Here is a 70,212-nt window from a genome sequence, read left to right as displayed (position 1 = left end):
ACATTGTATATTAACTGGTTGAGAGATTGAGGCCTGAGGGCACCTGGGTATACTGATTTAACAACACAGACATGGGAAAAGGGTAAATAACTGATGTTTTCATTTTCAAACTGCAACTGGAAATGAAGTTGAAGGTGAAATAAAGTGTCAGCATCTCATTCAGACAGAGCTACTGTACTATTATACTTTCTTTCAAGCTCAATTATATTCTTGCCGTGTGGACAGCAGTCTGTGGTTTTGTGATGAAGCACCCAAACTCTGAGGAAGACTGCCTTGTCAAAATGTTGGTTTCTACTTCTTAAAATAAAATAGTATTGCATCGTGGTTATGAGTTGTACGACTCCCTTCTTTCAAACATTTGTGATGAAGAAGCACACCACATTTTGATAGTAAATGTGTCCTCCCTCTTCTTTCAATATGGGATTCCCTTCCAGAGATGAATCAGACATTACTATGGCTTAGATAAGGTAATAGTAGACCATGTTTAATGCTAAGTCAGGACTTCAGCCTGATTACACATCACACCAGCTCCTCTCCAGCATTAGTCATCAACAACTGTGTTATTATTGTAGCTTAATGTGCATCTGAGCATTCAATACCACACTCATTTGCATGGGGTCAAATCAACAATCCGAATGCACAGCCATGACTTAGTCTATTGTTACACAATAATTTAACTCTGAGTTTACTGTGTGCTATTACCTGATCCACAGTAATCAGTGCAAGTAGATGACCAGATAATCTCCCCCTCAAGGAAATATGATGCTGAGCATTCCTCTGAATCAGAATGAGGTACAAAAACATGTCATGAATAATAGAGGCACCATAATGAAGAGGAAATAAATGTTATGTAAAGCCGATGAGGAAAGTAAGATCAAAGGAAAAATCTGAAAATAAGGAATATGAATGAGAGAAGGAATGGAATAATATTGATCATATGGACAACGAATTAACAAATGACTACTATTAAAAACTATATCAAATTGTAAGACAATATAAAACAATAAACAAAAAGAAAAGAAAAAAACAATGTGGTCGTATCCATGTCTGTTTGACTTGGGGTGTGGACACTGTCAGTAAGATCTTCGGGCCAGCATGTCCAAGTGTGATTGGAGTCGACAGGCCCTAATAGGCACCAGGGCATGTGGTACAAATTTCTGTCAGTCTGATGTTCTTCTGTTCATGTGTGTCAACTTGGATTGACAGGACTGTATGTTAGTGAATGCCAGAGATAGTAAGGGATTGGCTGTTATGCTTTGGCCCTCAAGGGCCCCTGGTCCTTGGCTGAGCACCCATTGCTTTTTCCCAAGGCTGATTGTTCACCAGTCCCAGCTTTCCCAGTCCCATCTCTGGCAGTGAGATGGGATTTATCTATTTACTATCTATCTATCTATCTATCTATCTATCTATCTATCTATCTATCTATCTATCTATCTATCTATCTATCTATCTATCTATCTATCTATCTATCTATCTATCTATCTATCTATCTATCTATCTATCTATCTATCTATCTATCTATCTATCGACCTACCTACCTACCTACCTATCTATCTATCTATCTATCTATCTATCTATCTATCTATCTATCTATCTATCTATCTATCTATCTATCTATCTATCTATCTATCTATCTATCTATCTATCTATCTATCTATCTATCTATCTATCTATCGACCTACCTACCTACCTACCTACCTACCTATCTATCTATCTATCTATCTATCTATCTATCTATCTATCTATCTATCGATCTACCTACCTACCTACCTACCTACCTACCTACCTACCTACCTACCTACCTACCTACCTACCTACCTACCTACCTACCTACCTACCTACCTACCTTCCTACCTACCTACAGTACCTACCTACCTACCCATCCATCCATCCATCCATCCATCCATCCATCCATCCATCCATCCATCCATCCATCCATCCATCCATCCATCCATCCATCCATCCATCCATCCATCCATCCATCCATCTATCTATCTATCTATCTATCTATCTATCTATCTATCTATCTATCTATCTATCTATCTATCTATCTATCTATCTATCTATCGACCTACCTACCTACCTACCTACCTACCTATCTATCTATCTATCTATCTATCTATCTATCTATCTATCTATCTATCTATCGATCTACCTACCTACCTACCTACCTACCTACCTACCTACCTACCTACCTACCTACCTACCTACCTACCTACCTACCTACCTACCTACCTACCTACCTACCTACCTACCTACCTACCTACCTACCTACCTACCTACCTACCTTCCTACCTACCTACAGTACCTACCTACCTACCCATCCATCCATCCATCCATCCATCCATCCATCCATCCATCCATCCATCCATCCATCCATCCATCCATCCATCCATCCATCCATCCATCCATCCATCCATCCATCCATCCATCCATCCATCCATCCATCCATCTATCTATCTATATACCCACCATCTATCAAACAAACTGAATTTCAGTTGACTCAGTCTGCTAGTCATGAGGTACAGTTGCATCGTAAAAAGGTCAGACTGTTTGGCTGCCATTTGGCTTTTAAGTGACAATTTCACTGGATGCCTCCTGCTCTATCTCATTGCCATATCCACTTCCCAAACTAACTTAATTTGATGCACTCTCCACTCAATGACCTTTGTGATTACTCCTCTCTGTATATCTGGTTAGCAGTCTTTTCAACCAGTCAGTGCTAAAAGCGGTGGATTTGATTACAAAGTCATTTTATTAGGTTTTCCTAACGAGTGATGTTATGCCACAGAGAGGCTATTCTCTGCTGTCTTCACCAAACTACATTAACCCAGGACCAGGAAGGATGTTATTTATGGCTAGCAAACTTTCACTGATTTGAGAACCTTACAGCTAGGTCTATCCAATGAGAGAACATGTGTGCAAACACTGAAGTGCAATTTATTCCGCATTGGCCACAAAATGTAATATGTTTAGCAGATTAATAACATTATCCATATCTAAAAAAATTACACTTTTGAAATTGAATGTACAAATTTGATCCATGGAATAATATTCTTGAAAATATTTGTTAAAGAGCAGGAATTGTGTTAATTGTATCTAACTTAGTTACTCAAATGTCTCCTAAATAAATGTTCTATTGTGGCCATTAAACTGTTAAAACATTCAAATGTGTTTCATGTTTTGAAATTGTTAGTGAACTTCAGTAAATGCACAGCTGTGTGCATCTTTTCAACTCAATGATACATTTGTTTAACTGGTTCAAATCAACCTGGATGTATCACCTGTTGCCACAGAATGACATAATCATGCAATAAACAGCAACATGCAAGGTTATATGTTTAGAATATTCACATCAGTCTTAACAAGATAGTGCTGTGCCCGAAGGAAACATTTATTATCTCAAGATCTTGTGGCATCTATAAATAATTTTCCATTTTAGTTAAGAGACCTTTCATGCAGTCCTCTCCTGTAGTATGGGTTGAGTGCAAAAGGACACACTGATATCTTTCTTTAAGCACCCACTGACAGGTAGGCTACTCCGCTACTGTATGTATGTAACCCAATTTCCCAGTGAATCTGGCTTTAACCATCTACTGAGACAGCCAGGTGAGCCAAATGCCCAGTGAATCTGGCTCTAACCACCTACTAGGTGAGCCAAATGCCCAGTGAATCTGGCTTTAACGACCTACTGACAGGTAGGTAGGTGAGCCAAATGCCCAGTGAATCTGGCTTTAACCATCTACTGACAGGTAGGTAGGTGAGCCAAATGCCCAGTGAATCTGGTTTTAGCCACTTAAACCCCAGCATCCTTATTGTGGGGAAAGCTTTTGCAGAAAATAGCAGATTGACAAGCTCTCAACACGTCGCACTGAGACGCATTGTGAGCTTGTCGATCGGCTATTTTCAGTGAAAGCTTTCCCCACAATAACCCAAAACAGAAAATACACTAGTATTGAGCCCTGAGGTATTACAGTTACCCATATGGGGTTTAAGTGATTAACCACCTACTGACAGGTGAGGTAGGTGAGCCAAATGTCCAGTGCATCTATTTAGAACCTCCTCCCAAACTCCTCCCACTCGGACCTGTAATAATGGGTTGAGTGCAAAAGGACACACTGACAGCAAGGTAAGCTAAGGCTATATGTAACCCACATTTTGCCCAGTGAACCCCAGTGGATGGCTTTAACCACTTAAACCCCAGCATCCTTATTGTGGGGAAAGCTTTCACAGAAGAGAGCAGATCGACAAGCTCACAACTCGTGGCAGGCAGCGATCGTCTGTTTTCAGCGAAAATGTAACCCAAAACAGAAAATACACTAGTATTGAGCCCTGAGGGACTCCAGTTACCCATATGGTGTTTAAGTGGTTAACCACCACTGACAGGTAGGTGAGCCAAATGCCCAGTGCTGCATCCATTTAGATTAGAACCACCTCCCAAACTCCTCCCACTCGGACCTGTCATCGATATACTGTACTGTGAAAGTCTGCTCTCCCTCAGCCTCGGCACTTTTTTCAAAGTTCATCCAGGAGGTGTACTAGTGACTTTTGATAGGTCACCATGCAGCCCCGACAGGAGTCAACGGTCCTGGCAGGGACTGGGAGTCTAAGCGCCCAAGGCTCACCGAACCCCGGATCATACAACAATGCTGCTGTCGCCGTGCCAATCATCACACGAACGGACTCGAGGGACAAATGGAGCAAAAAGATGGACTTTCTCTTATCTGTCATCGGCTTTGCGGTGGACTTGGGGAACGTTTGGAGATTTCCATACATATGTTATCAAAACGGAGGCGGTAAGAGTTTTTAGAAATTAGATTTGTGTATATAAAATGTTTCAAAAACATTATTTTTTTTATATTTTTCTTCAAATTACTTATTTGTAAAACTGTTCCAAAATAAGCTTTAATTACTAGTCTACTACTATGCTTCTCGTTCTCCGTGATTTAGCCTACTTGTCATGCTGTAATACACTCAGATCAGATACAAATAGTGCCGACCACATAAGATGCTATTTGCGTCATTGATTGATTGATTGATTGAATACTTTATTAACAGTTTGCAAAAAACGGTACAGTGTTACAGATTTATACAAAAGGTGCTAAAACACAAAAAAAGCCCAAAGGGCTTATTTCCATTGAGGTCGATGGACTCAAACTTTATTTCAAGCAGTCATTGGTCTATACAGTACATCAAATATACAACTCAAGTGCTGAACATAAAAAGGGAAGAGTAAGTTTAAAAAAATGAATAAATAGAATATAATAGGTAATAAAACTAATAATAAAATACGAAATAACAGTAAAAGTGCAAGTCGAAATAAGAACACTAAATAAAATCAAGGCTAAAAAGGTGTGTTTCTTTTAAAGATATCCACACCATGGCTGGGGCCATCTCTATGTGCACTATGTGTGTTACATAAAGGTAGCCTAGGGCAGGCTATGTCTTCTATGTCATGAGCAGTGGTTCTCAACCAGTGGTCCTGGGACCACCAGTGGTCCTTGAGGGGGTTCCAGGTGGTCCCCAGCTAAATGATGGAGAGTTGGTAACCAAATGGACCCTTATTAGATCTTTAATTCTTGAGAGTGTAAAATGAAACCAAATGGACCCTTATGGGTCCATTTGGTTTCTTTTTACACTCTCGAGAGTTAAATTATTGTTAAACATCTGCATTACTTTATTTACAAGAAGTCTACACAATTAGAGAATATAGAAGAATTGTTATTTTGATCAGCGTTTGCCTGTTATCTCTCCTATGGTAACAACATCAATACAGCATGGAATTTTGAACAATCTTTGGGTCTGAGAGGCTAAATCTCATCAAATGGTGGTCTGTGGCTCAAATGCAGAATAAATAATGGACCTTGATATGAAAAGGGTTGAAAACCACTGTCTTATAGTAAAGGGAGAGTAGGCACAAACAGGAGCTGTCCTTGGTATTGAACTGCATCTCTCCTGCACCTTAATATTGCACCCTGTGTTCTCTGAGAAAGAACTGTATTCAGATTTTGTGTAAGGTTTTAGTTTTATTTCTGCTCATATCTTGGATGCCCTGCCTGACATGACTTAAATAGTTGTTTGGCTTTAATTACGCAAAGTAAGCCTAATTGAACCTCATTATTAATTTGTATATCCGTTTCATATTTTCCAATTTCCTATAACCTTTTAGAAAGCCTTCTTCCTTCATGTGATTTGCATACTTTCTTTCTAAAACTGTAACAGCTCACAACAAAATGTAATAGGCTGCATCATAATAAGGGAACCTGAGCAAAAAGACTAGACCAAGAAGGAAGTATAGGCCTATATTAATAAATAAAAAGCCAACAAATTCAAAAGTCTAAAAGAGTATACATTAATACAGTCTTGCTCAAAACAGCCAACAGGACTCATGTTTCTACCATAAAAAAAGGAAAAAGAACGATCTTACTGAAAACGTCCTATCATTGACCTAAATTAAATCTACCTTTGTGTATCTCTGTGCAGGGGCTTTTCTCATTCCTTACATTTTGATGGCCATCTTTGGTGGAGTTCCACTCTTTTACATGGAGCTGGCACTGGGCCAGTACCATAGGACTGGTGCCATTTCAATATGGAAACACATCTGTCCAATTTTCAAAGGTAAGGTTTCTGCTATAGGCCATTATGTTTTTGTTGTAAAAGAAAAAAAAAACAGATTAGACTACTGAGCTGCTGATCATGCAATCAATAATATATAGGTTAACTATTCCAGTCACATAGCCTAATCTTATGAAAATTACTTTGTAGAACCATATTTTCTTCAGTTTACTGGGTGTAATTTGAATAACTACAACCAACTGCACAACATAATCGGCAGTGTGAAATAATGTGTATTTGAAATATTATAGTCAACCGTTATCCCTTCAAAAATGTAATGAGCAGTGCAACAATGAGCACTAAAAATAAATGTGTTTCAAATTTTTGGCTTTTTAGAAGAAACTGACAGATTGCTGCCATCACAATGCTGTGCTCTATTTAGATATGTGAATTCCTCCTTACCAGAACTTTTGTCCTGTTCCAGGTATAGGGTATGCCATTTGTATCATCGCACTATACGTGTCCTTCTACTACAACACCATCATCGCCTGGGCACTCTTCTACTTCTACTCCTCTTTCTCCAGAGAGTTGCCATGGGCCAGCTGTAACAATACGTGGAACACTGAGAACTGTACCAATTATTTTGGCAATGACAGTGTCATCTGGACAAATTATTCCAGGTCTCCTGCAGAGGAATTTTACACGTACGTAAGTGCATGTAAGTGGAAGTGGAAAAAAATTAAATAATAATCATACAAAAAAGATTCTACTATTATTTTGTAGTCTTAACATTTTGAGAAAACAGGATTGGGGGTCGAATTATGTGATAAAAAAAAAGCTGATTTATGCATTTTATCCTGACAGGAGGAATGTTCTTGAGATCCACAAATCCGATGGGTTACATAATGTTGGTGGCGTTCGCTGGCAGCTAATGCTCTGCCTATTTCTCATCTTCACCATAGTATACTTCAGCCTCTGGAAGGGGGTGAAAACCTCAGGCAAGGTACTGTATTGGGGACGCATTTTCCCTAAATAATATACGTGTAGTCAGTGGATAAATGCATATCAAATTGTGTTTACTTTTTATCTGTACTCTATCCTCTCTGTTCATGGGTTTGTTCCATGCCAGGTAGTGTGGGTGACTGCTACCTTGCCCTATGTTGTATTGTTCATCCTGCTGATCCGTGGTGCCACTCTGCCTGGTGCCTGGAGAGGTGTGGTGTTCTACCTCAAGCCCCAATGGGATAAGCTCCTTGAAACCAGTGTAAGTTGTAACAAAAAATATTTACTCCTAGTTACAAAATAATGTGAAATAACAATATTTTACATTAAGAGTAAGGTAAAACTGTCTAATATGTCCGGTGCTTTGAGAATTGGCCCAGTGAAAAGCATCGTTGGAAGTCAGAGCAGTTGTTTTCAGAGCACGTGTAAGTGCTTTGGTGCCAGGGAATATGGATGAGATGAGATGAGATGCATAAATAAGCCACAGACCAGGATAATAAGATGCATAATTGGTTTAGATTTTTTTTCCCCATTAACAAAGGCCTCCCTTTCTGTTTCACTCACAAATACCTAATGTTCTCCCTCCTTTTTTTCTGCCGCATGCATGCTCCTCTTCAGATCTCTCAGAACACAGCTGTATTGCAACTAGATTAAGGCTATCATAGCGCTTTTCAGCTTACAAAATGTTATTACAGATATAGGTCACAGTAAACAATTAAAATATAGATCAAATGAAAATATGATGATACTGATGTGTTTATATTGGTTGTGAGTGCTGAATTTTACTTTGAATTATTAAAACAAGACTGGAATTAAATTACAGCTAGGAGCTGGATACGTATGTCGATTTGCTATCTATGAAAAAGTTTGAAAGGTATTGAGAAGTTTTGTATATTTGTTTATTATATTATATTTTTTATACATTAAATTGATTAGCTTGATTAACCGTTGCACCCGTACTTCTCCTAAACCAACAGCAGTACTCCACCCCTCTCCTTCCCCCCATACACACACAAACACATAAACACTCTCACAGGCTGTCATTCCCTCACTTGACCAATACAAAAAAAAACACAATTGAAGGTTGTTTAGCTCCTACAAAAAATGTGGGCGAAATACAGGAAAAATATAACATACTGATATAAAGAGAGAGATTAGAGGACTGGATTGAGACAATTGGGCACTGTGCAGATATTGTATTATATTGTATATCATGCAGATTGGGTTCACAGATAAACATAAAAGGAATGCAGCAGCGTTCTCGTCTTTGAGGCTGATGATGGACATTGGCTGGATAAGGCGTATAATTGTCTTTTACAATATGAACAAAAATGTATCAATTATAAACATTGATATACACAAATCCAATCAATTGCAACCAGTATATGAAAGCACTATTTCTGGTTATGCTTGTAGCTAAACCCACTGAGGCCAAATAAAAGCAGGTAAACTTACAGTATTTGTGTTAATATTGACGAGAGTATAGTATGATGAATGAATGAATATACAGTACACATACATTATTTCTGCAGGTATGGGTAGATGCTGCTGCTCAAATCTTCTTCTCTCTTGGACCTGGATTTGGGGTGCTTCTTGCCCTTTCAAGCTACAACCCTTTCACAAACAACTGCTATCGGTAAGAACAAAGCAGTGCTCTTGTTTAATCAATTGCTGATATCTGTGTATGTGAATTGAAATATATAAACATTGCACCTATTGTATGTCATTAATGTATAATGAATAGAGGCAGAAGGTCAGAATCTAGGTTTGGGTAAACTTTATTTACCTGAGGGCACAGTGCTACAGTCCGTTGCTTCCCATCAAAAAACATGAAGAAAAAAAAAAGGATGTAGGATATAACATTAGGCTCATGCTGGTAATTGTAGCTCATGCAAGTAAAATAAACCTCTTTTGATCTTTCACATCACATTCCACCATAACTGTATAATGTTAAATGCGACAATAATATGGGTTTCTTCCTCAACAGCGATGCTATAGTGACCAGTCTAGTGAATTGCCTGACAAGCTTTGTCTCAGGGTTTGTAATCTTCACTGTGCTGGGCCACATGGCAGAGAAGAGGCACGTGGAGGTAGAGGATGTGGCCAGAGATAAAGGCAAGTACAGTAGCTGTATGTTGTGATAATTAAATCTGAGAGTTAAATGATCAATGACGATTTTACAGTGTGTGGGGCAACTTAAAGTAAAGCCTCATTTATACTTTGTTGCACGACCGTGCCACTCACCAAGTGAGACTGTTCTAGAACGAAGTATAACTTCAACTCAACTTCAACTTCATTGTCACATCATAAGTTTACACCAGGTATAAAGGAGTGGTTGAAATGATTTAGTGCAAGCTTCTGCTGAACTGCAGTTACATATATAAAGAATAAGTAAAAAATTATGAGTAAAAAGCATACAATTACAATATAAAGATAAATATACAAGGCACCGTTGGTTCTGTGATATGATCAAATGTACTTTTGTGTTCTGCCATCTATTTAAAGGCTTAAAACATTCACTATGACGCTCCTTTTTTTCATATTTGCAGGACCAAGTCTACTTTTCATTACTTACCCAGAGGCCATTGCCAACATGTGGGGCTCAACATTTTTTGCCATTATCTTTTTTGTGATGATGATCACCCTGGGTCTTGACAGCACGGTAGGAATTTTGAACAATTAACACTTAATGTTACCCATTAACTAGCCTGGTAAACCCTCCCTCCGGAAATCTCATTTCCATTTGATTTCAGAAGTGAAATCAAATGGAAATGAGATTTCCGGAGGGAAACTCTGACTGCCTCTAAATCTAGGCTGAAAACTTTAATGCTCTCCACCAGCTTTTTGTAAAAAACTAAAACAAATGTACACTTGATTGTTCTGATGCTAAATTATGATTTTTTCTTCTGCTTCTGATGGAGTATTGTGTTAGGTAGAAATCTGAACACTTAAATATGCGCAAAATGCATGGAGATGTGTTAATATGTAGAGGGCGCAATGCAAGTTGGGAATGACACAAGTCGGAAATACATGCCCATCCATTACTCCTTTACCTGATGTAGTCGTTGTTGTCTGACATGTTGGAGTCTCAGGTGTATTTTATATTTATTGGCGGAGCGGTAAAAACGTTATGCAAAGCTCAGCTAATCACTGAAGTGAACGGGTCGGGTTAGCCACTCAGGGAAGCCGGCGGACAAATAACACATTGGCGCAGCAGGCAAGGCGAAGCTCGGCCAATGAGTTAAGCCAACGGGTCGGGTTGGCCAATCAGGGTAGCCGGTCCCCACACCACTCCCAAACACAAGGAGATTTGATGCGTTCTCCGCAGACCCGGGGACAGACAGATACACAGACATTCACAGTTTTTCGGCTCTCGGAAATCCCCCCCCTTATTATTATTATGCCTTTAAATACATTTTCATGCCCTACTGTATGTAAAGCACTCTGAATTGCATTTGTGTATGTAAATCAAGTTGCCTTGCCTTGCCTTACAGTGCATGTCTTTGCTGTGTATCTTAGTTTGGTGGGCTGGAGGCAATCATCACTGCTGTATTGGATGAATACCCAGATTATTTCTCCCACAGACGAGAACTCTTGGTTCTGGGATTGGTTGTTCTCTGCTTTTTGGGCTCTCTAAGTACCCTCACAAATGTAAGTAACCAATAGAGTACATTTTTCAAATCATAAATCAATATCAGCCAGAAGCACAATCAAAATGTATTTCTACAGAGCATCTTGAAGATGTCTTGATGAGGCTGAAGTGGTATCAGACAATAGAGCTGACAAAATGAAAGGGGTGTTTCACTTTAAAACACTTCTGGGTTCATTTTAACATCTACTCTGGCTTTTGTGTGCGCCCCAGACAGTTTTTAAGTTGCTTGGTTCATCTTGATTCATTTTATCTTGTTATACTGTACAATATTGCCAGGGTGGAGCCTTTGTGGTGAAGCTGCTGGAGGAATTTGGCGTAGGTCCTTCCATCATTGCAGTTGGTTTCCTTGAAGCCATTGCAGTTTCCTGGTTCTATGGTAAGCAAGGAATTAAATCATGCTTTATGTATTGTACAGTGTGAGTTGTTGACCACAGGGAAAATAAGACTGGGTCTAATAACGAAGAGGCTCCCATTAGTCAGGGGATATTAGCAGAAAGATTTCCAATCTTGGAATAAATTCCTTACCAAAAAAAAACTTCACCAATGTGTTTGTAAAGGTGTCTAGTAACACATCTCACAAAGACTGAAATTCAGTTTCCCTAGGAGAATTTTTGACAGCTGCTGAAAGTTGGGGTACCCACCATTTCCCTGCATTTCCATGCAGGGCAAAAAAAAATCTAATTTTAATTCTGTTTTAAGTAGCATGTGAGGGGTCAAACAAGGGTGTTTTTATGATTCTGAATCCATTGCAAGCATTTGTTTTGCACCAAAACCACTCCTTGGGCTAAAAACGGCCATAGCCATCCTTGTCCAGGTATACTTTTTGTGTAAAAAGCCCATTGAGATTGGGCTGTTTTGTAGACACCTTTACAAACACATTGGTGAAGATTGTTTTTGGTAAGGAATTTATTCCAAGATTGGAAATCTTTCTGCTAATATCCCCTGACTACATGTGGATCTTGGACTTCATGTGGCCACTCTATGACATCAGTGATTTATGACATACAGTATGATTCCATATCTGGGCAATGTTTTTCAGCCCAATCAGAGCGTCATTGACTTCCTTTATATAATATATCATTATTAAAAACTATTTCACAAAACATAAAACATGTGAGATACGTGGAGGTACTCCTTGGCCTAATGGAAGTGTGCAAAAGAAATTTGGCATTGAGATTAGCCCCAGACAAACAGAATGACAGACAGACACACACACACACACACACACACACACACACACACACACACACACACACACACACACACACACACACACACACACACACACACACACACACACACACACACACACACACACACACACACACACACACACACACACACTCTTCTAGACTGCTCGCCTCCCACAGTGCCACGGCGTAAAAATGATTTGAGTGAAAAGAAAACTGATGACTTCACATCATGCATTTCAAGGTTTCAATATATAGTAGTAGTATTGTATTTGCAATGTCTTACTGTGAAATCATTTGCAGGCATCAACCGGTTCAGTAATGACATCCAGGCAATGTTGGGCAGTGCCCCAGGGTTGTTCTGGAAGGTGTGCTGGGTGGCCATCAGTCCAGCGTTTCTAGCGGTAAGAGCTCACACTGGAAACTAGCAGTAGCGGACATGCATTTAAGGGTGAATCTGTAACTTCAAAAGAAATGAGAGCCCTCGTCACAAACAACAATCTCTTACTGGGTGCATGGTTGAGAAAGAATGACATTAAAACGAAAAGATCACCAGCACTTCAAGCACTTTTAGGGAATTGTTATTATTATTTAAAGAATTGTGAAAATAGACGATCTACAAGCTCACAACGTGTCGCGATGCAATGTGTTGGAAGCTTGTAGATCTGCTATTTTCACTACTTTTGTGCGACACTCTTGTCTATGATGAAATGAAGTGAAGTAGGGCATTAATTTATGAAAAAAATAAGAAGTTGAAATATGGAGATGTGAGGTTTCTGCCTGACAGCAATGTGAAAAAAATTTAGAGGTATTTCTGCCTACTTGCAGTGTGTACCAGAAATTTAGAGCTGATCTGTCGAGCGGATTGTGAGATTAGCTCTGGATACTCAGACAGGCAGACAGGCCGTAAAAACATTAGAAAGGATACTCTAAATCCCCTTAACTATAAATAATTTTGATGGAAATGACATTAACATGCACCTATCTGGAAAATTAAGTAGGAAAATAAATACTACATGGCTTAGAAACCGTACAAAAATTACCAGTTATTGTTTGTTAACAAAATGACTGGCGAAAAAAAGAAAATTATCTTTCAAAGAAAATGTGCCCAAAGTTGCTGAATGTTCCATAAGAACTTTTAAAAATAGCAGATCTTGCGATGCATTTTGAGCTTGTAGATCTGCTATTGTCAGTGTAGAGATGTTGGTGTAGAGGGAAAGAAATTAGGGGGCCAAGGATAGACCCGGGGGGGTACTCCGGTCAACAAAGTATAGGGTTAAGTGATACACATGCATCACTTTTAGATAGTATGACTCTATGGCCTTCCTTTGCTTGATCCTTACATCCATTTGATTCTGATTCTGAAAGTTGATTCTGTATACAGTATTTGCAATAATAATGTGTGGTTGTCACAAAATCCCAAGGCACACATGGACTTGGCTCATCATGGCACAACAGTGTGCCTTGGCACACTGCTTGGGAATCACTGCCAGTCAATTCAGTATTTGCATAATGACAATCAAAGAAAATCGACAGAGAGGATTTTCTAAATATATCTCTTCAGGATTGGTTTCACAATTCTTCCCTCATTTTTTCTATTTAGTATATCATAGTGAGTTCCCTGCTGAAAGCACCACCCCTCACGTTGTTTGACTACAAGTACCCTGAATGGAGCATCACAGTGGGCTACCTCATTGGCTTCTCATCCTTCATGTGGATCCCAATCTATATGGTATACAAACTAGTGTGGACCCCTGGATCACTTAAACAGGTCAGTGGATCTCATACAGTTTCTTCATGCAGTACATTTCCCACAAAGTAATGTGAAATTTAGCAACATGTGACAGCACACCCCTTAACCACTTGACCACTTGAACCATAGCATCCCTATTCTGGGGGGAACGATCTACAAGTTCACAACACTCTATTTTCGGCAAAGCGATTTGGTGTGGAGGGGGTAAAAAGCAGACCAAGTACAGAGCCAACCCCAGTCAACTCAGTACTAGTTCACAAAGTATAGAGGGTTTAAGCACTACCTTGTTGTATCATAAATAGCAGAATAGCAGATCTACAAGCATTGCGATGTGTTGTGAGCTTGTAGATCTGCTATATTCACTTTTCTGAAAATAAAAAATTCAAAAACGTTTGGAAATCTTTGGAAAACTAGCTCACACCTAGAGTTCGGGCCGCTGTGTGGCCCTCACACCTACATCGCACAGCTGATACGATGATTCCATTTTTTTACTCTGATGTCAAGATGACACGGTTTGTTTGCATCTGATGTCATGCTGTCACAGTCAGCATGACACACACCATATTTGGATAGAATTCATCTTGAATTACCCAATGCTGTTTGTAATTTGAGACCCCTTCTGTCCCGATTGTTGCCCACAGCGTCTGGCAGTGTGTCTGAGACCTGAGAGGACTGTGCCAGACATCCACACAGACGCCATCAACATGACTCCAATACCATAAGAACACAGAGAGGTTGGCCCACTTTAAAAACAGGGAACACACTCCTGCTTTTAAATCTTGATCGGACCAACCATGTATTTTGTAGATTGCCTGCGACCAAATCTGAACAAAATATTTAGTGTTTTTGGTAGCAATGTACATGTATTTTGTTCAGTTTTCATATTCTGCTATTTCCAACAGAGGCATGAAGATACACACTGATACCCAACATCACCACCACCTGGCAATGATCATTACATACTTTAGAACTGAAACTAGACAGAAATACAAATGTGGGAACATCATAGTTCAATTATGTAATAAAGCTATATGAAGGGACAATAGAGTTTACAGTAGATCCACCAAACCTACTGTACTAATAGGTGTCCTGTTGGGCTATGTTAGCTATTCATTTGGATTAATAAGGCTACCTCGAGTGTGACATGTAACATGGAAAAACAAAAACAACTTTTCTGTTGCATGGTAATATCCTGGTGGGTCATGCTGTTATGCAGTAAAATCCTCAGTGTTCATTTGTAACTCAGAATTAAATTAAGCCTGAGGATTTCACTGTGTATCCATGCATCTCCTAAGTTTCCTTTCTGTCTTTACTGTGCTAAATGAACAAAAGAAAAACACACACACACACACACACACACACACACACGCACGCACACTCTCCCACACACACAAACACACACACACACACACACACACACACACACACACACACACACACACACACACGCACACTCTCCCACACACACACACACACACACACACACGCGTGTGCACACACACGCATGCGCGCGCGCACACACACACACACACACACACACACACACACACACACACACACACACACACACACACACACACACACACACACACAAACATGTATGTGCCAAAATGATTTACACTTACAGCAACAATTTTAGAACACATCTTGAAATTGTTGTCAGAGAAAATTACAATTGAAGCAGTGATCCAAGATGTAAGAATTGTTTGTGATTTCATGTGACAAGTTCTTAGTGGGTTTTATCGACTGTTTATTATACAAAAGCTGAATACTGTTAATGTACTGTACGCAATAGTGGACATATTGGACAATATGTCAGCTGTTATTCATATAAAATGGATACCAATATATTTGTGTGACAAACTTCTAAGCAGATATTGTGTGTGGTTTATAAATGACCCATGTCTTAAACCTACGTTTACACAAATTCTTGTTTGAGAGGACATATTTATATAATAACAAATTATTATGAAATAACACAGTAAGTGTATGTGGTCAAACCAAAAACAATGTTAGACTACAAACTACTTGATCTTTTTCAATGCTGTATTTTTACTTATCTAGTATTTGTATGGAGGTTTATAACAGCTGCTCAATAGCCTACTCCCACAAAATGTAATGTGCCCCCCCCCCCACACACACACACACACACACACACACACACACAGTTGTCTGTTATGGATATGACTGGGGCCTTCAGACAAAGAACAATATAAATGCATAATAATATACCAATACAAGTTTTCATATACTGTAGGTGATGTCTTCAACTCCTTATCCAAAGACTGCAGTGTCTGAGTGCTCTGTGCATTTAAAGCTATAGAAAGTAGAGGTTGTGTACTAGATGATGTGTAGCGTTCTCATTGCAATTCATTTGGTTTATTCAACTGTATGTGAATTGGCTATTTAAAAACATTTTAAATTTGAATCTTGGGTCTTTGTCTGAAGTGTGCAGTTTACTTCCATTAGTTTTGCCTTAAATATGCCTAATTATTCTATGTGCAAGAATTGTAAATGTTGTTTTATATTGTGCCTCTCCAAACAAAGATGTATTTTCTGATCAAAGAAATGACTGTTCAAACATTGCAGAGACATTATACTTTGTGTCTAAGTCAGAAATGTTAATTTATCTATAAACCATCATAGAGATTAATGACTGTTGTGTTTTTTAGAAGCTACTCATTTTCAATCAGGTAGGATGTGGCAAAATATTGCCTGTCATGAGCTCTGAAATGAATGATTATAGTGTGTTTCAATCAACAATGTATTTGCTGCATTCCATTTAATAGAATGGGTAATGTAAGCCCAATTTATACTTATTTATACAACCGTTTTGCTTGCAAAAAATAGACAATAGTCTAAGAGCCATTAACAAGTGTTGTTGTTGTTTTTGTAGTTTTTTAAACTAACATTTAGGTCATTTTATTTTAGAAGATTGTACTTTTATTTTATATTTTAATCTCCATGTTCTTCTCATTCCCTCATGCCATTTAATCTCAGCAAGATGTTCTAATTAACAGGCTGATTTGCAACATTCTGAATTCATCAACATACAAGGCAAAATAGAGCAGCATCTACCTTCAAATGCTTCTGAATGTTTTATTTAACAGATAATCTCCCGCCCGTACACAGACGCACACTCATTCCCCTCACCACCTAAAACAGACACATGCACAAACCATGGCACAAACACAAACCCATTTCCACTAGCTCCCCCCAAAGCCCATAGTTATTCACACTGTCCTGGTTGTCAGGGCCTGAATGCTTGAAAGATCACTGGTATGAGAGATAGAAGAATGGAAAGTGGAGCACACGATTCCTCATTTGGGTACTGGTTGAGGGAAGCATTGATCAAAGCCCCTTTGTGTGAGCCACTACTGCTAGAGAGGTGTCTGCACAACAGACCAGCAGAAGAGACACATGAAAGGAGCACTGCTGATTGGATGGCCTCTCTTCCATCTGAGATGAACAGCTTTGCAGTGATTACTGTGCAGTATAGGGAGGGAACACAGCAGTGACTGCATAGATATGCATGCTTTTGACCAGATTTACCAGAATGCACATATTATGCATGATGTAGTAGTAGTACAGTTGCTGTCCAATAGTGATCAAATAGCACTTAAAAAGGATAGGGGAAATGCTGCATTAACAGTTTCGATTGTATTGATGGATATCATGTCATGTCATATAAAGTATCAGCACATAGCCTACATGCAAATATTCATCATCATGGATGCTTGTAAGCCCAATGTTGGCTGAACACTTCAATTTAGTCCAACAGTAGTCAATAGTCAATACTGCATCAAACTGTTCATTGATTGCACATAAAAATAAAAACAAATATCAACATTTAATTACAGCGGGTCCTTAAAACTGGTTATGATGCATCAAGACGTGCTCTTTAGTCCACACATTAAAAGATGCTGTGGACCCGTCCATTTGGATACATTTGTAGACTCTGAGAGTTTGTGCACTTCTGTGGTCACATTATGCCCCCCAGCATGTGATGTCATGCCAATTAATGGCATGGTTCCTCTGATTACTCACCAAAACGATCTCTTTTGATGTCAATAAACAACAATCATCACACACGCACACACACAACATAATATTCTGTATATATTCTGTATATATATATATATATATATATATATATATATATATATATATATATATATATATATATATATATATATATATATATATACTATAGAAAGAGAGAGAGAGAGAGAGAGAGAGAGAGAGAGAGAGAGAGAGAGAGAGAGAGAGAGAGAGAGAGAGAGAGAGAGAGAGACTTTACACCTCTGCACAATGGGCAACAGGTTTTTTTGTAGTTGCATTTTCAACATTCTGATCTGACTCCCAACATTATGCATGTGGTTCATGCTGTAATGATGATGAGCTGGTGAGATCTGGATAGTGAAGGTAAAGGCCATACACATCAGTCATGAACATAATGATGTAAGGATATAACCCCAAGCAGTTTGACCTTTATACTTTATTGCTCTCTGACATTTCAGTTATGAAAAATGGGACCCCACAGGGGCCCACACCCATATATATGCCGGCCATACTTTACCTTAAGAAAATAGATCGAACGATGCACATTACATTAGAGGACCACTCTTCATATAATTGGTCCTCACTAATGCTCATTTTTATATGGTACCACTTTTGTCTACTCGGTCTGTGTCTCAGAGGAGGGCTGTACGTGTGGACAGTTCAGAAACCCGCCTACCAGTGACATCATCGATGGGGAATCCAAGCTAAGATACCTCAGGCTTTCTATTCCTGGAAAGTAAGCATGCTATAATGGAAACTGTTCTCGCAAAAAACAACAAAAATCTTACATAAAAATAAATAAATCTTGTTTGCAAAAAACAATCTGCCTACTGGTAGGCGGGTTTCTGAAGTGTCCACAGCCCACCTATGAGACACAGACTGAGTAGGAAAAAAATTGCCATTTTATTATGAACATTATTATTAGTGAGGACCAGTTATATGAAGATAGATTGAAAATGGGTGAAGTCGTCCTTTAATAGGTTTAGGATAGCCGATTAAAAAGACGGCTTTAGGACCCAGATATCAGGCTGTGGAAGATTGGGTGTGCTTCATTCATTCTCCATCATCACCACACACTACAATCGCCTGCTTCGTGATGCTGCATCATATCATTCCAAGTCCAACTATAATTCTTTGTTTTGGAATGTTAGTAAGCGGACAGTTGGAGGACTCCAAACTGAACGAGAGGCCTTATGTGGTACTCCAGAATCAAAATTTAGGTAAGGGTTCTTCTAGCCATGTCACCATTGTACGGCCTACGATGAAGGCATAGACAAATGCAAAGTGCGCCTATGAACGCCTATGAGTGTTGCCATGTCCGCTTATTATAAGCGACGTTGTTTGTAAATATTTGTAGTTGCGAGTTTCGTTTTTTTGGGGGCTTGTTTCTAACGTGTACTTGCTTATTTAGGCTTGCTTCCAATTTTTTAGATTATTATTTAAACCATTGGTTCTCAAATATTTTCATGAAAATGTTTTGTGCCAGCCATGCAAGGGAGCATTTGTGTTTTTAGAATGTTTCAAAAAAATAGTCCAAATATTCCACATTTTATTGCAAGAGTTATTGAAAATAGCAGATCTACGTCGTGAGCTTGTAGATCTTTTTAGGTTTAAAGTGCTCATGTGGCTAATAAAGTTGCTTCTTTTGGGCTTGTTTTCCTAGACCTGGTTTCTTGTTTCTCTCACAATATATGGCAACGCTGCTATATGAACGTCTATGAAAGGATGCCATATCGGCGTTCATGCATCAAAATATTTCGCTCTTCTGAGACCAAAACTAAACATGTTAAAACACGCAGAGCACTAATACTATTGAACCATAGTTAAATTATAATGAAAACTTGGGTTATTAATGTCTTTGTCCTCGCTGTCTTTTTTCAATGTTACAATATTGTTTCTGGGTTGCATATCTTTATGTGTTTACAGTTGCAATGGCGACGGTCCTTTCTATCCTGCTGGTGGTGATGATCACTATGGCTGTATGTGTTTACAAACCACTGCCTCGCCGATGACGAAGCTCTTGTTTTGAACACTTCATGGAGGATGACAATCTCTCTCTTCAGGATGGATCAACTCACTGGGAGCCATGACTTTATTTACTGGAATGCCCAAATCTACATGTATACCTGATCGATTGATTGATTGATAGAATACTTTATTAACAGTATTCAATCAATAGATGATATTAACTTCCAAGATTGAATAGAATTGATGGCTTATTATTTTAAAATCAAGTTTTAACGTTTGTTTCATTTGCCATGCTGCTATATTACATTAAATTAGCATTTAAAAGTTGAAATGCCTACCTCTTCTGCCTTTTTCTGTAAGATGTTTTGTTTAATAAATAAATAAATAATCTTGTGATGCACAAGTTATCATAAATGAAATAACATGAAATATATATGATTTGTTTCTGGTTTTGAATAAAATGTTAGTGCTGCTATTCGTTATTGTGTGTTAATTGATGTAACCATATTCTTTCTTGTGTTTTAACAATAGTAGCTATAATTATTTTATTATTATTAGTATTATTTTATTGCTATTGATTTGAATCTCGTCTGCATTTATTGTATGTTTGTTGTACCATTGAAAAGGAGTGTTCAACTTCTCCCTCAATGTATTTTATGATGTTTTAAATAAGTCCATGCAGTGAGGTATGGGGGCCCCTTAAACACAGTGGCAACATGGGCACCCATGCCCATGTCAGCCCCATATGGGCTGACATGGGCATGGGTGCCCATGTTGCCACTCCCATATGGGCTGACATGGGCATGGGTGCCCATGTTGCCACTCCTAAATAAGGCCACTCCGCAAGGCCTTATTTATTAGAGAAATAACATTTATCACAAGAGTATCACTTTAGCTCTTTTAAAGGGAAGAGTTGTCAGTAAGCTACAAGTCCATCCATATCAAGCCATGGAAACACCTGATGTAAGTGGCTGAAAGTGAAAGCGGTTACCCACCTCTTCAGAGCACAACCCAGATAACTGGGCACTAGGACGAGTGGGCACTAGGGACATGTGGGCACCTTGAATTAGGAATTAAGTGTTTTTTAACTTTACATATCATGCAGCCCTATTTAAACTTTGCTGTTTGAAAATTTACGATCTACACGCTTGTAGATCTCCTAAACCTTAGGCTACTGATTTCTCATATATCTTATCATAGCACATATCGTACTATATGCAGTAGCACCTCAAACAGACATTGTAAGCTTTTACAATGATCATTTTCTCTTTGACACAGGCTACTATACTGTTGACATTTCCACAAGATCAATAGCATCCCTCTTATATATTTTATATATCTTAATTATATATGAATATATAAATGTATGTGGCCTAATACATAGTACACCCTAATCTAATCAATTGGAGTTTTGTATTTTAAACTGGGAATACTGTTCAGTGGTTGACAGTAATTAAGTACATTTACTTATACAGCTCATCACTGGTCATTTATACCTTAATTTGAACAATGAACATATTATGATAAAGAATTTAATTTAAATGTTTAATCTGTTGTGTACCTTTGAACAGAAAACATTTAAACAATGACATATCAGTTCAATGTGGAAATAAAGTGCTTTTATTTAAGAAATCAACAAGTTTTTGACATGTTAAAATAAAAAAAAAGCTTTACAGCTAGCAAATGGCATATTATAAAGACTGTTCCCTCAAAATCTAACCAAAGCTAGCCTTGGTAAAGTAGGCTTTTGAGCAGTTTGGCAAAGTGATCATTAAAATGTAGCAAATTTTGAGCTCAAGCCTCAGACAACTGGACAAAGCAATGCAGGCTGTTGATAAATGGTTGGTTATCAGTGAAATCAACTATAGTGGTTAATGGTCTATCTTCATCACTCAATTACATTTGGAAAAACATCTTTTTGAAGATGAAGCATTTTAAAATGTATGTTTCCACTTCAGAAAGGTTGGTCTGAGTACCATTGCACAGAATAAACACCTCCACTTCCTAAAGTGGGACATGCCTCAAGTAGCATATCTAATATTGAGGTCCATAATTTCCTTCTGCCAAGTCGGTGTTTGTAGCTTTAAGATGCTAAAGACTTGCCCTTAGGGACCTGCTGGTTTAGGTGTCTTATGTCCGCTTAACTTGAAGAAAAATATCTTTCATCAATAAAAAGCCCAATTATTATGATCCATGCAACACTGATGTGTGACCACTTCTAAACTGTATATTTTACCAGTATCATATCTTGCTTTATATTAGTTATTAGCACAGTCTGCGGAGCATGTCACACCAACATTTTGTGGCTTGTACTTGTATGAGTGACAAATAATCTTGAAATCATGACACACTACAGTATGGATACACAGGCACAGTGGGCGCTGCTATTGCTTCTGTGAACTGAGGTGATAATGGTTGCGGTTATTCAATAACTGACTGGTGATTCAGAAAAATATAAATCGCCCTAACCATAAAACCATAAATGGGGTACGCTAAACAAAATAAGGCTTCAGCCTAAGGAAAGCCAGGAACTTCCTTCTTCTTGTGCAGCAAAGATATCACCATGCAGCTGAATTACATTTTCTCACAACATGCTTTGATAATGATATCTATCTTATACTATACATTCACAAGTACGAGATTTTGTTTTCACTTTATCCGTAAACCTTCTAGACAGTTTGGAATAAACAGAATAGAAAATTATGGTATAAGTATAACATAAGATAGTATGTAATGGTTTGATATCATTCTGCACAAAAGAAAAATAAATAACCATTCCAATCTCTTTACAGACAACAAGCCCAATTTCAAAGCAAAGAGACTGTGGAATAATGGAACCCTGAGATTTTCAATCATTCAGTAAGACCATGAACCCTCTGCCAGGTGACTCTATAGGAAGACTAGTCACTAAAATAATTTCCTATACTCTGACAATTCAATGCAACAGAACCCCACTGTTGATTTAACCCTGCAACTCGATAACATACGGTCAATGAGAAAGTATTGGGTCGCAACTGTGACTCTTAACTGAAGGACAGGACACATAACTGACTAAGCATTATGTTAAGGTACAAATATATAAAGGAGTATGTTCTTACCAAAAATAGCTTTTGGAAAATTTTGAATAAAGGGAGTTTGATATTGCCTGTGCAACAACAATGATCTATTACAGTAAGGATTAGAGGTTGCATAGATTGACTGTAGTGGTTGGGGAAGTTGAGGTGTGGCTGTTGGTTCTGGATCTGGAAAAGTTAACACGGTTAAAGTGAGGTCTGGCCTCACTCCTTAGGCTTAATTTATATTTCGTCACTCCACCAAAAGAAAAGACGCATTTTAAACTGTAAAAAAGTCAGTTGTTAAATACGTACATCGTTGAGCGACATGTCATGACACTTTTTCGGCAAAGCATAATTAGCCATTATTCCCTCTTGTTCCTTTTACTTTTCAGTGAGCGATAGCTGCAATATCCTCTCCAGGTCCTCTTCCTCTTGCCGTCTCCTCTTGTTGTCTTCCTCTTGAGCTCGGGCTGAGAGCTCCATGGCAAGGCGGAGGTCTGTGTCAGGGCTGGAGGCTGAGACTGAGCTCACAGGGCTGGATGTGCCTCCCAAGTCCACTAGCGACCCCTCTGGGACACTCCTAGAACAACAGGAGAATAGTGAGCATAAAGAGAAGACAAGAAGACATGCCTCTTTCCTGTCTAACTATATTGCTTTTTGTAAATACACACATATTCCAGTAGAACTACATTGCCCTGGCTTTCACAGATATATATAAATAAAACGTCCCTACCTGTCACTAGGGCTACTGAGCATAGCATCACTGAGGTCCCCGTTGGCATCGTCCCAGCTAACATCCTGTAAAAAAAAAACAGAAGACATTAGCACTTACTGGAGAATGAAACTAGATAGAACAGTGTTATCGTAAGATTAGGAAGATCGCTGCAGGCAGAATGTGTGGTCTGGTATATGTGAGTGAACTTGGATCTCTACTTGATGCCCTGACCTGTCCTGGGACATTGCAGGACTCCAAAAGACTCTGATGGATGGCGTACTGCAAAAGCTCCTCATCGTGGTTGGACATAGGAGTGTGGCGGCTTCCCCCCCGATGGCGGTAGTGCGCAGGCACATCGAACACAGAAGGACACACCTGGAATGGGAGGGGTGCTACGTGGACCAAAAAGCAATGGAGTAGTTTTCAGCAAGTTCCTATGAATGTTTTACAATATGATACGAATAAAATACTTTTGATGCATCACTTATGTTAAAGGGGTAGTTCACCCCCAAAATAACTTTTTTTCTATTGATTACTGACCATCTGGAGCCTTGAATTCATAGATATTTTTTTGTTTTTGTCACATTCCTAAGCCAATAATTTGATTATAATAAATGTGTCCCCATTGATTCCGGTAGGAGACACAAATGCATTTGTGTCTCCTACCGGAATCAATGGGGCTAAATTTATTATAATCAAATAATAAAGGAAGGAATGCGACAAAAACAAAAAAATATCCATGAATTCAAGGCTCCATGGGGTGAGTAATCAATAGAAAAAAAGTTATTTGAGGGGTGAACTACCCCTTTAAGAGCGAATTATAGCTTTGTTCCTACCAGCAGCTTCTACATCTTCCCCCTCAGGCGTAGGTGTTGTAGCTGTGGATGTGTTGGCCTGGTTTTCTGTACTGCATTTGTTGACATTCCCGAAAGTAATCCTGGCATTGAGCACATGGAACAGGGGAATCTCTGTGTGAAAAGGTCAAATAATAGATTAAAATGGGTGAATAATTAAAACACCTTAAAAGAGATTTTGCATATGAATGAGGGCCTCTGTTTATCACTTGAATATGTGGTTTGTGTAAAAAGTCATGATTTATATTGTGCTATTTCTGTTCTGTGAGGGGATGGGGAATGTACCAATTTTTATGGGAAATCCTGGAGGGAACGTCATGGTGACAAAGTCTCGCAGCCGTGCAAAATGGGAGCTGGTCCGGGCCATGAGGTCAATGATGGGAGTTACCTGCTCCACCAGGGACAGGGGGTGATCCTCACTCATCCATAATGTGCCCTTGAACCTGTGTAGAATAAAGAAAATGTAAACACACACACAAAAAATTACTTCCCCTCATTTGCCATATAAAATATTAAGGGTGAAATGATAAAAGGTTTGTTATGCCATCATGCTGTTTTTTCCCCTCACTTCTGCGTTCGGGTGCTGAGCTCAAGAGGACGGCCAATGTCTCTGTTTTCCAGGTCAAACTCAGGGTCAAAATATTCCTCTGGAGTGATGGCAGTTGGATTAGTGGCAGTTGCAAACTCCAGAGTAAGGTCCTATCAAGATAATTACAAGAAGTGTTTATATGATGTCACCTGACTCCCGCAACTTCAAGAAGTTATTCATGCGTAGTTGCAAGAACAATGTCTTCTTACCCCCTGTGCACTTATGTGCTGCTCCACAGTGCCCAGAAGAGACTCAAGGACATTCCGTTCACCTATGAAACAAAGTCCATTTCCCATTATCCATAGTCACACATGGCCATTTTGCTCTTACTTCATATTTGGGGTGTTTGCCACCAGTATGAAGTAAATGCCACCATGTGAATATGGTCTCAGTGGATAACACATTTTGTTATGATCATGTTACATTGACCTTTTAACAACAACTCTCCTTAATCACTAATTTGGGGAAATCATGTCTGCACAAGGTTTCACACATACTTTTTATCCTGGCCTTCTCCTCATCTGTAAGATGTTCTGTCCTTGTCCGGATCACCACATTCACATTGTTGACACTAAATACCTGAGAAAACAACCATGTATTATTCTATCACATCACACATAGTTAAAGTGCACTGTTACAGTAAGCTTTAGTGATTATGTTTCAAATAAAGTTATTTCACATGAACCTTTGCTTCGAATCCATCGACAGCTTCAGTTTTGTCCGTCCTCCATCCCCAGACCCCAGACTTATTCCTGGTGAAAATAAGATGTTTCTTAAGACATTTTAAAAAAGAAGAAAAAAAAGAAAAGAAAACTTGTGCATTTAAGGGTACAATAGAGCTACTTCACAGAAATATAAACTCCCTCACACTGCCGTAACTTGCAAAAGTCCAAGTTACGGTGTGTAGCACTCAAGTACTTTTTTTTCTTCAACACACCTGCCCTAAACTAAATATACAGTATAAGTAATAATGATCAAGATGCTGTGTTATACCATTTTGTCTGTTAAGCTTGACATGAAGCATTAGGGCCTGTTGAGCAACCCTTTTATTTTAAAAAAATCACTAATGTCTGACATTTCAATATGAAAGTTTTTTTTTCACCTCAATAAAGATTTCTGCAACACAACTGTAAGAGCCATTTGAGCCATTTTGTTTCTAAATTGATGATGTCACCACAGGGCTTGGTCAAGGCCAAGGTTGCCAGGGTTACAGGGTATTTAACCCTGTCTGTAATCAAGGTGTTGCTGATGGGAGGCAAACAGTTTTTTGACTGTGTTTAGGAGGGCTGTTGATTTAGCCACCGTACGTTTAACTGTTTATGTTTAACTGTACTTATTATTTGTATACTGGAGTGACGACCAAGGTACAGAGGATAAAGCCTTTATTCATGAACTTTATCTACGGTTTGGACTTTTTATCACACGTCGAAACAACCCTAGCCGTCGGCAACCAGTAGTGCCAGAAGTACAGGACTTTGGACACTACAACGACCATAACCAGTATATTAGATGCTAGGTAGTCTCTCGAGCCAGACTGTTGACTCACACAATTTTCAAATTCTTCTGCCATACAATCTAACGATAGCACTAAAACTTATTTGTGAGTAAAGCGTGAAATAATGTAACGGCAGGATGTACCGTTTGCTAATTATCATTATGTAAAAGAAACGTTTTTAAATAGTGGAAAGAGGAAAAAGATGGGACTCTTGCCTCTCAAAAGCAATATCCTTGGTGTCCAGGTACGTATTGACAATGGGAGTAGTCAACCTTTTGGCAACTTCCTGTTCAGCAGGTTGCATTGAATCTAATGTGACATCCTCCATTTCTTGGGATATGTTGAAGCGTTCAGTGTCCACCACTTCCTCATCATGGTTCACCTCCATCAACTCTGTGCATGTATCTGTTGATAGTTCCAGTACAAACAAATGTTTTGCACAAACAGCAATGAGAATGACACAAGGACCTCAGTCAAAAGGTTAAGGCCTGTGTGTGTCTGAGACTCTTTTACATACCATCGCCTCTGAAGATGTAGCTCCGACGCCCTCTGATCCACGTCATGTTTTCAAAGCCCAGAAGAGTAGAATCTACTCGCAAGCTGGCACCACTCTTCCAGATGCGACAGACATCACTTGGACAAACTCGGGACACAAGGGGGACTAAAAAGCAAAGCATATGAATATCACAAAGCAAAAAATTAAAGCAGAATTTAAAACTTGGCAACGATGCGTTGAGAATGTCCTTTTTTCACAAAATCTTAGTAGGCAAAACATTCTTTATTTTTGTTAAGAAACCACTGGGCTTTGCTTTAAATAGCATATGTATTAACTCTGCCCTTAAATCAAACTTTTTTTCTTTTTAATCTTGGCATAAAATGTATATATTTTCTGCATTACACATGCAGTAATTGCATGACTTAAGCGACTATTTGTAATCATTTATTTTTGGTTCTAACATGTAGGCTACTGTATATGTAAAAAAGGGCGGTAAAAGCTTACTCCAACTGGTGAACTCCCATTTCATTTCCATGTAGAAATCTGGAGACTGGGGGCAAAACAAAACATCAGTTGCTTAATGTTTATGCTAGTACATGTTGAGTTTTAGAATAGGATGTAAAAGACAAGACAGCGTTTTGTAAAGTAAAACCTCTCTGATCTTGGACAGCAGCTCAGGCACTCCTCCCAGTGCTGTAGATGCTTTGAGGTAGTCCCTGCGTTGAAGCACCAGTTGAACCATCTCTGGGTCTCCAGTACTGACTGCCTCCTGCAGCACTGAACACACAGAGACAGATTCAGTCAAACACCACTACCACTAATCCTTTTAAGCTAAAAGCATATGTCATCCATAAACTGCAAACATCCATTATAAAACCTCAGGACTGGTGGTGGTAATAGGCACTGAGGGCAATAATGCCTTACTGCAGGCGGAAAAGACAAGTGGGTGTGCGTCTTTATAAGAAATTCCATTTAGCTGTGTGTAGCAGCAGGTTACAATACATGGAGGGCTCCAATTGCCCACAAGCCACTAAAACATGACATTTGTAAACCAAATACATAGACACAAACTAATTATGTGATTGTCAGTATGTCATTTAAGATGTAATGTCTAACCTGTCCAATTCTTGGAATTCTCTTTAGTTACTGAAGCCCCATGTCTCAGAAGGACTCTCACTGATTCTAGGTGCCCAAGTGACACGGCTAAATGAAGAGCGGTCCTCCCTCTGGGATCCACGGCCTCAATGTCACTCTAGGAAATGAAGGAGCGATTTCAATGAGTGCAATCCAATGAAAACAAACTGTTTAGACCTTGGTGGCATAAACAAGTATGTGTCACATTTGCCATCTATCTAGCTGTAGTATACAACCCTCGTAGACGTATTTATGATTCTGACGTTTTCAATCTACGAGAGTTGTAGGGTGCACTTCCTATAGTGCTTTGGACTTTCTGCACTATGCCCCGTAGACACTCCAAACATTGTACAAAATGAAAATAAAGGTGCTTACCGCCGAGCCCCAAATGTTAACTACTTCTACGGGGTATTAGTTTAATGTAATAATCCATATCTTTCAATAAAGAAGTGTTTTAATGCCGTCTGTGGCCGATTCTGTCGGAAGTTCCCAATGGGCGTTAGTGACGGGAAGTGAGGGGGCGCATCCGGTGAAAACCGGAATTACACTAAATGTAAACAGGAAGTAAACGAGGGTGAAAAAATGGCGTTCGGCCACAGACGGCATTAAAACACTTCTTTGTTTAAATATATGGATTATTACATTAAACTAATACCCCGTAGAAGTAGTTAACATTTGGGGCTCGGCGGTAAGCACCTTTATTTTCATTTTGTACAATGTTTGGAGTGTCTACGGGGCATAGTGCAGAAAGTCCAAAGCACTATAGGAAGTGCACCCTACAACTCTCGTAGATTGAAAACGTCAGAATCATAAATACGTCTACGAGGGTTGTATACTACAGCTACCATCTATCATATCCGCACAAGGTTTCACACATATCCTGGACTTCTCCTAATCTGTAAAATGTCTAAATAGATCTATTTATTTAATATGTCATTGAACTTAATGTTCCTATTGTTACTAACAGTTTATGTCTTCAGGCTCTTAATTGGTTAAAAAATGTTGTACTGTCATAAAACATCTGTCAATCCACTGCAGCCACTGTGAACTGCTAAATGTGACGCCTGGACTGGCCTACATTACTAGATGAACACCTACATAGCTCGAGGATGACGCTATATCTAATTGTGTAGCTGATTCAACTAGATAGCTGTATGATCTGATGTGTATTGGGATGTTTACAAACCTGGGCCACCTCATTCTCCAGTTTCCTGTAGTCATTCTCCCAAACCGAGGAATGCAGTGGAAACGACCCTCTAATAGCTTCGCTAACGATAGCCGTGGACATCTTCCTCTTTTATGAAGCCTCTCTAATAGAACGTTTGGCAGCTTGTAATTATAGCCATGTGAAAAACGGCTGTACGCCCTTGCAGCGACCGAACATAGAAACAATATAATTAATTTCCTCGGTAATTGGCAATACTAATGTCACTATGGTGCTATTAGCCGGCTAGCCAACTTTCCCCAAAGCTTTGCCTAAATAAAACTTTTGAACACGGAAGTGTCAAGACTATACCATTATGATAGGGGTGTTTTGAAAAAATACATTAAAAAACATGTACACCCTCCAATTTACTGTATATACCCCCCGCCCTCCCCCCAATTTAGGATATTTGGCTACATATACTCAGTGATGCAATTATAGGTGGTATGATTCATTTCCTTTAGATTCAAAATAAATAAATAATCTCCCCATGAAAATACATTCGTTTCTACTTTACCTACATAATCTGTGCGAGTGAGTGACGCCCGCCATTAGCGCCTGCGCATTGTGACCCAGTACCTCCCTGTTTATTTACCGTCTAAGCAGCAGCGTTGCCATGTCTGTTTATTATAAGCGACTTTGGGCTTGTTTTTCTGTAATCTCTCAAGAACAGATTCTGCTCTGCCAAGTAAGACAGTACAAACAGCAGAGGGCGCTGTTTTTCATTCTTATTTGGCTCTGGGTCCCAGATTTTTTTTCTGTAATGTTGCTTTTAAATATTGGTGGTTGCGGTTTTTTGGGCTTGTTTCTAAAGTGTAGTTGGCTTATTGCGCTTGTTTACTAATGTTGTTTAAACCAGTGGTTCTCAAACATTTGCATGTCAAGGACCCCCAAATTAATATTTATTTGTGCCAGGCACCCCCATACAAGATTTGTGTTGTTAAAATGTTTCAACAATATTCCACATTTTTCACATTTTGATAATAGCAGATCTACAAGCTCGCAACGAGTTGTGACGTGACGCGTTGTGAGCTTGTAGATCTGCTAGTTCCTAGTTGCTTCTTTTGGGCTTGTTTTCAAAGACCTGGTTGCTTATTTCTCTCACACAACATGGCAACACTGGTCAAAGGCAAAGCTAACATCGGCATGCTTTAGTGGTGTCCTAACCCCGATATATTATATAGCTCCATGGTTTAACCTAGTTAGTACACAATAATTAAAAAATGACTAGCACTAGGTATTCACTCCACCATATCAGAACAGCACACGTTTGTATAACGTTATCTAACGCGAAGAACGCCCTTCCGATAATAAAACATGTAGCAGTCCGTCGGTACAGTTCCAAGGTAAGCTAGTTTAGGGATTTCAAACTTTGTCCATGTCTGTCACTGAACCTGGCCTGGACCACCATTGCAAAGTATTACTTCCTAGGCTAGATATATGTTTTCCTTGAAATTAAAGTGTAGGGTCTGTGATTTTTTAAGTTAAATAAATAAGTGTTAAATAGCTCTACATTCTGAAGATACTCATTATGTAGAGTATTTGTTCAGTAAGAGTGCATGTCTCTCAGGCTCATATATATTACTGACACATTGTGTGTGTGTGTGTGTGTGTGTGTGTGTGTGTGTGTGTGTGTCAATAATTTGCAGATAAAATGAATGAACAGTCTTCATTGAAAACTATTTTCTAGGTACCATGGGTTGCAACGTGGGAACCAGTGCTGGATAAACAACCTCCCAATGTAATGGTGAGAAAGATCTGCTCACAATTTATGAGTTTTAATACTGTTTTCCTCACGTTTAATTACATGGCTGTTTGGGTCAGATATTTAACCGCATATTGAATGTATATGATATACATTTGTCCCCTAATTAAAGGAATAATCCACATTTAATAGAACACTGGAATACTGCATGTATAACCTTGGACATGCCAAACAAAATGTATAAGCCAAGTAAGACAACGCCTCTAATGTTTCCCTTTACAAAAAAAAGTCAAGCCAAGTCCCTGCTGATCTGGTGGACAAACTGGAGAGACTAGCCTTGGTTGATTTCCGCACCAAAGAGGGACTGATATGTTTAGAGAGAGCCATACAATTTGCAGATCAGCTTCATGTTGTGAACACAAATGGAGTTGAACCAATGGATTCTGTTCTGGAGGAAAGGTACAATGCAAACACTAGATTACAATATGTGTGTACAAAATATCTTTAAATAATTTCTTTGGCTCTGTGGTAATGGTCTTAAAAGTTAATGTCATGTGATTATCTTTGAAGTTGCAGTCATTTTCCACCAGTATGGCACATTTCCAACAATACAGCCTTCAGCTTTGCCTATAGGTTAATTACAAATACCTACATTCTGCCTATCACAGTGGCTGGAAGCAATTACATGAATGCTGCTTTGTTACATGCCTCCTAATTAACCTGTCTTTCAGAACATTGTACCTAAGGGATGATGCTGTGATGGAAGGAGAGATAGCTGAAGAACTACTCCAGCTTCCCAGAAGCACAATTGAGGAATATTTTGTGGCACCACCTGGTAAGGAAGCACCTTGGGGTTTCTGTAAATGTTATGACACCAGGGATGATTAGTAAATATTTGGGTGCTACAGTAAGTGATTACTTACTGTACAGTCTAACCTGTACAGATATATCTATTAGTAAGCATTTTGCAGGGTTGTCAACTCAATAGTTTGAAATAAATGTTGAGCTGCATCCTAATGTTCTCTTTTTCTTTCGTCCAAGGAAACATTCCACTACCCAAGAGGGAAGAGCGGGCTACCATGTTGCAACATTCAGAGTTTTGACCAATACACGTTTCTGCATTTCATCTGGATATTTATTTTATATTGTACATTGTTAATATTTCAGATTATTATAGATTTTGGTTTCTTTGTAACCATTGCTTTTCACGAATCATATGTACTTTTTTGTATAACTACATTAACTGGACAAGAAAAAAAAAAGATTTCGACAGATACATGTTTGCAATGTCTGTATTTTGTAGACTGCCGTTTTGTTTTTGCCATCATAATACAAAAATGTTTTCACAAGCACTAGATGGTGCCACATCCATCCATGGTTTTAATTCAGCTTTACCTGAAATGCTTATAGTTCAAATTTTGGTTTCATTTTTCATAAAGTGTTTACTTTCAATTCTAACATTTGCCCTGCTCATGCCAGTGATCAGTGTCTGTCTCCTTTGGGGAATTTCCTTTGACTGGACCATGTCTTTATCAGTGTATTCAATGTTAATCTGGGCCAATTCACAACAGTAGGAGATAAAGATATGCAGACTGGGGAAACAACAAATGCATGGTGCAGCAGATGCTTCGATGATAAGTAGACTTATTGCTTCAAGAAGGGGGGGGGGGGGGGTCCTGGCATAGTTAGGGTCCATAGTTAGGGTCCAAACCGCTACAAAAGAGCACCTACAGGTATCAGCAATTTTGTTACTGGTCCCTGTAAAAAGGCTTATCACCCCCCCCCCCTCACTGTTTACTGTGCATATTTTCCTCTTTGTTTTTATTGCTACTAGAATCAGGTTTATTAATGTCATATCAGGTTTACAAGGTAATAAAGTGGGGGAAATTCGTTCCCTATAATATACTACTGTTCCCACTAGTAGTATATTATATTATGATGTTTTGCATATTATTGTTCGTCTTTAAATGTCTCGATGAATTGAATACACAGGACCACAATGGAAATTAACCCTTTTTGTGTTATCCTTTTAGCACCTTTTGTTAACAAACTGTTAATAAAGTATTCAACCGAAATGAGTGCCCCCCCCCCCCCCCATCCTATGCCATGCACAACCTGTGCATGGCATGGCCAACAATATTGTCCACAATCATACTGCATTAGCTTTCACTAGATTATAAAGTCATCATTAAAAAAAGCTTTCAATGGAGGATTACATTATTTGAAGTGTTATCCTTTAGAACTATGTCATGATAGTCTGCACTGTGCTTTTAAAATCAATTAAATCAATAAAATCAACAACTAAAAATCCTAACCCTAACCCAGCAATCGGAGTTTGATAGTTATGTTATTCGCGAATCTTCTATCATTACATCACATTTCAGCTCGCATGTATCGAGAAAGGAAACCGAAACAACCAGTCACTACATTGCAGGAGGAAAACGAATCTTAAGCTATGAGCCGTATGAGGTGGGACAGTCGCTCATCAGCTGTTAAAAACACGGACCAGCTGAAGCTTATAAACATTGCTGGCTGCTGTGCTGAGACGCGACACCAGGAGCATTACTTGAGACAAACAGCTGGAAGATTATCTGACTCTTCACCTAGACTGGTATCAACTCATTTTGCCGTTCACCTGTCCTGTCCTGCTCATCAAAGACATCTAACTGAACGGATCTTACAATAAAAAGGTAAAACATTCTTATTTTTTTTTCCATAATTAAAGTTAGGGTAAGTGATATGTCTTGGTTAAAATAAGTGTTAAGGCAGCTCTATTATTCTGATAGTAATCATTTCTTTTTGTTCACTAGGGCCTCTTTACTTAACAGAAAATGCATTATCATTACATCATTACATAAAGAAATGAGCAGACAAAATTGGAACTGGAACACTAAGATTGTAGTTGACAAATGGATACTCTCTTCTCATATGATTAAATTGGCAACCTAACTGAAAATGTTGTTCATTAACATTTATTAATTGTTTATTAAAGAGTATCAAAATTTAGAGCTTAGACCCTTTTCACCCAAAAAAGAAAAAACGTTTTAAAGGTATATTTCACTTTTGTGAGCACTCCAGACAGTTTTTAAGTTGCTTGATTCAGTATTTAGAAATTTGATATTCATTTTATCAGACACGCCCCTTCCTTTACAAGGAACCATGTAACTTCCATTTTAACCATGTTGGATTCATTGAAAACACCCGTTCTTGGTTCTGGTGACTGATCTTGTCCTGGTAATACGTGAGGGGGTCTTGTTTTTGTGATTACTTTTTTCTTTACTTTTATTTAAATGTTTTAATGTAATATATATATATATATATATATATATATGTATTTTTTTTTATTTTTTTTCATTTCCCCCCAAAATGTAAAAATTTTTTGAAAAAGGTAATTGAGAAAAAACGGCCACCTTACACATTAGAATGACACCAAGAACGGGTGTTTTCAATGAATCTAACATGGTTAAAATGGAGTTTGAAGTTACAATGGGTTTGTATAGGAAGGGGGGCGTGTGACGTGTCTGATAAAATGAATATCAAATGTCTAAATACTGAATCAAGCAACTTAAAAACTGTCTGGAGTGCTCACAAATGCCAGAGTAGATGTTACAATAATCCCAAACATGTTTGAAAGTGAAATATCCCTTTATCCACAAGAATCACTTTAATGTAAAGATTTCTTCTTTACATTTAAGTGATTTTTGTAAATGTGTAAATACCGGAAAATCATGGCAGGTTTACATCTTAATATGAATTATTATTTTTATCATTTGTATAGACTATATCCATCACCATGGAGATCAAAATAACGATGCTGAATGGGGAGTCGAAGTCCCTGGTGGTGCAGCCGGGCGCTACAGTGGGGTCTTTGAAAACCCTCATCAGCCAGAAGTTTGGAGTGTCCATCCAGCGGCAGAGGCTGTCCTACAACAATGGCCAGAGGATGAGTCTAGATGACGATTCCAAACCTTTGAGCTCCTATGGTTTGGAGTCCGGATCACAGGTCTGCATGGTGATAACTGAACCGATTCCAACCCAGGTGTTCTTGAAAAATGAAAAGGGCCAGACAAGTACCTTTGAAATCGCACCTGGTGAGACTGTACAAGAGTTCAAGCGCAAGGTTCAAAGTAAGGAAGGTGTTCCTGTGGACCAACAAAGGCTGATTCATGAAGGCAAGCAGATGGATGATGGCCGAAAACTGGATGACTACAATGTCAGAAGTGGAAGCACCATCTACCTGACTCTAAGACTAAGAGGAGGCTGAGAACACTTTCAAGAAAGAAATATAATCATTCCATGTTAATTCATTGCAGATAAAGGACCACATATTGATCTAATAATTTTTATTTTTTTTGTTAAAATCACATTTGTCTTAAAATGTAATAATGTATTGGCAGTAACAATAAAGGCAAAATGAGATGGTTCCATTAACAGAGCCTATTCCTTGAAGAAAAGGGGGACAATTTAGCATAAGATTAAATGTTATTTTGAATTCTGGGCAGATCTTTCCTTTTACCTGAGAAACATTTGATATTAAGCCACATAGAGCTACCGTATATCATATATTAGCATGGTAACTGACACTAAATCAAAGAAATAAAAAATTACTTTTACATCATATATTACAAAATTATACAGACACTATTTTGGTCATACATACAAGTTTAGGTTCACAGTTACATTGTACTAGTCTTTGGCTTGGTTTTAAGTACACTTTAAGGTGCTATTCTTTGAAATGATGAGTAATTCAAGTCAGTTGCTTCAACATAAACAGCGTCTTATCACACGTAACAATGTATCAACTTACTGTATTGGACTCATTAGGATTTAATTAGAATAGCTACTATATTGTATATGAACTGTTCAGTGTAACAACTGAGAGGTTCCAACTCTAAGGCATGTCCCGGCCATTCTGGTGCACCAGATTCTTCCAACTCCGGAGGTTTCATTTCCTCAAAGATGCAAGGTATGCATACCAAAACAATGCAACCACATTGGCAAACAGCACTCTGAACTGAAAACAAGAAAAAAGGGAGACACAGGAAGTGTCAATAAAAACACTGAATCATCCTCTGTTCAAATACTGCAACATGCCAGTGGACAGTAACTACCTGAACAGGCACAAAGTTGATATTGATGAACTGAAAGGGAGTCCAGACTTTCCAGTTCATCTTCAAAGCGGTCCAGTAACTATTGTTCATTTTCTTTTCAAAGTCTTGCCACCCTTTAGCCTAAGAACAGGTAAAGTTTGGATTTATTTAAAAATGCACAACAGCTTTCAGCTGACCTTGAATGCATCCTATTAGTAGAAGCGTCATGAAATACTGTTGAACAGAAAAGGCTATACACTATACAGTATACTGTAAATTTAGAAAATAAGTAAAGATTTATAATGATTTGAGATCAGTGTAATATCTGAGGAGTGGTTGGTGCAGGGGCCACCGTGTTCGTGATGACCCACCTCGAGGATGTTCATGACAAAGTAAAACAGCAGCAGAAAGCCAGGGGCAAAGATAAGACGATCCAGCAGCAGACGTTTGATGATACAGTATCGGTCAGTGGTGGGCAGCCACAGCTCCATAAGCTGATAAAAGTAATGGCTCACTGGTCCAGTGATTAACAACCTGAAACCACCCAAATTAAGCTAGCTAAAACATGAAGCCACACATTTCATACTTTCATACATAAATGTGTAAAAGCACATACATCAAGGCAATAAATACTAGGTGCTAGACAGAAAAATACTACAGAAAGAGAGATGTATATGTATCATCAGAATTGTTTTTTTAATGGGACCTTTTTCTACTGTGCAGACTTTAACTTTTAGCCAGATGGCATTCAAATTATTTTTAGCAGTGCTGTCACAGAAGGAGCTCAATTCCAACTAAAAGATAAGAGATAAATCTTTATTGATCTTCAGAGGACAATTCAGGTCTCAGTAAGAATAAACACAGGAGAGGTACAGATAAGAGTAATGTCAATAACCACACCAAGATAAATAAGAATAAATATGAAATAAAATACTAAGCTACTGGCCCAAGATATCTGCACTGGATGTATAGTCCGTCAATATAAATATACAGTGAATATATTAATGAATATACATCTACTGCTATATAGTGCATATAGTATGAATACACTGTATATATGAATGAATATGTACAGTCTAACAAATCTGAGTATGTGGGTGGATATATGCACAGTCTAACTATCAACAATGAATATACAGGTTCATGTATATATATGAATGAATATAGACTGTCAACAATGAATATAATAATGGATACAGTAGCCTACTATCAACAGTGAATGTGAGTGAATATTAACACTAACTGCATAATAATAGTGAATATAAGTACAGTCTCTCAGCAGATAATGTTAACAGGCGTCTTATATATCCTAGTAGTTCATGTGTAAGTGCACCAGTGTCCATTAACCACAAAGTGCTAAAATCATATTGAGATAAAGTGATAAACTATGCAGCAAAATACTGTAAAAAAGAAATACAAATATTTTAAACTTGACAATATAGTGTAACATGCAGCCACCCCTACAACAACCAGACTTATTATTCATGAACCCAACTACAACTATTATCACATACAGCTCACCCATAAACTGCATAACGTGTAACTCCTGCTGTGTCAATCTCCTTCTTTGGCAGTTCATCTTTGGCCTTCTTTTTTGCCTCCAATGTCTGAGATAGAAGATTCCCTAGAGCAGTGAGGATGCCACTGAAATACCAAGGACACAAACATGTTTAACATGAATGGATGAGGATTGATAAATAAAACGGATCACAAAACTCGAATAATTAATAGGGGAGTTGCCTAAGGAAGATGTTCATTGGCTGAAACCGACAGAGGGGGTGACTGTAGATGACGAGCGGTCAGAGCAAACAAAAAAGAAGGGGCTACACAAGCCAGCAACAAAACATGCATTTTTATTGAAAAAGCAAAGATAGTTATCAAAAGTGCAGCTCTTGTTGCATTTGTTGGAAATGGCACAATCCTGAAGCATGCATGGCTAACAGAATACTTATCCAGGGAGGGACTACATTTAGCGTTGAAGCTAATTCTGGAACAGTTGAAACTGTAAAATTGTCATGCTAAGAAAAGAAAACCAAACAAAAAACAAGCTTTTCCTGCTTTGTTCATACCAGAGAAAGTACATATTAGGCTGTAAGATTTTAACTCAATTCTCTACTACAATGCAGTCATGACGTTAGTACGTTTTATACACTGCAGCCTGCAGTGTATAAAAACAAAACAAGACATACAATTGATGTATGGCCATTAATGTAACAGTTACTGACCTCGTAACAGACTTTGTGACAAGGGGATACTTCTTCAGGAGAATCAAATACTGTTGAAGTAACCGCAACTGGATGGACGAATCACGAACTGGTACGCTCTGTACGGGCATGGTCAGTTCATTGGCTGTATAGATGCATGCAACAGATTAAATACATGAGAAATCAACTTAAAACAAAGGACCTCAGACTCAGTCCAGTCCAGTGTCTTCCTCCGTCTCAGATCACCAGATACTGTACGTCACTGCGTGCACTGGATTGACACACATCCAGTCCAAACACGCCCTTCCGCCATGCATGGTGCATTTGGGTAAACTGGTAACATTCAGTGGTAGAGAAAAATCTAAAATTCTTTACTTACTGTAAGTAAAATTATCAATACTGCTATGCAGAAACACTCTGTTAGAAGTAAAAGTCCAGTGATCAAAATGTATGAGTAAAAGTACAAGTGTGTTGGCATCAAAATATACTTATAGTACCAAAAGTAAATGTACTCTTTGCATAAAGTTAATTTATAAAAAAATATTTTGAAAATAACCGATCTACAAGCTCACAATGCGTTCCAAAATGTATATAGGGCTGAAGTGGGTAATGTTTTGTAATAATAATCAATATCTACAAAGTGACTATACTATAACTAAAGTTTTTAAACAATTATAGTGAAGTAAAAGTTTAATATTTGCCTCCGAGATAGTGCACTGGAGTACAGTAAAAGTAAGTAAAATAATTAAAATTTGGACATACATACTCCAGTAAAGTAAAAAATACCTCACAATTGTACTTAAGTACAGTACTTGAGTAAATGTACTTAGTTACTTTCCACCACTGGTATCAAAATATCTTTTTGGCCCAGGAAGATCTAACACATATGGATGGACATAAATGGATCAATTATGGACCCAAATGCAGGCGGGCTAAATTGTTTTATTTAAAAAAAACTCTTGCTTTTCAATAAAGTAGCTCGTAGATTCTGATAGCTAAGCATGTTGTGCATTGCACTGGGGGGGAAAACAAACCAAGAAAAAGGGATTCACTTCTTTATGTTTAAAAAAGTAGGAAGTACAAAAACATTTTCAATACACAAACAAGAGAACACCACACACTGGAACTTAAATTCTTGTATTTTATCTCCACAATATAAAACTCAATGGAACATTGTAGAGAGATACTCTAAAGGTGGCATCAAAACCGAAAGAAAAGAGCTTCACAAAAGATAAATAAAATCAGTGTAGTGCACAAAATCTGGAAAAAACAAACACTTTTAGGAGAATATGTCAAACAGGAATGAAATGAAAAGCTTATGTATTGGTTTTGTATCTGGTCACTGTTGTCTCAGCAAACAGACATGTACTGTATGACATTCTAGAGTGCATTCCAGTTTATAGGTTCCTTTTCAGATTTCTTCAGCAGCTCATTTGCCTTCGAGAAATGCTTGCATCCGAAGAATCCACGATGAACAGACAAAGGCGATGGATGTACTGCTTGCAGGACGTGGTGACGTTTCTACACAAGACATGAATATATGAAGTCATCAGCATCAACTACACATCCACACAAAACACAAGATTACTGTATATATCTTACACCTACTCGATTGATAGCAGCTCCTTTCTTATGAGCATATGATCCCCACAGCATGAAGACAAGACCCTCCTGATTGGTGCTGAGCCACTGCACCACAGCATCAGTGAAGGTTTCCCAGCCTTTCTCTTTGTGGGAGTTGGCCTGGCTGGCTCGAACAGTCAACACAGCATTGAGCAACAACACACCTAACAAAACATAGAGGGACAAAAATAAACTAGATAAGAAGCTCCTTGCTTGCAAATAGTTAAACTTTGTATTACTGCTACATAAGCATAACTGCATAAAAAGCAGGTGAACATAATTGGCTACAAACAACATCAACCTATAGTTCCTCCTCACGTAGCATAAAGCCTCAATTGAGATATGCACGTTTGTAGCGCAATACAAATTTCAATTTTGCAAGCAAGAGCCAATTGTGTTTATAACCATGTGCACTTGGTGACACTTTTTTTTAACACAAAACACTAATGTTAATATTGAAGTAGATTATGGGTAGTAGCCTAGTGAAGACAAAAATGATAATTAATGCTATTCCGTCACGTGTGTGCACACGCATACGTGCGCTTGTGTGGAGGTGCACGCCCCAATAGGGCCACCCCAGTCAGAAAAGTCTGGACACGCCACACCTCTCTGGGCATTCAAAACAGACCTTCAACATGACGCTTTTCAGGCGGTACCTTGTTTAGCCCATCCAGTGAGATCTCCATGTCCCGGGTGCTCAAATCCTTCGATGTCAGAGGCCAGTTCTTTGTACATGTTCACCAAACTGCACAAAATTATATTATTTAGCATCCAATATAGTAAGACATGCCGTAAAATCAAATAAATCAAAACATTGGTAATGAATTGCCAAATGATTCTAGCATTATTTTCATTGGGAAATATAACATTTATCCATTACCCAGATTTGAACCGGGTTTCCTGCACAAGAGCTGAAATGTTTTACCATTGAGCTGATTGCTCAGGGGATAAATTGAATCTTAACCATCAGGTAAAGATTTGTGTCAGATCCTGTGTCTAGGTGAGACATGACCGTTGACACGATCTAAATGTCTCAATAGAAGAGCAGGGAGACAAAATACAACCACCCCAAATTGTATACGTTTTGTGTTTTTGTATTAACATACAGATTGGACAAAATAAAAATGTATTAATTAAAAAAAGGGTTAGTTAGTTACACAGTGCCGCTTTAAATAGAACCCTTCCAAATATAATGCACACAGCTACCTACCTAGTCTACTCTAAATTATAAAATTACACTTGACAGCAAGTGCAAAGAAACAGAATTATGTATTAATTGTGTTCTTTGTCTCAACTTCCACGATCAAACTAAAGTCTGTACTGCCAATACACAGACTTTGAACATGACACTGAATGGAGTAGTTACATTACAGGACAAGTAGTCTCCCTGACTCCACTCAATCAAAAGAAAATGGCAGTTTTTGAAAAGTAAACTGCATTCCAACCCCACACTGTAGTCTCTACTGAATCTGTTCCCTCATTAGCTGGTTACATTTGGTACCATTTATTTACTCTTCCATGCAGAATGAATAATGTGGTTAACCCCATTAAGGGGCCAATTCTAAAAACACCTACTCTAAATCCTAACCTAAGTTTTCTGGGGGAAAAAAAATATAGCAACAACTTATGTGACTCAGATGCTGTTCCGGATTGAAAGGTAAAAAGACATATACAATAGGTCTATGGATTAACAACATTTTTAGTGTGGACCCTGTCTTTCTGAATAGTGGATACTGAAAAGGAAATACTGCACTCCAATTTACTTTTTAATTGCCAGAAAGAAGTGTCAGCGTGTGTACTGACAATTTTACAATCAATAGACACAAGTGAGGTAAATTATAGTTGTCCACAACTGGCACAAGTAACAGATCTATCCCAGCAGGGGGAGCCACAATCACATGATGTACAGTAGGTTAATAAAACACTAAATACTAAAACACTTCATAAGAAACTAGAGGTCTCCGCCAGGTCAGGTAGGTTGTTGTGGCCTCCTGGTGGCGCTATAATAGGCCAATGTGAAAGGGGTGGCATTTCTTCTTAAGGCAACTCCGCACCAAACAGACTCGTCCAGACTATTGCAGACTACTCCAGACTGCAACAGACTGGTATTCGGTTGGCAAAAGTTGCCATTTAAGTCTGTCAGCCGACTGGCCATTCATGTGCTAATTTGACTTTTAGCCTGCCAGCATTGCCAGGTCTGCTTATTATAAGCGACTTTGGGCTTGTTTCCCTGCAAAGCCACTTAGGGATGTTCCCAGCGTTTTTTCTTCACTGACGTGCAGTGGTGTAAAGTAACTAGTACGTTTACTCAAGTACTGTACTTAAGTACAATTTTGAGGTACTTTTACTTTACTGGAGTATTTCCAATTGTCTATACTTGTACTCCACAACAATTATTTGAAATGTTTAGTTACTAGTTACTTTGCAGATATAAATCATTATGAAACATACATTAACCACTTTAGCCCTATTTTATACCTATAAGCTATTTGAAAATAGCAGATCTACAAGCTCACAACGTGTTGCGATGCACGCGTTCTGAGCTTGTAGATCTGCTATTTTCAAACATTTTTGTACTTTTGGTACTTTAAGTACATTTTTATACCAATACTTTAGTACTTTTACTCAAGTAAATGTTGAATTCCGGACTTTTACTTGTAACAGACTCAGAGTACATCTATTGCATTCAAGCCTGGAATTTCGTCATTTTAGGGGCAAGGCCACTTGGCCTTTGGTGTTGTAATTTTTTGGAGGGCACAAAGGCCCTGCCCGGCCTTCCTGCCAGGGCAGGAAGGCCATCCAAAAAAAGAATAAAGATTTTTAAGTCCAAAAATGATTTTTAAGTCCACGGAAATAATGCATTTAACTTGAAGGTTAAGGATGACTGTATTTTAATATATTATAAGAATAGTATAACTATCTGTGAAATATTACCCATTTATTTCACAAAATAATGTGTTGGCAAATGACCAATATTTAGTTATATAGGTCTCAATATGTCACATTCAGCCCTGGACTTCACTGACTGAAGTAGGGGTCACATTAATCACAATAGATTCACAGAATTTATTTTACCCACAAGTTATTTTCATTCAAATTAAATGTGAATGAACTTGCACTAATAATGACTTTAGTTGATTTTTCACTCTTTAAAATATAGTATTTCTTAATTATTAATAATTACAGCTTGTAGATTGGCTATTTTCACGATTTTAAATGGTTTTTAAATAATAATAAAAAAGGAACATACAAGATTTCCACCCGACAGCCATAATATATAGCCAATATATGGTTCTGTATCAGCATATGAGTCCGTTTTTGCAGATTTCATTCTAATTGGCTACTATGCCTGAATATGAATTTCATGAGCCTGGGTAGGTCACCCTGGCTTGGCGGAGATATGCCCTGTAGCACACTCCACACAGCAGCAGCAGCAGCAGGTGAAAGCAATTCACTTAATTGCTCGTTCTCTCTCTCCCTCTTTCCGTCTCCTCAATCTCTCGCTCGCTCTTTCTCTCTCAATCTTTCACTCTCCCTTTTTTCTCTCCCTCTGTCTCTCCCTCTCTCTTTCCTTCTCTCTCTGCCGCTTTTTACCTCCCTCTTTCTCCCTCCCTCCGTTTCTCTCTCCGTCTCTCTCCCTTTCTTTCTCCCTCCCGCTTTCTCCGTTCCTCTCTCTCCCTCGCTCCTGGTATCTCCCTCTCTCTCACCCACTTTCTCCCACCCTCTTTCTCTCTGTCTTCCTCCCCTCTCTTTCTCTTTCTCTCCCCTCTCTCCCTTCCTCTCTCTTTCCCTCTCTCTCTCTCTCTCTCTCTCTCTCTCTCTTTCTCCCCCCTCTTTCTCTCCCCCTCTCCCTCACGAGAAACAGTGAATGTAGGTTTTCTTAGACATGGTCGCTTGTTTCTCTCACATAATCTGGCAACACCGACAGCCCTCTGTTGTCACTGCCACTGCGCTACCAGTCGGCTAAAAAGCTGAACATGTTCGGTCGGCTCTGGGTCGGCCGAAAAGGTCCCGACGGACCCCCCGACGGACCCCTAACCGACTGGCCGACGCTTCCCGAAGCCAATTCGGCCCAAAATCGGGCCGATTTGGATTGGTCTGGAGCCAGCTTTAGGCCTTTCAATCGGACACTGCGTTCATGATTTGAGGCATTTTGTCCAAAAATGTGTTTTGCTAAATTAGACCTGCTGGTGGCACTATAACAGGCCAATGTGAATGTGAAAAGGGGGGCATTTCTTCCTCGGCCTAGTGGGAATCTGCATGCAAAATTTCACGGAAATTGCACACTGCGTTCATGTTTTGAGGCATTTTGTTCAAAACAGACCAATCCTGCAAACTTTGGAAGCCACTGTAAGCCAAATAGGATGGAATATGAAATATCGGACAGATCCATCAGAATCACATGACTATGGAGATGCAGTGTACCAATTTGCGTGTTGTTTGGACAGAATCTGAAGGAATAATCTCCAAAAATGTATTTTACATAAGTCGGCCTCCTGGTGGCGCTGTAAAAAACAGATGTGAAAAATGCAGTGCAGATGTTTTTCCTTGGCCTCTAGGGAGTGTGCGTGCAAAGTTTCACGCAGATCGGTGCAGTTATAGTTGAAAATGCAAATCGGCCAGTAATAGAGCCACCATGAGGCTGATTTGAAAATTTTCAAGTGGCATTTCTTCCTCGGCCTAGTGGGAATGTGCGTGTGCAATTTTATGGAAATGGCAAGCTGCGTTCATGATTTGAGGCAGTTTGTTCAAAACTCACTAATCCTGCAAACTTTGGAAGCCAACCTTAGCCAATGAGGATAGAATATGGGAAATTGAACAGATCCGGGTTGATCACATAACTATAGAGATACTGTGTACCGATTTGCATGACGTTTAATTAAAAGCTGTAGGAGTAATGGGAAAAAATGGGTTTTGCACACATCGGCCTCCAGGTGGCGCTATAACAGGCCCATGTGAAAAATGTGGGGCAGAGGTTCTGAATTGGCATCCAGGGAGTGGGTGTGCACAGTTTTTCAGCGACCAGGCCAACGGTGCCGGAGATTAGCTGCTAACACACAGACAGGACGGACACACACACACGGACGGACGGACGGACAGGGGGCAAAACATACTCTCTCGCCATGCCTTTCGGCCTGGCGGAGACAATAAGCAAATGAAATCTCCAACCCATTGGGAATGAGGGTATCAAGGGAGTCTCCTTCTGTAAAAGGGTTATGTCCACATTACCCCCTCTCTGTGGCATATTCACCATTTCAAGGCCCATGTAATGTATTTCACTCAAGCTGAGGTTATGGCTATTCATTATTTTAACCCTATATACTTGACCAGGGTCCAGCAGGGGTCTATACTTGGGTCCCTTCCCTTTCCCCCGCTACACCAAATGTATTAGCTGATCTACTGCCGGCAGGCCACAGACAGTAGACTTTGAAATATTTAACTTTAATTTTTAAAGAAAACAACTCAAATTGCATTCACTGAACAAGAAAAAAGTAAATTTAATCTATCCAATATGCCTCCCTCTGAAGAAAGGTTCTGTCTCTATCGCCACCTCTTTGTCTCAGACTGTCTAGTGGACTCTAATGATCGTCTACGTATGTATATCTCTAGCTGGTACCCCAGTATACCTGACCATCTTTTGATGGTCTAAAAAGTTATTAACAATTTTTTACAGTTGGCTCTGTAGGATATGAGCTGTCGACAAATGGGTCTGTCTGTCTGTGTCTGTTTATCCTGGACTAATTTCCAAATATCTGGACTGATCTGTGCCAATGTTCTTGTGCACGTTGCTGGTAGGCCAAGGAAGTACGCATTCCCCCCACATAAATAGCTTCATGCTTATAACTTGCATCATTGTGGCCCCCCTTGCTGGGATACACCATTGTGCATGTTTACTTATTGAAGCTTACACAAGCTGATGAAGGTGGTCTTGCCTGAAATGCTGGGTGGCAAATAAAAAAGGCAATTTGGAGTGCATTCCTATTTCCTAGTCTTTCTTTTTCATTATTTAATAATTCAAGAATCCAGTTTTCATGGTATAATCATGAATTGAAGTACATTGCACCTAATTTTCTATGAATAGAGGTTAATACATGTATACACAGCTTAAAGTGACTGAACAACAATTTACCACTGAGGTGGTTAAGTGCAGTGTTTTGGACTGGCTGAATCATTGGTGTGCTGAGGACTGGGCTTTAGATGTGGAAGCACTTGGACATGGTGTGTTTATTTACAGAAATGGTATTTCTCTCTTACCTGGGTGGAGGTCGAACTGGTTGTTGCACACTGAAGCATAAACCATGGGCTTGGTTGGGGCCATGATACGGATCTTGGCCAAGAATCACTACTTTGACCTGAATATTTAAAGGCAAGCATATGCCAACTTTCAATAATCACACATCTGATACTGCTGCTGATTACTCTTTTGAAGCATGCAACATATTTTTGGGGAGATATTTTGTTTTGGAAAAAAGCTTCCCACATGTGGATTTGTCTTTTCAGTTTACATAAATAACAATGACAGAACTATTAAACTTACATCTTGGATGTCACACATCTGTGTCCATGTAAACACATGCTGGGCAGGTGGATAGATGGTGTGGCGTTTCCTTTCTTCAGAAACAAATGACATCAACTGTGACAGGGACAGAAATAAATGGAAACTAAAAAATACAAGTAAACAAAACACTTTGTACAAAATGTGGTGATGTGCTGCTGGTCTCTCTCACTTGTTTAAAATAGGGCTTGTCAAACTCTGTGGACAGTGCCTTTGACCAGCTTTTCCCAAATCCTTCAGGTGTTGTTCGACTGGCAGCGAGTCTGTCAAGAGCTGCCCTTTTGTTTTGGGCGATTTTGTCCAGTTGTTCTTGGGTCAGAGAAGAGGAGGAGGCGGCGGTTGACCCAGGCTCAGTAGTTGAGGACTTCAACTTCTTTCGTCCAACCTTAGTATATTGAGCAAAATAAACAGTTGGCAAGGCGTTTGCAGCCGGTAATAAAGTTTTTAGTTTTCGAGATCCGCGCTGCACAAACATTTCCGTGGTGTAACGTGAATGTACTGCAGACAGAGAGTGCACGACATGCCGCAGCTTGTGAACGCGAACACATCCTGCTTTACGCCGCATCACAACTAATTCCTCCAACAACAACATTCAAATGAAATAATCTAAGTATGTTATCTAATGCATGCAACTAGCTGCCAGAGGTGGAAAAAGTACACATTTTAACTTAAGTAAAAGTAACAATACTGCAATGTATAAATACTCTTAAGTATACTGTATAAGTCTGGAATTCAAAATTCACTTGAGTAAAGGTACAAAAGTATTGGCATCAAAATGTACTTTAAGTATCCAAAGTAAAAGTACTCATTTCACAAGTAAAAAAAAAAACCGAAATGTATATAGGGCTCAAGTGGTTATGTTTTGTAATAATACAAATCTACAAAGTAGCTTTAATAGTAGCTAAAGTTATAAAATTATTGAAGTTGAGTAAAAGTACAATAGCCACTGAGAGTGGAGTGAAGTAAAAGTACTGAAAATTGGAAATACTCCAGTAAAGTAAAAATAATACCACAAAACTGTACAAGCGATCTACTAGTTGACGTCAGTTTAATACATGCTGACCTGGTCGTCTTTAGTATCCCCTTCGTTTTCATCCAGGTCCTTTGAAACTCTCTTTTTCGAGACCGGTGAAAAGAATGAATTAATAGTTTTCTGTCCAATCATGTTGTTAAGTTTTACTATAATTCCAACAAGCTATGGTTAACTACTTAGTTTCTAGCCACTATTCCTGAGAAAACCAGGCAGGAGGTTGTGTTCTGACCCGGGCATGCACCAAACTGTGTGTGTGTGTGTATATGATCCGCGCCAAAACAACATGACGTCAACGCGTATGGAAATGAGTTGGAGTAGTGTTCAGGACAGTGTTGCCATGTCCGCTTGTTATAAGCGACTTTGGGCTTGTTTTTCTGTGAAGTTGCTTGTAAAATATTGGTGGTTGCGGTTTTTTGGTCTTGTTTCTAAAGTGTAGTTGGTTATTTGGGCTTGTTTCCTAATGTTGTTTTAACTTGTTTAAACCAGTAGTTCTCAAACATTTTCATGATCAAATTTGACCCCCAAATTAATATGCATTTGTCAAAGGACCCCCGTCTGAAAATATTTTATGCCAGGGACCCCCCATACAAGATTTGTGTTGTTCAAATGTTTCAAAAATGTTATTTTTCAAGATTTTTTTCCTGTTCTTTTTTTTTTAATTAGCAGAGCTATTTTCAAATAGCCGTTGCTTAGTCGCTTCTTTTGGGCTTGTTTTCATAGACCTGGTTGCTCATTTCTCTCAAGGAAATCTGGCAACACTGGTTCAGGAAGACTGGTGGCTGCTTGATAGCTGATTGTGGCTGATGGTGACCTATAACCCGAGCAATGAAAACAGGGGCCATTTACTTGCAGGTGCAACTGGTCCCAGCAGCACGGTATTACGTTCCACATTCGTATATGTCTTCTAATTATATATTTATTATAGCATAGTTCGTGATGGATAGGTTTGTAATTCGAGGACAAAAGCGTTCTTCTAATAATGGGGCTGCTGAATATGCCCTGAGAGCCAGCAAGAAGGTGAAACTAGATCCAGGCAATGATGATGGGGGAATAATAAAGGAGGAAGAAGCAGATGAAGATGCAGACTGTGCAGAGTTCTCTCATCCTGTTCCCTGGCATAAAGTAGAAGCAGAAGGACTGGACTGTGATTATGCTTTACTCTTCCCTAAGGAGGAAGCAGACGACCTATTTAAGAAACTGGAGGAGGAAGTGGTGTACTTAACAGGTAGGCCTACTATATCAACACATCCCACATCATGAAAACATTTTTGACAGAAAAAAAAACGTTGTTTTGTTTCAGGTGATGAGGCAAAGGTACAAGTGTTTGGAAAGGTCTACGATATTCCCAGGAAACAGGCAACATATGGGGATGAAGGAATAACTTACACTTATTCTAGGGTGAAACATTCAGCCCGTAGATGGACTCCTACCTTGGAATATATTCTGGATGCCGTTTCCAAAACAACAGGACATACATTCAACTTTGTTTTGGTTAACAGGTGAGGAATGATTTAATCCACAAGTTTCAATAGGGTACAGCGTTGATATCAGAGTCTCTTTAACCACTACACTATAAAATCTGGCATCCCTATCATATGTGTAGGAGGCATTTTCAAACCATGTTTTAAATATATCTACAAGCTTGTAGATAGATATGATATTTGCACTATTTTTAAAATAGGGCTCAAGTGGTTAACCTGATCTGCTCTTTGTCAGGTATAAAGATGGGCAGGATCACATGGGGGAACACCGTGATGATGAACGGGAGTTGGATCCCGTCTGCCCCATCGCCTCAGTCTCTCTAGGGGCAGCACGGGACTTTATCTTCAGACACAGGGAGGCACGGGGAAAACCAAATTCTCGTAATATTGAACCAGTGAAGCTGGAGCTTGCTCATGGAAGCCTGCTCCTCATGAATCCACCAACCAACACACACTGGTACCACAGCTTACCTGCACGTAAAAAGGTTCTTATGCCACGCATCAACCTGACCTTTAGACGTATCCTCATGGACGGGAAGAAGTGAGTGGCAGCCATTCAAAGTTTAATCACTTGGGACTACTGGTGTTGATTTCTGCGACTGGCACTGATTTGAGATTACAAGAGACCTCTCAGCAGGCATTAGGTTTCTTTTCAGAGTAAGCAGTGACAAGTTGAGAAGATGTATGCAATGCATGTCAAATGCAGTGATTGCAAATTTCGTTAGAATTTCTAAGCCTATAGGAGGTTTGCAAATGGTGTTGTTGCCTTGATTAAAAATAAAGATGTACAAATTACTTCATTTTTATTTTGTATAACTGAAATTTGAAAACAATCACTTACACACAAATACAAACTCATCATAAATATACATTAGTGCAAATTGATCAACAAACATCAACTGGAGTACCAGTCAGGCCATATCCTAATTTGAAATTTTAGTTAAAAGGGTTGAAATGGCAGTATCTCTCACAAGTGGAAATCATATTGATCTCATTAAATCTTAAACATGGCTTAAGTTTTAAAGTATTATGGGTGAGATGGCACTATGACCTCTACTTGCAGCTATGCAAGTAGTAACAGTATAACAATGTATTTGAAACATAAAAAAATATTAAATTCAGCAGCTTATGAAGAATAATTGAGACATTGTAAATATAATGTACACATACCATACTTTGGGAATGATGAGGAAAATTAGAGTTCCAGAAAAATCGATTTTACCTCTTTATAGCTTCTATCAACTCACTCCATGTAGAGAATTCATAATTTAACTTTTCTTTCTGAAATGGTAGAATCTGTTACACTTGGGTCAAAGAGAAAATGATTAAACATGATCTAAAAAAGAACAGGTTCAAAGTATTTGGGATCAAGTGCCTTCCATTCGTACCATACTTCTCTGCAAAACGAGAAGCATGCGTTCATTCACAACTGTAAAGTTGTTTCAGGTTGTTTAATGTCTTGCTGTGAATAGAGATATAATGCTGTATCTACAGTATGACAATATACTGGCTTACTTATCTCATTCGCAATGCAACTTGTGTCCATTGGCTATGTAGCCAGTGACTGGTGGTTGGAGGAAAAAAGGAGGAACCCCAATCTGTGTCCAGGTTACAAATCCTCTGGCTACTATTGTGACCTCCCAGATGGGCTGCGGACTCTCTCATAAAAGAGCAGGTAAGCATTGGAAGACAACGCCTCCTGCAAACTGGCTTTGCGCACCGATGCATCCGATACCCAAAGCCACTGGGAGTCAAAGGGTGTGGAGCTGCGAGGACAGGAAGGGCTGCGTCGGTATGTGACAAAGTGTCCTGAGTGCATGTCCCCATGATGGACCAGCACGGCCATAAGCTGGAACAGGTACTCTGGGGAGCTGGGAAGAAAAACAGACATCAGAACACCTTGTACAGAAATCCATTAGCACTCTGCATGAATTGATATTGGTACGGTATTGTTGTATATGCACTGCGCTGTTTACCTGTAGTCAAATGTAAGGTTGAGCTGTGGACTCAAACCAGGAGACTGTAGAAAGACAGACGAGCAGGTTCCATTCGACAATGGCTTGTTGTTGTTATGGTACTCAACATCTGAAAACAAAACAACAGAACATGTATTAGAGAATACAAGGTACAATAACTGTTAAGAACAATATGCTTGGTACTTGGGTAGACAGTTTTCAGCATACTGTACCAGTGCCATTGGGTGTAGGAGTGGCTATGGCCTCCTTTGTGTTCTCAGACTTTATTGGCTTGGAGGAACAGTTGATCCGCTGGATCCTCTGAATGGTAGCACGATGTTTGTAGCGGTCCATGTACAGGAACTCTGTAAACTGCACATGCTCTTGTCTTTTGATGGGAGTTCCTTCACTGGACCACGTCAGTCTCTGAAGGTGGATACAGAGGCACTGGGGGAGCTGGGAGAGGGAGCCAAACATCACATACTGTATGTGCAAAAATAATCTTTAAAATAACGAAAAAAGTGAATGTCTCAGCTTGGTGTGTAGATAAACATGGATGTACTGTACTTGTTAGCCTTACGACCGAGATAATTCATTAATGACTACTACATACACATGTATGATTAATAATTACCTTTCCCAGTTTAAGTTGTTTGATAAATGTTGTCCTCTGGCTTTCCAGAATCTGCCCATTCACTAAGGACCCTTGCTGAAGCTGAGGAATAATTCTCGTAAATAAACACTCAACTAAAAGGACTGCAGTCAATCTCACTGAATAAACACAAAGGCCAAGCAGACAAACTGATAAAACAGGAACTGTACCTTGGTGCAGTTTTCACACTCCACCTCTTTTATGGTTTCTGGGGAGATGAAATGTTGAAGACACTGATCTAGGGAGACGGGCTGACCCTAAAAAGACAAATCCATCACACTATCATACAGAAACTACTAGAACAGCATTTATACATTGTTCATGTTAGAACAAATATGTAACAACCTTGCTTCACCATAATTAATGTCAATCGTTTATTTCTACATCTGTGTTCAGGACTTATTACTTACCCACTGAGGTAATGGAATAGTCAGGGAGAGGCTCTCAAATGAGTCGTATCGCACTGGACTCTGTAAGATTTCAGGCAAACATAATCAATCTACCAACAAGAGGACAAATATCACTTATTATCTGCTTCCTCAGCTAAAACCACTGTAACTCACTTGTTGTTCACAGTGCTTGCAGGTCTTATTGCTTGTTAAACGCCCATGAAAGGGGTGCTGAAACTTCCACGGACTTGGTAATGGATGAAGAGGGGCTACAAGAGTAATACAAATGAATTAATAAGGGTTTCTTTATTTTGTCTGTTTATTTTCTTTAGCAACATTACTTCAATGCCTCCTTACCTTGAATTCTGCAACGTAAAGTCTTCTCTTGTTCAGGAGGCTTCTATTGTAAAAAGAAAAGAGAATTAATAGATTAAAATAGACACAAGTTAGGCGATGTTAAACAGGAAGTCATAAAACTGAACAGCAAGCAGAAGCAAATAAACACTTGCACAAATATATATTATGACCCACATGCACTCTATTGTGTCCTGTACTCATGGCTTAGCAGAGACTAGACATAATTGCTTTACCTTTAATTTTCTTCTTGGAGGAAATGTTTCATTCTTTCCTCTCCCTATATAATGTGTATGTTCCTAGAAAATGGTACTAAATAACATATTGGAAGCATACTGTATGGACAGATAGACCAATGTAAAAACTTCAGTGTTATTTATCCATTTGTAACTAATCGTGTACAAATGAGGATTTTACAGTAGTGTTAGGAAAGGATGGGAACATTGAAAAGCAACTTGCCTCAAGGGACTGCACGTCAAACAGGTGAGTTACTTTGGGTTGCCGATCTTGCTCCTCCTCCAAAGAGGATGTAATGACATGAAAAAGTTCATGGGCATCCTAAGGAAGGGCAAACACAAATATACAATTTATAAACTGAATCAAAACACAGGACCAGTTTATAAATAATTAATAAGATTCTCCATTCTCCGCTATTCTTGACCTACCTGCTCCTCAAATGAACTAATCTGCCACCTGTATAGTCTGAGGACATCCAGTAAGCATCCTGCATCCAACACGTCTTCCACCCCAGGGTCAGTACTGGACAAGGCTGTGAAATGTACTTAGACTGTAAATGCTGAATGTTAATTTAACGTAAGAGTTAAAAATGTATAAATTAACACTGAGGATTTTACTACTGTGTACATAAACAGTGGTGCGATTACAGACTACATTTACATACCAATGGAGATTAGCCATAGCTCCAACACTGGACTCTTTTAAGGCTGCCTTGAAAAGACACCTATTCTTTCAGGCTTATGGCAAATAGTTGTTTGTTGTTTTGTTTGGTTGTTTGTTTGTTGGTTGTTCATTGTTTTTCATGTAAAGCATCCTTGGGTTCATGAAAGGTGCTATATAAATTCAAGCTATTATTATCACTATTACCTTTGAGGAGTTGGAGTAGAGTCCTGGACAGCTGATTGTCTTTGTCTGGCTGGCCTTCAGACGTACCTGAAAACCTCTCAAGCCACCTGATGAAGGAGGGACAGGCCGCCAGACCCTGAAGCAAAGAGTTCATGAAGCAGGTGTTTCCCAAGTTCAACAGGCCTGGAACCATACCTATGGAAAATAAGTATTTTAAAACTATAGTGCTAAAACCAAGACAAATATAATGCACACAATCCATACATGGTATTCTTTTGTTGAAGCAATTACCTGTCTTTCGTTTCTTGCGCTCTGTAACTGGGCCCCATAGGACATACACTCCAGCTGCCATGGCTGCAGCGATCCCTCCAATTACACCCCAATTCCTGATCATCTTGGTTCTGAAATGCATTGCATGGTAATGAGAATATCTGACACATGATCATATAGAATACCCGGATAAGCAACCTAATGCCTGACATTCCATACATTGCATGTATAAAATACTGCCGCAGTGGCGTTCCTGTTATACAGGGATCGGATGATCCCTGTGTAACGCAGAGATATCTGGGTTGTAAGGCCAAATATCCTGACTCGTACGGAAGGTGATTGAGTCTCTCTGGTCAAGGTACCTGATGGTTAAAGGCGAATATAGTCTTGAGAAGTTGCGTCTTAAAGATAGTCGAAAAGTGGGGTGAATACTGCTGCATCTCAGCACTGTGTTATAACAACCCTTTATATACTTGGCTAGATGCTTGTGACAGCTCACTGATGTCACAAGCATCCATATATGGAATTTACTAGGATAGGTCAGATAACTCCATATATGGAGTGCCAATATTCAGTGGGTAACTCTGGCAACCTATCAAATACCCATATGACTTGAGGGTGAGTGAAAGCCTTCATAACAGCATGTATACCATTTACAGCCACAATACAAATTCTTGGGGTATAATTGCACATGGCAATTTATGAATATGTATATATTAAATGCAATGTATATCATTATTCTATAGATAGATATATCTCTACCTAGCCCTAGAATGGTAGATATTCTATGGTGAGATCAAATAGAATGACGGTTTACTCATGCATTAGGACAATATCAGTCAGCAGAACCAGGGACGCGTTTTCAATTAGTCTAGTTAACGTGAAATTTTAAGTTGAATGGATTCAAAGGATCGAGGGGGGCGTGTCTGACCAAATGAATATGAAATATCTAAATACTTAATAAAGCAACTTAGTTAAAAACAGTCTGGGATGCACACAAAAGGCTGAGTAGACATGAAAATATACCCCAGAACAGAAGTCAAATAAATACCCCAGTAGTAAGTATCCATAACCTTGAATGCAGTGACCAAACTGGCAGCTTAATGTATTAATGGACCACCAACTTATTAGCAAAGATGAATTAACTATAACATCCATTGAATTATTATTATTTATTACTACACGCAAACACCATAAAGGACAAGCTGTGATATCCTACAGCAGGCCGTTGTCTTCAATGTTTTTCAGCCCAAGGACCCCTTAGCTGAGAGAGATGAAGCAGGGACCCCCACGCCCACTACATATTGTATAACATTGTGTTGCAGATTAAACTTTTTCATAGATAGCTTCCTAGACTTGTTTGACAGCACTATCATCAATGTTGTATGAATTAATGTGGCTTCTCTATTCATGTAAATGTGTATTTTCAGACATTTAACCAATAACCACTTAAAGCCTCAATACTAAACTTGACCATTGGCTCTGTACTTGGTCTACTCTTTTTTCCCCCCTCTACATCAAACCTCTTTGCCAAAAATAGCAGATCTACAAGCGTACTTGGAGATCTGCTATTTTTGGTTGAAGTTCCACTCCCCTCAGAATTCTATCACACTAGCGGGGTGGCGACCCCTGGCCTGAATACCCCTGTCCTACAGTGTACCCAAGTTACCCAACGTTCTAAACCAGGCTAATGCTAGCTAAAAAGAAGAAAAGCTACCATTATCATGAGGCTAACGATCTTAGCCAACGACATCGACTGGGGGTTACTATCTACACTTGACCACCACGTTATGCTGCTGTCATAATATCATATGTTCCTAAAACTGGGTTTTTTTTCCCCTGATACGCCAACAGTGTTGTTAGCAAGAATATGAAGCTAACCAGTGTTGCCATATTCTGTGAGAGAAATAAGCAACTAGGTCTAGGAAAACGAGCCCAAAAGAAGCAACTTAGGCCACATGAGCACTATATGCATCGGCTATTTGAAAATAGCAGATCAGCTCACAGCGACGCGTTTTGAGCTTGTAGAGCTGCTATTTTGAAACATTCCAACAACACATGCTCCCTGGGCACAAAACATTTTCATGAAAATATTTGAGAACCACTGGTTTAAATAATAATAAAAATGTGGCAGCACGCCTAAAATAAGCACTTCAGAAACAAGACCAAAAAAACGCAACCCGCAACGACCAATTTTTACAAGCAACTTTACAGGAAAAGAAGCCCAAAGTCGCTTATAATAAGCCGACATGGCAACACGTGAGGCTAACCCCATGCCTCTGTTTCTACAGCTGATCGCGCATGTTAACTGTACCAGGTAACTTGGGTGATCAGTTATTACTCCATCGCTGGTACGAACTATTTCCTAAAAAGCGTTTGGTTGTTGTTTGCCAGAAATGACATTTACCTGAGTACTGGCCGAGCGCCGAGGAACTCTCTAACAAGCTTTTCAGACCTTTCGTGTCTCCACAACATGTGTGTGTTCATCACGGAACCCCATAATAGTACGTTTCAGACGGACCACTCAAAAGGATGTACCCGGTGTTGCCAGGTTTTGTGAGAGAAATAAGCAAACAGGTCTAGGAAAACAAGCTCAAAAGAAGCGACTAGGCTCCGGACCTACAAGCTCACAACGCGTAGCGTAGCGATGAGACGCGTTGTGAGCTTGTAGATCTGCTATTTTCAAAATAATAATACAAATAATTCTTAAATAAATCTAGGGGAAAAATAGGTAATTTTGGAAAAAAAATTAAACACAAATCTTGTATATATATTGGTAGTTACATTATTTACAACAAGCGACTTTACAGAAAAACAAGCCCTAAGTCGCTTATAATAAGCGGACCTGGCAACACTGATGTACTGCTGTGTGTGCAGCGATAACTCTACGCAACAGCACCCTTTAGAGGCAGGACTATAACATCACATAGTACTAGTAGGCTAGTGCAGCGAGAACAACAATATTTTGGGAGAATCGTTCAAATGGTGATAAGCGTGTAATTTGGTACAAATAATCTTTGGAGGTCACTCTTAGATTTAAGATGGCCGTCAAAATCAGACAGTTTTTGCATTTCAGCATATCTTTGCCTGTAGTAGGCTACTTGTGTGTGTGGTCAATCACTAGCACTCCCATCCATACATGTTTTTGAACATTTTCAAACAGGAGTTTACCATTTATAACCATCAAAATGAAAACATCTAAAAAACAACACGGCACACAACTGTGCTCACTCACAGGCAAACTCAGGGATTAAAGCAAAAAGAAAAAAATCCATCTGGTTCTGTTTTCTGCGTCTTCCTCTGTGACTCCTGCCCTGCCACCTGCATGTCGACTCTCACCGCATCCTTAAACCTCCTCTTTGGCCTTTCTCTTCTCCTCTTGGCAGCTACATCTTCAGCATCCTTCTCCCAATGTACCCCTCATCCCTCCTTTTCACATGTAGCCTACAAACCATCTGTTCCCTTAAAGTACTCCTTTTATCTTCTCACAGGAATTAATTGGCATAACGACTAAATTGTGGAGAAAATGGGGAAATGGTGTAAACAATTATTGGTTACTCAAACTTTTAGAAGAAATTGGCAGTTTTTTTTAACTCCTTCTTATCTTACACACACACACACGCACACACACACACACACACACACACGCACGCACGCACGCACGCACGCGCTCTCGCACACACACGCACACACACACACACACACACACACACGCACGCACGCACGCACGCACGCACGCGCTCTCGCACACACACACACACACACACACACACACACACACACACACACACACACACACACACACTTACATACATACATACATACATACATTACATTACATACGTACGTACGTACGTACGTACATACATACATACATACATACATACATACATACATACATACATACATACATACATACATACATACATACATACATACATATACATACATACATACATACATACATACATACATACATACATACATACATACATACTAGGGGTGTAACGATACATTTTAACAACGATTCGATACGTATCACGATACTTGGTTGTCGATACGATACATGAACGATACAGGTTAATTTAGAACGATACGATATGTTTCGATTCAGTGATTTAGTCGATACGATACATGAACGATACAGGACAGGTTAATTTAGAACGATACGATTCGATTCAATGACTTAAAATCGATATAGTAACTATTTATTTACCCAAAAATTCTGTGTGAAAAATAAATACCTGGATACTGGATATAAACCCCTCTTTCTCTTTTTTTCTTCTTAAAAGTACTTAGTTTGATATAATTGATTATTTGCATTGCAGAACGATTCGATACGATTATTTGCATTGCAAAACGATTCGATACGATACAAAGTCAAACGATACGATATTTAGCTGTTTGCATATCGGTATAGTAGATCGTTGAAAATTCAAAACGATGCATCGATGCAGTTACTGTATCGTTACGGGCCTAATACATACATACATACATACATACATACATACATACATACATACATACATACATACATACATACATACATACACATACATGCACATACATACATACATACATACATACATACATACATACATACATACATACATACATACATACATACATACATACATACATACATACATACATACATACATACATGCACATACATACATACATACATACATACATACATACATACATACATACATACATACATACATACATACATACATACATACATACATACATACATACATACATACATACATACATACATACATACATTATGGCAATATAAACGATATTATGTCAGAGACAATTGGACATGGTGAGACAGTCCTTTTCTGATCCTATCCACTTTCTCCTTGCTGTGACACAACCATGGAATCACCCCATTGGCTGTCATCTGAGAGCCCGTGCAGGTCGCTTTCCTTGGTGCTGAAATCTCTGCTTATTGTTGTAATGTAATAGCAATGAAGCAAAACACAGCGTCGGCCAATAAACACGACAATGGACGATGATTTGTTCCAACTAAGACAACTCCCGTAAGTAGCAAACTATATTCAAATAAACGCCCTTTCATTTTTAATCGGTATTATAAGGGCTTATTATAGTGACTGGCGCGGCTTCTGACAGGGATATTCTTTGCATTCTAATCCTTTTATTAGCATTTTGGGCAAAAACACGGCCTATACTTTTTAACAGAAGGCCCATATATTAAAACGCAAGAATTGTCCTAAATGCACTGAAATGGTTTCCATCGGTTCCATCAGTCGAGGTCTACTAGTAACGGTACAGTTTGTTTACAGCTGTTATATCTGACAGGGCGAGTGACTATAGCTCGATTGACATGTGCTTACATTTGTTAATAAGCTATTCATTGTAACATTTAACCAACTGTAGCCTACGTGCATCATCATCTGGATCGATTTTTTGTAGAATGTTTTGTACCAGCTGTCGAATACATTAGATCAGGGGTCTTCAACATTTTTCAGGCCAAGGACCCCTTAGCTGAGAGAGAGATGAAGCAGGGACCCCCCACTATATTGTGTAAAATAGATAGCTTCATAGACTTGTTTGACAGCAATATTATTATCATTGTTGGCTAAGCTTAATTTTAATGTGTATTTTCAGACATTTAACCACTTAAACCCTCAATTATGACCTTTGGCTCGGTACTTGGTCTGCTCTTTTTTCCCTCTACACCAAACTTCTTCCCCAAAAATAGCCGATCTACAAGCTCAGCTCACCTTGCAGCACGAGGCGTTGTGAGCTTGCAGATCTGCTATTTTCAGCTAATGTTTCCCTCAGAATAGGGATAGGGTTATGTAAAAACAAAGTTCCTATCACTCAAAGATTTGGTGGCCCCCCTATACTAACTCTGAGGACCCCCTAGCGGTCCCGGACCCCCTGTTAAAGACCCCAGCGTTATGTTGTCTACCAAGCTATAGTATGACATTTTCTTGTCCTGATTTGTGTCTGAAGGATACAATAATAAGCATGATATTGGTTGGTTGATTGATTTAATAATTAAACGTATGGATTTGGAAGCAATACATCTTCTTCCACATATATTTGAAATAGTTGAACACGTGATTCTCAGGGCCAAAGATGACTATTAAACAAAGATTATTGCTTCAGTTATAAATTATCTTTCAAAGAATAAGGTAACTATCTTTATATCAACTATGTGATCTGTGCAATTGAAACTGTGTCAGGCAAGTATTTATTTTAATTACAGTGATTAAGACACTGCTGGCAGCCTCACAGTTTTTCCAGCATCCCATCCTCAACAAACCATCCATTATCAAAAAAGGGGTACTTCACTAGTTCACCAACTGTCAAGTGGTATAGTGTGCAAAAGCAAAACTCCCATTTGGCATGACACCATGCATGGGAGGAGGTTACCACCTGTTCACAGAAAAGAAAGCACAGACCAAAATGATCTTGTCACCCAGGCAACAGCCTCTGGTTCTCATCTGTACTCCCTCTGTCATAGTATGAACTCTGTGCTGCTGGTTGCAGACATGTAAAACCTATGTTCCTTTCCTACAGTGTTGTTAAGTTTCGTCGTACAGGTGAGAGCACACGCTCTGAAGATGATAGTGAAAATCGTGGGCACGAGTTCCGGATTGCTGCAGAGCAGAATGATCTGGAGTCTGCGGCACCACTTGCAGAAGGAGCACCAGTGCCCCGGGAGTTTGCCAATCCAACTGATGGTACATTATAGCAGGGCTCATTCTTCCACTGCTTTCCCTGTCCGAGCTCGATAGCTATTTTGAATAGCTTTCAACACATTCAACTTTCTCATCCCCCCAGACACATTCATGGTGGAAGATGCGGTAGAGGCCATAGGGTTCGGCACATTCCAATGGAAACTATCCATCCTTACTGGTCTGTCTTGGGTAAGAACCAGTTCAGAAGGAAAATATGCCAATCTGGTCACAAAAGTCTGTTGAAGCGTGTGTGTCCTCTACTCCTCTTGATTTTTCCATACTGCACTGTCAAATCCTCCATGTTAATTTATCCATGTGTAACTGAAAATGTACACATGTAAACAATTGTACCCTTATATGTCCATTTGGTTACATTTGAGAGTTACATTAACACTGAGGATTTTTCTTTGTGGCTGTTATTTGTTTAGATGGCTGACGCTATGGAGATGATGATCCTTAGTATCTTGGCCCCACAGCTCCACTGTGAATGGAGACTGCCAAGCCTGGCAGTGGCACTCCTTACTTCGGTAATGGCTGCACAACAGAGCTCTTGGGTGTTGTGCTGTGAGATTCTGTCTGATGGATGCTTACATAGTGTTGGGACGTAAGGTTGGTTTTAAAGAACAGTGACAACACTAAGAGGAAGTAAAATCAGACTAAAGGATTGGAGGATTACATTTCAGCACAATAATAGGTCAAGTATAGCTTGTTTCTCCAGAGACACTTGTATGGTCTTTAGTTAATTGGATATGGGCTAATATTGAGGCTTTTAGTTGGAATAATTACAATACACATTTAACTATTATAGTTGTTATGAAAGCAATCAACACATATCGATGTCAGAGTCTAGGGGGCAAAAAACATAGAGGTCTTGTTCCTGTTTTCAATATACACTTTGTCTTTGAGTTGCAATCTGTGATCACTAACTCATGACACTGTTAGACTAACTGACTTTAACTTGTGCAGGATTGTTTATAGTTCAGAAAAGAATATTTGAGAAAAACTGCACGTAATGTATCAGGTTTGATTTGTCTTACTGGAATATATCCTTAAATTGTATAATGTCATTTGTTTGTAACAATATCAGGCATTCATACCCCTTTCTCTTGTCAATCCAGGCAGTTTTTATTGGCATGATGATCAGCTCTTCCCTTTGGGGAAATGTATCTGACAAATATGGCAGAAAAACAGTAAGTTATAAGAGCATACCATATATATTTTGTCCACTATGTTGTTATCTTGTAGAATTGATGAATACAAACTGTAATATTATAGCAGGATCATTGTTTGACACATCATTTAGTTAGCAGCTTAAAATAATGTGTTGACATGCAGCAGCCATAACAAGTCTTGAAAAAAATTATATAGAAACCACAAACATCATTTTATCCATCTGTTTAAATCTATCTACTGTATATACTGTATATATACTATTATGTAGTTTGTAGGTGTTGGAGGGTTAGAATATAAAAAAGAATAATACACTCCAAAACTATATATTCTTTTTGACCATAATCATGTTTTTAACAGCGTGTTGTCTGTTTATTGTCTGTGCATTCAGGGTCTGAAGCTGAGTGTGGCATGGACTATGTTCTATGGACTGATGAGTGCATTTGCACCTGTTTATGGCTGGATCCTCTTCCTCCGTGCCCTAGTGGGCTTTGGCATTGGAGGGGCCCCACAGTCGTAAGTTCTTCATTCATTTCTGTCATCAAGAATAACATCGTAATGATTTGAGGTACAGTTAGCATTTCATTGTTTTTTCCTAGGGTGACACTGTATGCTGAATTTCTGCCTATGAGGTCGAGAGCCACATGTATCTTGTTAATAGAGGTATGGACTACCATTCACAGTGTCCTGAGTTTGCATATATCAAGTCATAGTATTTTTCTCTTGTAGGAAATTAAACAAAACAATGTCCAGTTTTACACAAGAGTAATTGTGATTCCCTCACAGATATTTTGGGCACTTGGCACTGTCTTTGAAGTTCTGTTAGCAATCTTGGTGATGCCCACTCTGGGTTGGCGCTGGCTGCTTGCCCTTTCCACTATCCCTCTCTTCATCTTTGCCATCTTTAGCTTTGTGAGTATTAGGTTGACATTAATGTCATGGTATTTTGATCAAATATAAATAAATGAAATACAAAATAATATAAGACATTTTGGGGGGTGGGGGACAGTGGCTACCAGAGAGTGCCAGGTATGATGTATTGACAGGGAACCAGGAAAAAGCACTGGCCACCCTAAAGCGCATTGCCACAGAGAATGGGGCACCCATGCCCTTGGGAAAACTTGTTGCTGCCAGACAGGTATGTTCTACATATCTTTTCAATTATCTTCCACTAATGTTCTGAAACAGTCATACAAGGTGCATTTAAGCCTTTTATTTGACCTCAGACACTATTTCTTCTGGAATATGTCTCTGAACTAGGAGGATCGAGGGAAGATTCAAGATTTATTTTCACCCCACTTTCGATGGACAACAGTTTTGCTGTGGTTTATTTGGTAAAGGAGTACTATGTATTAGTTATTTTTGCACATAGTAATATGTTCATTTGTAAATGCATTTCTTCTGCTTACTCTTTCACAATTTATATGAAAAGCAAGTCTTTTGCACACCTACGAAGGCGACAGGTGCATAGGAGAAGACCAAACGAAGGCCCCAGTGTAATAAAAGAAAAAACTCCTGCACACTCTCCTCAAATGCGAGCATAAATATTTAATGGGGATATAACAACGTTTCGGTCTATTAGACCTTCATCAGGTTATCTTTTCACAACTTATATTTAAGAACATTATTTTCAGCCCCGCTAGTGAGAGCATACTAGCCTGGTTTCAGACGAATCTGCCATTGAAAAAAAATTGCCCTTGGCAGATTAGGTCTGGCCCCTCTCAATAGAGATTTTATTTCTCTCCCTCCGAAGTTGTGAGGGACCAATCAGAGCCCAGTATGCAAATATGGGGCGGGTTTATCACCAGAGGCATTTTTTGAATTTGCCCCTCGGAAATGCAGGTTCCACACAGAGATTCCAGACTAATATCTACGCAGTGATATTAGTCTGGCAATGCCAGGCTAAGAGCATACAGCGGATGCTATTGTCACTTGATCGGTTCACAACACTTTGAAACAGCTCTGCCTGTAGGCTGAGTGACAAAACTGAGTGCATGTGTCCTACCTCCACAGGTTTTCGAATGCATTTTCCTACTACGGACTGGTTCTGCTGACCACAGGGCTGTTCCAGGAGGGAGGCGCGTGTGGAGGTGAGTCACTGCTGCTGTGATGACATCATCAGTCCTTCCAAAGATGTTATACATATATTTACACGCACGCACGCACGCACGCACGCACGCACGCACGCACGCACGCACGCACGCACGCACGCACGCACGCACGCACGCACGCACGCACGCACGCACGCACGCACACACACACACACACACACACACACACACACACACACACACACACACACACACACACACACACAGTTGTAGGTATGTAAGGCATTTATTGTGTTGTAACTCCCTCCAGTGTCCAAAGGCAATAAGATGGAACCCCGGTGTAGTCTGGAATGTAAATACCTCAATTCTGATGACTATAAGGACCTGTTGTGGACCACCCTTTCTGAATTCCCAGGTACACAGCGTCACATTCTCTCTACTCTGTCAAATACTGAGCGTGAATGCTCAGAGGCACCTAACCGTATTGCACCTTATGTCTATAACCTCATGTACATACTGTACCAGCTGGATTATGCTATGTGTATGAAGTAGATACATTTTTGCCTATCCTTTACTGTTTGATTTATTTTTCTCCTTGCTCCCCCCTCTTTTCTTTATCTCTTCCTGAACAACAACAACAAAAAACTATGGAGCTTGCACAAAAACAAATGAATGTTCAAATCGGTCCATTTGTACACTCTGAGTTAGAAATGGATAATTTAACACTTTTATTTTACTGTGTCCACACTACACTGTGTCACTAAACGTGAATCTACCAACTAATGAATTTTAAAATCATTGTATCAACTTTGATGAGATTTGTGGTTGATGCAGTATGGGGAACTTTGGGATTGATTGATTAATTAATTAATTTCACGTTGATAGGACTGTTGGTGACTCTCTGGGCTATCGATCGACTCGGAAGGAGGAAGACAATGGCATTGTGCTTCTTTGTCTTCTCTATGTGCATTATTCCACTTTTTGGTTGTGTTGGGAGGTAAGATGGAACAGAAACACAAGTAATGATAATAAAATGGTAAAATCACTGATCAATCATTTATACTAGTGTCAGAATTGGTGTCACAATCTCTGTTTCAGGACTTCCATGACAGTGCTGATATTCATTGCCAGGGCCTTCATCTCAGGAGGATTCCAAGCTGCCTATGTGTATACTCCAGAGGTAATATAAATTATACCTATTATTATTATACCATATTAAATCTATCGTTGGTACACATGGTATGGCTTTAATGCACTTTCAAATTTGCAGGTGTACCCAACAGCAACCAGAGCTCTAGGTCTGGGAACCAGCAGTGGAATGGCAAGAGTTGGTGCCCTTATTACACCTTTTGTTGCACAGGTAACTAGACAAAGCAATCAACTGTCCCATTTGCTCCTTGCTGTGCTACCCTAAAACCCTATTAATTTAACTCTGAGAGTGTGCAAATGTAACCTTACCAGATGGACCCGTAAGGGGGTACATTTGATTACTTTGTGCACTTTCAGAGTTACAAAAGGAGAAATTAACACTGAGTATTTGACTGTGACATCCTGTATTCACTGCAGGTGATGTTGGAGTCCTCTGTATACTTGACTCTCTCAGTGTACTGTTGCTGTTCCCTATTAGCTGCCATTGCCTCTTGTGCTCTGCCAATTGAGACAACAGGCCGGGGCCTCCAGGAATCCAGCCACCGCGAGTGGGGTCAGGAGATGACGGGCCGGGCCTCTGCTCACAGCCCAGGGGGAATCCCTCATTCTAGCTCTGACTCTCAGGACTGAGGAGATAATGAGGGATAGATAGATAGACAGCACAGAGAAGTGTTTAGAGTGAGAACAAGGCCAGGGTCAAGAAGACCAGCTGCTCATGATGACCTGTTCTGTATAGACGCCAGAGAGGGCCTGACAGCACTGTTGTGTTTTTTTAAAACTTGTCTTCAACTGCCATTACTTTCATGATTTTTGTTACCATGTGATTTCCACACTGTGGATGATTAGCGAATATGAGTGACCTGCACTGGAACATGATGATCAAACTGAATGATGGTAGACAGGCAAAGCTTTCCTGAAAGAGTGCCTCTGTTTATGGAGTTTTATGGTTGAGGCACTGCTTTTAAACGGCTGCTTTAAATATCATAAAGTTAGAGGTATACCGATGATGGCAAGGAAGCCTCTTCTAATCTAAAGTACTAATGATGAACTCAACATTAATATAAATGTGTTGCTGGGATTTCAATGTTGTTCGTTTTTGACCAAAGTCATCATAAATGAGACAAAATGAGATTATATAAGGTCTGGGACTTCAGATCTAAAAATAGACTTCTGTGAAGGCACAAATTACAAAGGCATTTGTAGTGATGACATTAGGCAGTGTGTCACTCATATAAGCATTTATGTTTGTATCCTGTCTTGGAACACTGTTACATGTGGCACAGCAAAATTGTTGTATTTTATTGTACATAAAATACAGTATGCACACTAATACTCAAAAGAGTATATACCAGCTATAGCAAAGCTTCAGTTACAAAATATGAATGTCACAAAATGGAAGCAATGTGACTACACAAATATTGGAGTGAAGCTTCAGACAAAACCGTGTCAGCGAACCTCAAAGTGATTAAAAAATATATAATACTGAATACTTGAATATACTCACCACCCAAAGGAGATTAGCCTTGCACAGCAGAAATTACTTTTACACTGGTGAAATACATGGTTTGAATCCAAGCCAGAATGGTGCACAAATTGTTCAATGATACTGGTGATGTACACACATACATATATCCATAACTATCTAGTACAATGGTGTATTCTGTCTTCACTGAGGACAATCTGTAAATAATGTATTAATACCTGGCTTGGCTGTTGTTGGTTCTTGTTTTTTGTTTGTCAGAAAGGTGGTGCTGGGATGAACTCTTGCCCAATCTCAATTTATAAATGATTACACACAAGGTATTGTCAAATCATAAAATAACCGTGCACATCTCTGGCAAGTTGACTCGTACCTGCTTGGTGTTGCTGCATTAATTGTGTGCACAGAGTATTGTCACTGCACTGTATGTACGTACATGTGTTGTGTATGATACAATAAAATGTGTTTCAAAACAACACTGTATCTGCAATATTTATTAACAGTGAGTTTAAAATGTTTCCCCACTAAATCTACAATATCAATCAAACGAGTGTCCAAAATGATACCCATTACATTTCAAGCTTTCAAAATTCATATTTATTTTGTGGAATTCATTGCTCAGGTGAACTGCCTCTCTTTATTTAACCACACAACTGTCTTCCTATGTTTTTGTCTTTTAACATTATGGTTATGGCTGAATGGTAATTAATATTGACTATATTTCTGGAATAAGCACTACAACAGACACTAAAGTAAAAGATGTTAGTGTTCCATACATTAATGATTAAGCAGCATTAATACAATGCAATATCTGACTTTGACACAGTATGTGAGATGGAGTTTACAAGCGAGCTCTTGACCCTTGTCTTTTTTGTTGCACAATCTGACCAAAGAGCCTTGCTGCTTCTTGGGCGCAGCCTCTGTGAATGGTGAGTCCAAAACCTCCATGGCCATAGTTGTGGATAACCTGATTGAGAACAATGCTATTATACACCTGTCCATCGCTATAATAATAATAATACAATGACTAAGATACACATGAACATTGAGGCAACTTACGAAACTTGGTGACTTACCTCCATTGTAGTTGAACCAGTTTGTAAGGTCTCCCTCTCCAGTCTTACTTTATTCCGAACAGGCCTGAGACCCGCCCAGTCCTCTACAATCCTGGCATGCTGATACCAGAGAAGGGCAAGTTGTATGAGGTTGCATTACATAAAGGATTGAACACATTTGACCAAATATACTACCCTACTATATCAAATACACCTGAGCCTAATTTATACTTTGCAGCATGATGATGTCACTTGCTGAAAATAACTGTTTTTCAAGTGAACATTTTGAGTTAAGAGACAGTCAACTTTTTTTAAGAAACTCTTTTTAAGTTCTCTTATACAGGCAATGATTCAATATCATGTCACCTTCAGGCTGGGCTCCAGTTTGCAAGCCTCGTCCCAGATTTTCTTATGGTCAATAGAGTTGTTTGCTTCACTCCAGTTTCCCAGCTGGAATACACCTCCAACTGTCACTAAACGACTCCTGCACACAAAGAGGTGTAATTTGGCCACAAATGATTCTTGGATATAAAAACACTCTAAAATTAAATAAAAGAGGTACTGTGAATGTGTGCAATTTAGCAAAATTAGGCCGATGCACGTTGGGAACTATGCCTGTTGGGGAACACATGCCCCTCTGGTTATGCAGTACCTGTTGTACCTGTTGTCAGAGTACTTATTAGTGCAGTACCCAGACAGACAGAAAGATCTCCATATATGGGCATAAAAGGGACACAGACAGATACAGGGATTCTTTGGACTGTGCCCAATCGGCACAACACACTCAGGTCTTCTGTGATACAAACGCCAAGTTTGAAGTCGATCGGTCAGACGGTCTTCGAGTTATGCGCGAGACAGTCACACACACACACACACACACACACACACACACACACACACACACACACACACACACACACACACACACACACACACACACACACACACACACACACACACACACACACACACACACACACACACACACACACACACACACACACACACACGATAGATGGCAATGGGACACCAGGAAGGCAATAGTTATCACTGTAAGAATGGGAAATTAACAACCAAAATAATTTAAACCAATGTAATGGTAACAGGTAATATACTATAATATCATAATATACTAAAACGTGTATACTGTGTATGAAAAGGTTTAAGTGCAGTAAAAAATATAATAAAATAAATATCACCAGGCACACAGCAAAATCTGGAGCGTTAATTTAATTCTAAAATGGAAAAATAAGAACAAGAAATGTATCTATATATTTATGATTTATTATTTATTAGCCCTTGTTTGATATTGTAATGATGAGCGTAATAACTACCCTGGGATGATATATGGTGAATTGTAGACTCCTGTGGTAGAATTATGGGTAAGAATCCAGTGTTTCAGCCAAGGTGCATCCACCTGAATTGCAAAGAGATAAAGATGAACAGCAATGGCGGTGTTCATTATGTAACCAACCACATAAGAGATGTTCCATTCTTTCCACTCTTACCTTCACTATCTGTCCCCTGCCTGGTTTGAGCTCAGGGTCAGGCTGGAGGTCTCCAGATCTTATTCCTGTACAATTGATGATGACATCTGCCCCCATTTCAGCCAGCTGAACACATACAATATGAGATATAAGACATAAGCTACACAGTTGCTAAAAAGGTATACAGTATGTGTTATTTTAAACAATGGCATTTCATCTTTCCCTTTTTAAAGACGCAATCTGGAACTTTTGGAAATTTTAATTAACATAATGTTATCTTAACCAATCTTTATGGTAGAGTAGTCTCTCAACTATTTCATTGAGGAATTTAGGTTAGGGCACATTTTAGTTTACAAGTAGCCCTGCCGGAAGCTTATACGCCCAATATCTCCCCTGTCCAAATGGTGGATCCTGTCTTGGCTGAACAGTAGATGTTTGGTTTCACACAAGACCTGGGTTTGAATCTCAGGTGTTATAGTTACAATTAACTCTCTCCATTGGGAAAGGACATAAAACTTGTGGATTGCAGCTTTAATTGCAACTTTCTTTGAATTACATGGAATTACTCTCTGTAAAGTGAAGGCGTTATTGTGGGTATCAAATGGCATTATTAAAAGCTTTCTGAATTTCTCAAAGATAAGAGTCTAACTAACCTCCTTGAAAGACTCTATTTTCTTCTGGTAAAATTTCACATTCCTCTTCTCCAACCTGATAATAATAAATAAAGATAATACAGTTAGATCAATAAATGTACAACAGAAAAATATGTCATCATGCTGGTCGATGGCAGTCGATGACTGCAGCTGTAGTGTTTTTTATTTGCTTGTTTTAGGGTTTTAAGATCTGCTTTGTGCTATAAAGTAACATTTAATAGTTAAGTAAGGCTCACAGAAAAAACTGCAAAACCATTAACAGAACAGGATCAAGTGAGGTCCTATAGCAAACTATGCATTTATCACCGACCTTTGCTTTAGAAAA

At 39.1% G+C, this 70,212-nt stretch overlaps 10 protein-coding genes across 12 annotated transcripts in view; 5 read left to right on the top strand and 5 right to left on the bottom strand.

Moving 5' to 3' along the window:
* Nucleotides 1-4,561: 4,561 nt before the first annotated feature.
* On the top strand, nt 4,562-14,874 carry slc6a4b (solute carrier family 6 member 4b; the record flags this gene model as incomplete). The annotated part of the gene is made up of 13 exons (XM_080433571.1): nt 4,562-4,796; nt 6,484-6,618; nt 7,040-7,259; nt 7,420-7,558; nt 7,685-7,819; nt 9,090-9,193; nt 9,545-9,681; nt 10,107-10,219; nt 11,077-11,208; nt 11,486-11,585; nt 12,703-12,803; nt 14,003-14,170; nt 14,794-14,874. 13 exons carry the CDS (start codon nt 4,562-4,564, stop codon nt 14,872-14,874), a joined length of 1,800 nt encoding a protein of 599 aa, XP_080289697.1.
* Nucleotides 14,875-21,779: 6,905 nt separating this feature from the next.
* Nucleotides 21,780-30,030, bottom strand: ankrd13a (ankyrin repeat domain 13A). The gene is made up of 15 exons (XM_080434184.1): nt 29,708-30,030; nt 28,504-28,639; nt 28,040-28,164; nt 27,892-27,937; nt 27,409-27,552; nt 27,107-27,296; nt 26,082-26,148; nt 25,894-25,975; nt 25,606-25,667; nt 25,376-25,506; nt 25,093-25,250; nt 24,790-24,921; nt 24,185-24,345; nt 23,972-24,036; nt 21,780-23,818 (listed from the first exon to the last, which is right to left on the bottom strand). The coding sequence occupies exons 1-15, from the start codon at nt 29,807-29,809 to the stop codon at nt 23,620-23,622; spliced, it is 1,800 nt and encodes a 599-aa protein (XP_080290310.1). The 5' UTR covers nt 29,810-30,030; the 3' UTR covers nt 21,780-23,619.
* Nucleotides 30,031-30,853: 823 nt separating this feature from the next.
* On the top strand, nt 30,854-33,038 carry gatc (glutamyl-tRNA amidotransferase subunit C). Of its 3 annotated transcripts, none has more exons than XM_080433204.1 (5): nt 30,854-31,071; nt 31,416-31,466; nt 31,720-31,889; nt 32,162-32,265; nt 32,472-33,038. In XM_080433204.1, exons 1-5 carry the CDS (start codon nt 30,949-30,951, stop codon nt 32,531-32,533), a joined length of 510 nt encoding a protein of 169 aa, XP_080289330.1. In that variant the 5' UTR covers nt 30,854-30,948; the 3' UTR covers nt 32,534-33,038. The 3 variants fall into 3 exon arrangements, with proteins under 3 accessions (XP_080289330.1, XP_080289329.1, XP_080289331.1); XM_080433203.1 differs by having other exon boundaries at nt 31,416-31,472; nt 32,472-33,036; XM_080433205.1 differs by having other exon boundaries at nt 30,943-31,071; nt 31,375-31,472.
* Nucleotides 33,039-33,895: 857 nt separating this feature from the next.
* Nucleotides 33,896-35,861, top strand: isg15 (ISG15 ubiquitin like modifier). Its single transcript, XM_080432940.1, has 2 exons — nt 33,896-34,120; nt 35,209-35,861. Exon 2 carries the CDS (start codon nt 35,224-35,226, stop codon nt 35,692-35,694), a length of 471 nt encoding a protein of 156 aa, XP_080289066.1. The 5' UTR covers nt 33,896-34,120; nt 35,209-35,223; the 3' UTR covers nt 35,695-35,861.
* A 149-nt stretch (nt 35,862-36,010) lies between these two features.
* pxmp2 (peroxisomal membrane protein 2) lies at nt 36,011-38,959 on the bottom strand. Its single transcript, XM_080432939.1, has 5 exons — nt 38,746-38,959; nt 38,042-38,164; nt 36,892-37,054; nt 36,542-36,661; nt 36,011-36,444 (listed from the first exon to the last, which is right to left on the bottom strand). The coding sequence occupies exons 1-5, from the start codon at nt 38,853-38,855 to the stop codon at nt 36,376-36,378; spliced, it is 585 nt and encodes a 194-aa protein (XP_080289065.1). The 5' UTR covers nt 38,856-38,959; the 3' UTR covers nt 36,011-36,375.
* Nucleotides 38,960-39,648: 689 nt separating this feature from the next.
* Nucleotides 39,649-48,163, bottom strand: unga (uracil DNA glycosylase a). Its single transcript, XM_080432990.1, has 7 exons — nt 47,967-48,163; nt 47,076-47,288; nt 46,886-46,981; nt 46,603-46,700; nt 41,004-41,092; nt 40,333-40,511; nt 39,649-40,245 (listed from the first exon to the last, which is right to left on the bottom strand). The coding sequence occupies exons 1-7, from the start codon at nt 48,066-48,068 to the stop codon at nt 40,105-40,107; spliced, it is 918 nt and encodes a 305-aa protein (XP_080289116.1). The 5' UTR covers nt 48,069-48,163; the 3' UTR covers nt 39,649-40,104.
* Nucleotides 48,164-48,714: 551 nt separating this feature from the next.
* On the top strand, nt 48,715-50,079 carry LOC308089594 (DNA oxidative demethylase ALKBH2-like). The gene is made up of 3 exons (XM_080434406.1): nt 48,715-49,161; nt 49,237-49,435; nt 49,653-50,079. The coding sequence occupies exons 1-3, from the start codon at nt 48,873-48,875 to the stop codon at nt 49,960-49,962; spliced, it is 798 nt and encodes a 265-aa protein (XP_080290532.1). The 5' UTR covers nt 48,715-48,872; the 3' UTR covers nt 49,963-50,079.
* Nucleotides 50,080-50,217: 138 nt separating this feature from the next.
* Nucleotides 50,218-56,606, bottom strand: usp30 (ubiquitin specific peptidase 30). Its single transcript, XM_080434405.1, has 13 exons — nt 56,528-56,606; nt 54,142-54,251; nt 53,872-54,045; nt 53,433-53,536; nt 53,227-53,325; nt 52,771-52,813; nt 52,588-52,682; nt 52,435-52,494; nt 52,195-52,281; nt 52,007-52,087; nt 51,606-51,828; nt 51,394-51,502; nt 50,218-51,288 (listed from the first exon to the last, which is right to left on the bottom strand). The coding sequence occupies exons 1-13, from the start codon at nt 56,593-56,595 to the stop codon at nt 51,045-51,047; spliced, it is 1,497 nt and encodes a 498-aa protein (XP_080290531.1). The 5' UTR covers nt 56,596-56,606; the 3' UTR covers nt 50,218-51,044.
* Nucleotides 56,607-59,133: 2,527 nt separating this feature from the next.
* svopa (SV2 related protein a) lies at nt 59,134-65,842 on the top strand (the record flags this gene model as incomplete). The annotated part of the gene is made up of 16 exons (XM_080433355.1): nt 59,134-59,171; nt 60,682-60,845; nt 60,946-61,031; nt 61,271-61,369; nt 61,961-62,032; nt 62,404-62,528; nt 62,612-62,675; nt 62,799-62,924; nt 63,022-63,150; nt 63,273-63,346; nt 64,026-64,102; nt 64,374-64,478; nt 64,949-65,060; nt 65,162-65,243; nt 65,334-65,423; nt 65,630-65,842. The coding sequence occupies exons 1-16, from the start codon at nt 59,137-59,139 to the stop codon at nt 65,840-65,842; spliced, it is 1,653 nt and encodes a 550-aa protein (XP_080289481.1). The 5' UTR covers nt 59,134-59,136.
* Nucleotides 65,843-67,533: 1,691 nt separating this feature from the next.
* The window catches only part of LOC308089568 (D-amino-acid oxidase-like), a gene marked incomplete at both ends in the record, with an annotated part of 4,456 nt that continues 1,777 nt past the window's right edge, over nt 67,534-70,212 (bottom strand). Inside the window, 6 exons of the mRNA XM_080434367.1 lie at nt 67,534-67,659; nt 67,769-67,867; nt 68,114-68,231; nt 69,082-69,164; nt 69,256-69,360; nt 69,888-69,942. Of these exons, the coding sequence (XP_080290493.1) occupies nt 67,534-67,659; nt 67,769-67,867; nt 68,114-68,231; nt 69,082-69,164; nt 69,256-69,360; nt 69,888-69,942 (586 nt within the window). The remainder of the gene's footprint in view (nt 67,660-67,768; nt 67,868-68,113; nt 68,232-69,081; nt 69,165-69,255; nt 69,361-69,887; nt 69,943-70,212) is intronic.

The sequence above is a fragment of the Gymnoscopelus braueri genome (genome assembly GCF_963280865.1).
Source record: "Gymnoscopelus braueri genome assembly, chromosome: 7".
In the NCBI taxonomy this organism is placed as follows: domain Eukaryota; kingdom Metazoa; phylum Chordata; class Actinopteri; order Myctophiformes; family Myctophidae; genus Gymnoscopelus; species Gymnoscopelus braueri.
Note: the sequence above shows the minus strand (reverse complement) of the source record. Positions and strands in the feature narration are given on the sequence as shown.

Bases quoted from the DNA above. Each gene is read 5' to 3' on its own strand.
- ankrd13a (XM_080434184.1), bottom strand. From the start codon at position 29,809: ATGTCCACGGCTATCGTTAGCGAAGCTATTAGAGGGTCGTTTCCACTG. The intron at 25,668-25,893 runs GTATGTGTGAAA...TTTGTTTCATAG, and splicing joins GGAGAAGGCCAGGATAAAAA to GTGAACGGAATGTCCTTGAG. The intron at 24,037-24,184 runs GTCAGGGCATCA...TTTTTTTTACAG, and splicing joins CCTGCAATGTCCCAGGACAG to GATGTTAGCTGGGACGATGC.
- unga (XM_080432990.1), bottom strand. From the start codon at position 48,068: ATGATTGGACAGAAAACTATTAATTCATTCTTTTCACCGGTCTCGAAA. The intron at 46,982-47,075 runs GTGAGAGAGACC...TCCCTGTCACAG, and splicing joins ACAAGCCCTATTTTAAACAA to TTGATGTCATTTGTTTCTGA. The intron at 40,512-41,003 runs GTACCGCCTGAA...ATGTTTTGTTAG, and splicing joins CACTGGATGGGCTAAACAAG to GTGTGTTGTTGCTCAATGCT.
- gatc (XM_080433203.1), top strand. From the start codon at position 30,949: ATGACTAGCACTAGGTATTCACTCCACCATATCAGAACAGCACACGTT. The intron at 31,890-32,161 runs GTACAATGCAAA...CCTGTCTTTCAG, and splicing joins GATTCTGTTCTGGAGGAAAG to AACATTGTACCTAAGGGATG. The intron at 32,266-32,471 runs GTAAGGAAGCAC...CTTTCGTCCAAG, and splicing joins ATATTTTGTGGCACCACCTG to GAAACATTCCACTACCCAAG.
- usp30 (XM_080434405.1), bottom strand. From the start codon at position 56,595: ATGTTGTGGAGACACGAAAGGTCTGAAAAGCTTGTTAGAGAGTTCCTC. The intron at 52,814-53,226 runs GCAAGTTGCTTT...TTTTTACAATAG, and splicing joins TTGACGTGCAGTCCCTTGAG to AAGCCTCCTGAACAAGAGAA. The intron at 51,289-51,393 runs GTAAACAGCGCA...TTTTCTTCCCAG, and splicing joins AACCTTACATTTGACTACAG to CTCCCCAGAGTACCTGTTCC.
- LOC308089594 (XM_080434406.1), top strand. From the start codon at position 48,873: ATGGATAGGTTTGTAATTCGAGGACAAAAGCGTTCTTCTAATAATGGG. The intron at 49,162-49,236 runs GTAGGCCTACTA...GTTTTGTTTCAG, and splicing joins GGAAGTGGTGTACTTAACAG to GTGATGAGGCAAAGGTACAA. The intron at 49,436-49,652 runs GTGAGGAATGAT...GCTCTTTGTCAG, and splicing joins AACTTTGTTTTGGTTAACAG to GTATAAAGATGGGCAGGATC.
- isg15 (XM_080432940.1), top strand. From the start codon at position 35,224: ATGGAGATCAAAATAACGATGCTGAATGGGGAGTCGAAGTCCCTGGTG.
- pxmp2 (XM_080432939.1), bottom strand. From the start codon at position 38,855: ATGCCCGTACAGAGCGTACCAGTTCGTGATTCGTCCATCCAGTTGCGG. The intron at 38,165-38,745 runs GTCAGTAACTGT...TTGGTATTTCAG, and splicing joins GTCACAAAGTCTGTTACGAG to TGGCATCCTCACTGCTCTAG. The intron at 36,662-36,891 runs GTGGGTCATCAC...ACCTGTTCTTAG, and splicing joins TTGTCATGAACATCCTCGAG to GCTAAAGGGTGGCAAGACTT.